The following is a 66231-nucleotide window of genomic DNA, read 5'->3' as shown; positions in this document are numbered from 1 at the left end:
TGTGCTGGAGTTGTGTCCGGCCTCATTAAATGTCAGGATTAACAATACAGCAGTTGGCAATCAAGGCTGTTCTGTGGCTGTTAGTCATTAATCACCATCTGACAGTCCTGAATTGGAAACGAGGAGCCTGTTCACATGTGCTCTGTGTACCTAGTTACCCTCTTGGTAATCAGTCTCGGAAAAGTTTTCTTTGACTCCCTGCCTGCAAAGGCCTCTGTCCTGGCGAGGAGGCACAGGGTCACTGGGCTTTCTCCCCTCTCCTCCTCCTCCTCCCCCTCACTGGGAAAAGAAGTTGAGGTCCTGTACAAACAAGGGGAGAGAGAAGCGTATTGTTTTTGGCCTGCTCTTTCCCTCTTAGGCCTGTTTTATGTAGCCTTGTTTTTATATTCTGGCCCGATGGCCAGGAAAATTCTTTTTCTCCCTGAAGAAATCCTAAAAGACAGCAGGGAGCCCGGTCCTGTTCCAAGAGCTGCTGGGGTAAGTTTGTAAAGTGCAGTCCTTCCCCAGCTGCTCAGGTGTGGACCTCTCTCTGCAAGAAGGGCCACTTGACTCATTTCAGGTATTGCTACCAGCAACTCGGGCCTGACTTCGGGCAGGTCTTCTGGATCCGTCTGCAGAATCGAGAGGAAGGACCAGTTTCTTTTTGGGGTCCATTCTCTGGACCTTGCTTTATTCATTCATTCATGCATTCAAGAAATATCTATTGAGAGCCCATTACCTGCCAGGCACAGACTGGGCATGGAGGCTACAGCAGTAAATGCACAGGCAAAGCCTGTGCCCTCATGGTGGTTGCCTTTGCGGGGGAGATAAGCATCTGCCACAGAAACCCATATTGTGGCTGGGAAGCGCTCGAGCCCTGGACTCTCACTGTGCATTGCCTGGCTGCCAGGCCTTTCCAGGGTGCCAATCCTGAAGCTGCCCTTCCTGGGAAAATGTTCTTATTTCAGAGCCTGCCTGACCTGGCTCCTTCTCCCCTTCAATGGTCTCCTGTCTCATTCCCTTCAGACGCTGCCTCTGTTTTTCTAGATACTGGCTATTCCCAAACATGTTGGGGTGACACTGATGTATTAACAGGGCTGTCTTCTCCCCCGATCCCTTTCCTGGGCATGGATTATGGTGTTTTTGCAGAATTTCATTCCTTAACTCCAAGGATTGACTTGAGGGCATCGTTTCAGCTGCCATGGCGAGTTGGTAGAGATGGAGGTCACTGACCACCCTGTCCCCAGGGGGTCCTCTCTGCCTACCTCTAGGGTTTGTAGCCATGCCCAGAGTCCTTAGTGTGAGTCTGGAAGGACCTTCCTTCCTGTTCTGGACGGGGGAGGCTGACTGGAGAAGAAAGTCTTCTGCAACAGCCAGGCCCTGGGCCCTCGGTAGATGGCGTGCCCTCTTCCTCTCCTTCCTGATCACTGTTACTTCTTTCTTTCTTTCTTTCTTTCTTTCTTTCTTTCTTTCTTTCTTTCTTTCTTTCTTTCTTTCTTTCTTTCTTTCTTTCTTTCCTTCCTTCCTTCCTTCCTTCCTTCCTTCCTTCCTTCCTTTCTTTCTTTCTTTCTTTCTTTCTTTCTTTCTCTTTCTCTCTCTCTCTCTTCTCTCTTTCTCTTTCTCTCTCTCCCTTCCTTCCTTCCTTCTTTTCCTTCTTTTCTTTCTTTTCTTTCTATAGGAAGACTCCCGCAAGACGCTCTTGTCGCCCAGGCAGGAGTGCAGAGATGCGTTCTTGGCTCACTGCAACCTCCACCTCCTGGGCTCAAGCAATTCTGCCTCAGCCTCCGGAGTAGCTGGGATTATAGGTGCCCACCACCAGGCCTGGCTAATTTTTGTATTTTTAGTAGAGATGGGGTTTCACCATGTTGGTCAGGTTGGTCTTGACCTCCTGACCTCAGGTGATCCGCCCACCTCAGCCTCCCAAAGTGCTGGGATTACAGGTGTGAGCTACCATGCCCGGCCTCTGATTACGGCTTCTATTGTTTCTTCTTTGAGTTTCACTCCCAGGTCTCTTCCCTCACCCACGTGATGACTTCAGTTCAAAGGCATTGACACATGTTTTAGCCCTTTAGTGGTTTTCAATGAATGGAACACTGCAAGCATTTGTTGATGCCCCATTGCATGACTGGCACTGTCCCAGGCACAGAGGACACACAGAGGAATAAAATGACTTTCTTGCCTTTAAGAAACATGTGGTCCAGTGGAGGGAGAGGAGAGGCACTCCCAAAGAGAAGAACTGTCAGGGAGATAAAGAGTTCAGGATATACAAAGCAAGGGGAAACCGCGATTGCTCAGGGTAAAAATGAGAGCCGTGACTGTGTGAGAAGGGGAGCAGATGCTGAGGAAGAAGGAGCAACTCACTGCTAGAGCTCAGCGTCCAGGAAACAGTGAGTGGTTGCGTTTGGCTCCTGTCATTGGTTCTGGTAGGGGCAGTGGAAAGATACGTCGGGGACATCTGCGGGGGACTCAAATGCTAGGTGAAAAATTTGGCCCTATTAGACAATGCGGAGCCAGTGAAGGCCTATGTACCTCCAAAAGTAAGAAACACGCTCTTGTATATTTCATTAAACACTGATCTTTCTGGAAGAGAGAAGGCTTGAGTTGCTCTCCAGCTTCACACTCCCTGCAAGAACCTTGTACTTATAAACTGATTTGTGTGATGATTATTTGAATTTTTGCCTGCATGAGCAACTGTCCATGCCACAGCTGTAGGAGTTGGGGAAGTTCAGGCTGTTTCCTGGGGCTGCCTTGCAACTTGCTGAGAGATCCCATCCTGCATAGGCTCAGTCTCCGTTCCCCCGCTCCCTTGCCTTGGTGCTCAGATGCCATGCCTTGACCACCCTTTTTTTTTTGAGATGAAGTCTCACTCTATCACCCAGGCTGGAGTTCAGTGGCATGATCTAGGCTCACTGCAACCTCCGCCTCCAGGGTTCAAGCGATTCTTTCACCTCAGGCTCCTGAGTTGCTGGAACTATAGGTGTGCCCCACCACGCCTGGCTAATTTTTGTATTTTTAATAGAGACGGGGTTTTACCATGTTGTCTAGGCTGGTCTTGAACTCCTGACCTCAAGTGATCAGCCCACCTCGGTCTCCCAAAGTGTTGGGATTATAGGTGTGAGCCATCGCACCTGGCAACCTGGACCACCCTTGGCTTCCTTTCCCATTCCTAGCTCTTCCCTCTTCTGGTTCCTCCTGGGCTTTGCTGAGTTACTGAATTTTGTCCTTCCATGAAGGCACAGCTAAAAGGGAAATCATCTTCATGACAGGGGAATCTGCCTGGGGTTCATGTGCGGCTTTCCCCAGCTTGACACACTCTTCTCTCTGTACCTGGTTAACCCCACTCAGCCATCAGGCCTCAGCTTCAATGGTGCATTCCTAAAGAGACTCTTCCTGACCTTAGTCAGGAAGGATCCGTTGTTGTACCCTTTCTGTGTGCACTACACAACACTTTGTACTTTTTCTTTGTCACTACTACAACTTATAATTGTATATTGATTTGCTTAGTTTTGTCTCCTTATTAGTCTGTAAGCTCCATGAAGGCAGGAGCTGCATGTCTTTTCTCTCACTATTATAGCCCCAAAATCTAGCCCAGTGCCTGGCATGTAGTAGATGCTCAGTAAATGGTACTGAACGAATGAATGGATGGTCTCGGGTCCATCTGTAGGCTGGATGATCTCAGAGCATCTATCCAGTAGCTTAGGGCGGGGAAACTATAGAATTTCTCCCTTTTTCTACATCTCCCTCTCTCTCTTCTTCCTTCCTTCTTTCCTTCTTTCCTTTTTAAAAAATTGAGACAGGGTCTTGCTCTGTCACCCAGGCTGGAGTATAGTGGTGCAATCACAGCTCGTTGCAGCCTTGATGTCCTGGGCTCAAGTGATCCTCTTGCATAAGCCTCTGGAGTAGCTGAGACTACAGGTGCATGACACCACACTGAGATAACAAAAAAAAAAATTTTTTTTAGAGATGGGGTCTTGCTATACTGTCCAGGCTGGCCTCAAACTCCTGGCCTCAAGTAATCCTCCCTCCTTGGCCTCCCAAAGTACTGGGATTACATGTGTGAACCACTGCACCTGGTCATCTTTCTTTTTTCTTTCTTTCTCTCCCTTTCCATAAGGGAGAGGGAGAGAAGAAAATGGGGAGTGAGGAGCATAGGCTCTTGCGAAGCCTCCCTCATGGCCTGCCCATGAGGGTGACAACCCTGTAACAGGGACCCAACTTCTCCTCTGACAGAGGTACCCTGGGCTTGAAAAATAAATCTATGAATGTTCCAAAAAGAAACAGCAATTTCTGAACCCCACTTGCCCTCCACCCACCTGTTCCCAAAGGATTCTGAGCTTGAAACCCCAAAGAAGCTGTGGGCACCATTCTTTTCCCTAAGTATGAATGAGCTGCTATCTGCTGGGAAGACAGGGAAACAGAAGGAGGTGGGAGAACAGAGTCTAGAGCAGGGGTGGTTTAAGGCACCAGCACAGAAGGAAAGTTAGCATTAAGAGTGCATGGGAGAGCTGGGCGTGGTGGCTCACACCTGTAATCCCAGCACTTTGGGAGGCTGAGGTAGGTGGATCACTTGAGTTCAAGACCAGCCTGGCCAACATGGTGAAATCCCGTCTCTACTAAAAATACAAAAATTAGCCAGGCAGGGTGGCGCATGCCTGTAATCCCATAATCCCAGCTACTTGGGAGGCTGAGGCAGGAGAGTTGCCTGAACCTGGGAGGCAGAGGCTGCAGTGAGCCGAGATTGGGCCACTGCACTCCAGCCTGGGTGACAGAGCTAGACTCTGTCTCACAAAAAAAAAAAAAAAAAAAAAAGGTGCATGGGAGAACACCCTCATCTTCTTACCCCTCTTTCAAAGTGCTCTCCCTGCTGAGTGGGCTTGAGGGGTGTAAATTAGAGTGGAAGGAGACACCGAAGTGGGCGTAGCTCTCAAGGCACGTGGGGACGAGGGAGGCTCTTCACCCTAATAGTGGCTCTCAACCCGGGCTGATACCACCGCCAAGGGCATCTGGATTATTCTGTTGGTCCTCATGGTTGAGAGGCATTACAAGCAATTGGTATCTTGAGACTAAGGATGCTAAACCTTCTACCTTGCACAGAAGGGTCCTGCTCAGTAAAGAAGTGTCTTGCCCAAATATCAAGAGTGTCTCCTTTAATAAATACTGTGGGGTAAGTGAAAAGCAGGGACTTTGATGCTGTATCCCTTTGGGGCCTTAGACACTCTGTGGTTTCTGTCCCTAGAGCTCCTGAGTTGCATGGAGAGAAAGCAGAGAGGCCCGTCCCTGACCATCAGGGCATGGGACGTAAGCTGAAGGAGAGCCTGGGTCACCATCCCCTTCTGTTCCTTCTCCACCCTCCCTCAGCGCCCCGCCACTCTGCACAGATTTCTGGCAGGCCTGGCTCACTCAGCCAGGCCTCACTCAGCCGTGATGCCTAACTTTTTCCATATGCAAAGGCTGCTCCTGCTTCAGAAACACGAGAGAGGGCCGCGGGAGATGCACAGCCAGAGGGACTGTGGTGAAGGTGAGGGGCGGCCTGGGGAATGGGAAAGGTTTTTTGGGGGGTGTCACCATGAGGGGAAGTGCTGGGGGAAGTCCACGGCAACACATTCTAGCCTGTTTGGAGGCCGGCTGTTGGCACCAGGAGAAATCCATCCCGCAGAGCCAACCCTCATTAATCATCCGGGCGGCTGAACTGCCAGCTCCTTTCAAGATCTTTCAAGAAGGGTTTTCACCCAAAATAGAGTTGAAAATGTGCTGGGCCCTACTCAGAATCTCATCAGTCTGGGCATTATGGGAAGTGTCAGGCGGACTGTGACAGACAAGGCCCACTCTGTTCAAGGGGTCCTGACTCCCACAGCCTGTCATATCAAGCGCCTGATCAAATTTGACAGCTTCATTTGTACCTACAGAATAGATAAAAGGGGCTGTTCATTGAAACAAATGGAGGGGAAGGGGTGGGGGAGGGAAGGGAGGTGAGAGTGAGAGGGAACGTGTGTGTGTGTGTGTGTGTATGTGTGTGTTGGGGGAAGAATGGCACTGGGGAAGGGGCAGGAAGGGGAAGATTATGGTGAGGGGCAAGGGTTGCCAAGAAGGATTCTGTCTAAGATCATTTTCTTCTCCAATACTTTCAAAGAAGGGAGAGGGGTCGGGGGCGGCAGGTGAGTATCAAGAGGGGACGGGAGTGAAAGCCCTACCTGTCAGTGTGACCATCACGAGCCTCCTGAGACCTCCTGTCTGTGCTGTGTGCCCTGAAGCAGTCACAGAGCCAGGAGGGTGGGCCCTGGGGACAGGGGAGCCCACAGTGAGTGGCTGGGACTAGGGTAGTCAGGCCCGGCGAGCGTGACACAGGTTTCAATTGCAGGCCCCATGCTACCTGTGCAGAGAGCCTTACCTTTCTCTGTGGCAGGCTTTGAATTGTGCCCCTTCTCTGCAGTGAGGCTGTTGCCCCTTCTTTGGCCAGGTTGCTGGGTGGCTGCACCTCTGCGTGTGGCCCTGAAGACCTGAATTCCTTAAGTTATACTTAGTGTACCTTTGTGCTCTCCGCACACAGAAGCTGGTTTGTGTGAGTGGGAGAGGTGTCCCCCAACACAGTTTGCGCTGTCCCGCCTTGGGCCTGGCTCTGGCTGCCCCACTGGCCTCGAAGACCTCTCCTTTCTCTTCTGGGGCTGAGTGAATGATGATCCCTTCCAGCTCCGAGGATGCTCTAAATACCTTGTACTTTATGTGGGTCCCCTTCACTTGTGATCGTACTTTACTTTGCATAACTAGTATGTGCTTGTATGGGTTTCCCTATTGATTGTAAACAGTTTGATGTTTGGGGCATGTCCTGTGCATCTTCCATCCTCCAATAGCATTTAGCACACATAATAGGTTCTTCAGAACTGCTTTTGATTGACAATTAGCATTCCACACACTGTAAGGCTCAACTGTGACCATCAGGAGGTGATCAGGGGGTTGAAGGGCTCCTTTCTGATCTATGGTCTTTAGAAGAGAGGGCCAGAGGTTAGCAGGGCTCCCCCTATCCTACCCCCAGCCACGTGGCACCTTTGGAAGATTTAGAAGAAGGTCCCCTTCCAAGCTGATGCAGTCCCAGGTCTGGTGTCTGTGGAGCTCCCAGTTGTTCCCTTGGCCAGATGCTGTCCTGTGGGGCATTGCCTGCACAATAGTATGTGAAGGGTGGCCCTGGCCACAGGTAGACAGGTTTTTATAACCAGATAGCCTTGGTAGGAATCTTGCCTCTACTGCTTACTGGTTTTGTGGCCTTAGGCAAGATACATCCAACAATAGACTTTCTGCAGAGAATTGCTGCCAGGATTCAAGGAAAGCTTCTACGCAAAGTGCTCAGCACAGTGCCTGGCACACAGCAAGCGCTCAATAAATGTTAGAGAAAGAAAAAGGCTCATATCTGGTCTGCGATGCTCAGACTTCTTCATTTGAACTTACAGCAGCATTCTATTGACAGCTCTTGTTTGTCAGTGACCATGGATCATTATCACTTTGTATCAATCCTCTGCTTTTTGTAAGTTTCACAGATGCAAGCATTGTTAGAGTCCAATACACCAAAGATGCCTATCCTTCTCGTTAGGAGGGCTTGCCAATATGCTGCCTCCATGCTCAAATAGGTGATCCTCTGCAAGCCACCAGGTGGAGGTCTCAGTACTACAAAGTATGCAGAAGGTCACAAATTTCTATGAACTTCAGGGTCTCATAGGCCTGAGCCTTCTGTCCTAACCTTAGTGGAGACAGCCTAGTCTGGCTAGAGCAGTCCATCCCCAGATGCACCTGTGTTTCCTACAATTTCAGATGTAAGCTTTTAAGCTTTCTCCAGGTAGATAGGGCTCAGTGGGCTTGGAAGGGCTTCTGTTTGGCAAGGTCTGGGAAGCAGAGTGGAGGAGAGTAAAATGACCACAGACAGGGCAGTATCGAAGCTGCCGAGACAACAGCTGGGGTGGACTCACCTCCAGGCCTCCTTCTCCTCTGGCACCAGGGAGAAGCAATGTGCCACCCTTGCAGTTAGGAGGGGCCATGGGACCAGTGCTGGCCAGAAGATTATGAGCAGAGGTGACATATTCATTTTTGGCCTGCAACACGTGATTGTTTGTGTGAGATGCTCCGGCTCTTCCTCTGTGTGTGTTCCTCTGCCAGTCAGTGGGCCTGATTAATTATGTGGCCCTGATTAATTATGTGGCACAGTTGATGCTTTCTGATGCATCGGTTTGGTTAGACTGAACTCCAGTCCCCAGTTACTAAATCAAACAAGAATCTAGGTGCATCTGTGAAGGAATTTTGCAAATGTGATTGAAGTCCCTAATCAGTTGACTTTAAGTTGATCAAAAGAGAAGTGATCTAGGGTGGGCCTGACCTAATGAAGCAAGCCCTTTAAAAGGGGGCTTAGGCCTTCCTTGTTCTCAGAGACTCCACATGGCTCAAGCCAGAAGGGTGTCTTGTGATGCTGGCTTGTGATCTTGCCTTCCTGTCTGCCTGCCCTACAGACTTCCAACTCACTTAGCTAGCCATGATTGCGTAAGTGAACGCCTTGAAATAAATGACTCCATGTATTACTGCTTCTGCTTCTCTGGTTGAACACTGACTGATAGAGATCCCCATCAATTCACAATGGATACACAGTATAAGTGGAAAAAAAAAGAGGCCTTTGTTGTGTTAAGCCACTGAGATTTGTGTGTTAATTTGTTACCACCGTATAACCTAGCCTATACTCTTGATTACTGCAATGGCATTAATAGAGTCCTCAGCACATTATCTCTCTCTCTCTTTTTTTTTTTTTTGGAGACAGGGTCTTGCTCTGTTGCCCAGGCTGGAGTGTAGTGGCACAATCGTGGCAAACTACAGCCTTGACCTCCCCGGGCTCAGGTGATTCTCCCACCTCAGCTTCCTGAGTAGCTGGGACCACAGGCAAGCATCACCAGGCCTCTCTAATTTTTGTATTTTTTGTAGAAATGGGGTTTTGGCATGTTGTCCAGGCTGGTCTCGAACTCCTGGCCTCAAGTGATCCATCCACTTCAGTCTCCCAAAGTATTGGGATTACAGGTGTGAGCCAATGTGCCTGGCCAGTGTGGGCTAAGATATAATGTGATATCTTAGTTTATACACCAATCTCCCATTTGACTGCAAACTCCTTGTGGCAAGGCCAGTATCTCCTCCATCTTTTGAATTCCCAGAGCAGACCAAAATACTTAGTAGGTAGTGGGTGGTCTGTAAATGTTTACTGAATGATCAAACCCAATGCACTGACCAGCATCTCAGCTCTTGTTTGGGGCAGGACCAATTTCATTTGAATCGTACATAGTCAACTGGTCCCAACACACACAGGCACAGCCAGAACTTTCCAGGGAGCAGGCACCCTTATTCCATTTATCCATAGCATCTAGGCCTGCCAACATACAAAGTCTGAAGCTGCTTCGCTAAGTGTAAAGAGTTTTAGAGTCAGAAACCATATTAGAATCCTGGCTTCATGCTCTTTAACTGTGAGATCTTGGGCAATTTTTTTTTTTTTCTCAGACAGAGTCTCACTCTGTCACCCAGGCTGGAGTGCAGTGGCGGCTCACTGCAACCTCTGCCTCCTTGGTTCAAGTGATTCTCCTGCCTCAGCCTCCTGAGTAGCTGGGATTACAGGTGTGTGCTACCATGCCCAGCTAATTTTTGTATTTTTTTGTAATTTTATATTGTAATTTTGTATTTTTAGTAGAGACAGGGTTTCACCACATTGGCTAAGCTGGCCTCGAACTCCTGACCTCAGATGATCCGCCTGCCTTGGTCTCCCAAAGTGCTGGGATTACAGGCATGAGCCACTGCGCCCAGTCTTGGGCAATGTACTTAACCTCTGTAAATTTTAGTTTTCATATAAAGAGAAACTAAAGGTTTGTTTTAAGAATTAAATGTCCAGTATATATTCGTATATTTAACTGTGCCATGGTACACACAAAATGATGCTTCCTGAGATGCTCTAGGGTGGGCCTGACCTATCCTTTCTGTATTTTTGGTGGTGCCCATGTTTGAAGCAGGAAGAGCACAGCCACAATGATTCCTGTGTGAACTGACTACAAACCCACATTATAGCTCACACCATGCATGCACATACACACACCCAGGAGAGCAAACAGGATAAGGACATGCAAGGGAATTCTCCAAATTGCTGTTTTCATTCTATAATTTGGCTCTGATTGGAACTCCAGAAGAGTCATTTTATTTTGTGTTCCAAAGAGCTGTGGAGATACTCGCTGCCCATTCAGAGCAGAGGTTCCCCAAACTGTGGTATAATTTTTGTCTACTTTCCCTCCCTCCCTCCCTTCCTTCCTTCCTTCCTTCCTTCTTTCCTTCCTTCCTTCCTCTCTCTCTCTTTCTTTCTTTCTTTCTTTCCTTCTCTTCCTCCCTCCCTCCCTTCCTCCCTCCCTTCCTCCCTCCCTCCCTTCCTTCTTCCTTCCTTCTTTCTCTCTTTCTCTTTCTTTCTGCCCCATTTTTCAAAAGCAACTGGCCGTAGGCTATGAAAAATCTGATTCTTTTTGTAGACCTTGATTTAACCTCACAGCGGTCTCAAAATTATTTTAAGTAATTCCTAACCCACTTAAGCACCCCGATGTAGTCTCTGAAATCCCTACATCACCCTATACTCAGCATTGCATCAAATTAAATACAAATTTAATAATTCACTTTGTTGGAGTCAGTTCTCTGGGTGAAAAAATCCACACTGCAATATTCTTCCTGTGTTCCGGCTGGGCACGGTGGCTCATGCCTGTAATCCCATCTCTTTGGGAGGCTGATGTGGGCAGATCATTTGAGCCCAGGAGTTCAAGATCAGCCTGGGCAAGAGGGCGAAACACTGTCTCTACAAAAATTACAACAACAAAAAATTAGCTGGGCATGGTGGTATGCACCTGTAGCTCTAGCTACTCGGGAGGCTGAGGCAGGAGGATTGCTTGAGCCCCAGGGGTGGAGGTTGCAGTGAGCCGAGATTGAGCCACTGCACTCCAGCTTGGACAACAGAGTGAGACCATGTCTCTCTCTCTCTGTATTTATACACTCCCTACCCACTCATTGCTGAGGTGAAGTCATGAGCCTTCTTTTCCTGGGTCTTCCCTGTTTGCTGTTCTGATAGGAAATTTAGAGTTGCATTTGATGAGGGCCAAAGACAGAGCATCCTAAGCAACTCTCACCATCATAATGCTTCACTCTTCCAACATTTTAGAAGATCATAGACTCTTCCAGTTAGAAAGGCCTTAAAGATTATAGGGCCCAACAACTTGATTTCAGAAATGGGAAAATAGGTTCAGAGAGACTAAGTGACTTCTTCAAAGCCATATGGCAATTAGGTTTTGAAACCAGAATAAAATCTAGGTTCTCTGACTCATTTCAATGCCCTTTCTAGTACATGCATAGTGACTGGATGTTCTGGACTTTCCAGGAGAGCCCTAAAGCTCATCAATGTACACATATACGATTTGTCTCCATTTTGAAGTTCATAAAACATGGTCACTTTCAGCTGGGCATGCTGGCTCACGCCTATAATCCCAGCACTTTGGGAGGCCGAGGTGGGCAGATCATGAGGTCAGGAGTTCAAGACCAGCCTGGCCAACATGGTGAAACCTTGTCTGTACTAAAAATACAAAAATTAGCCAGGAGTGGTGGTGTGCACCTGTAATCCCAGCTACTCAGGAGGCTGAGGCAGGAGAATTGCTTGAACCTGGGAGGCAGAGACTGCAGTGAGCAGAAATTGCACCACTGCACTACAGCCTGGGCAGCAGATCAAGACTCTGTCTCGGAAAAAAAAAAAAAAAAAAAAATATATATATATATATATATATATATATATATATATATATAGTCTCTTCCTTTTCTCTCAGCCAACAGGTTCAAATTATTTTCTCTTAAGAAAAAGGCAACCCAGTTCATATGTAATCTAAATCTACTAGCAGCTTTTTCTGTTTTAGGAAGTGTTAATAATGCTGGTGATATGCCACCATCCCAGGAAAACCTGGAAAGGTATTTTTCATTTAGGAAGACGTACCAACCATTTCCATGCTGGGAATGCTGTGGGGGAGGTATAAGCTGATTAGGGAGAGAGTGGGTAGAAGAAAATTCAGATGTGTTTATATAGCCTTAATTAAGCCTGTTCCTTGATCTGCTCTAGAAATGGAAATTACTGACTCAGGGGCTCAGCCTTCTCATCACTATAGAATGAGAACCTCACCCATCTTCAAAAGAGCATGGGCTTAGGAGGAATTGGGGAGCCCCAGGTTCCCCTATATCAGCCCCAGTGAGCTCTCCCTCCTCCAGCTCCTGTGGCTGGCACGACCATCTGATCTGCACAATTAGTGCCTTATTATATCCTATCCTCTTCTCCGCTGTCTGCACAGAATGATTTAGCACTTTCTCAGATCAGCAGAAACGCAGTTATGTATAATGCAATCTTGCTCCCTGTCTCACGGGCGCATCTTGTCTCCCCCAGCTCAATGGGGCAGGAAGTTTGTCTGAGTTTTCTTCTGCATCTCACGGTATCCAGCATTGTGCTAGGCACCTAATAGGAATTCTGCAAATTCTGTTTGCTTCGATGATGGCCACCTGGAAGTGAAATCCTCAAATAGTTGGGACTCTATTTTCAAGCTGCCATTTCTCAATTTTGGTCATTCACTAACTCTTTTGTCAAAACATGAAATGTACAAGTGGAAAGAAGGCGGTATCACTCTCTGCAATAGAGGTCACTCCACCTTCTTCTCTTTGTAAAGGTGGAAACCAGCTGTTGGTCTATCAATTTACCGCAGTGACACCCCCTGCCCTACCCTGGACTCCAGGGGTGGCTCTGCTTATGTTTTTCCCCTTACCTCGCGTCAGCATTTCCCTCTTCTGCCTCTCCCTCTGCTGGGGGCCTTTCCTGAACTTGGACTCAGGGGCTGACAGCTGGTTTCGGGGGACTGTCGGAGAAAATGTGGGCATGCTGAGTGTCACAATAGGGCGGGCTTTGTCCAGGGGCCATGGTGCGTCTCCACTGACCTTGGAACCGAGTGACCAGGGACGACCGAGGAGAGGCAGTTTCCTTCCCTTTCCGGGCTGCAGGTTTTTAATGTCTTCTTTGTTGGTCCGGGCCACTGGAGACTGAACTGAAGGGAGAGACTTTAGGCTGTTCCCTCCCTCCTGGATAAAATGGTGCATGCTTTTCCTGTTTAAACAGGGCCCAGTTGTGAAGTGCCCTGACTTCGCACACACCAAGGCCCGGCAACGGCTGCAATAAATCAATAGGAAAATAGAAGCTGCCAGTTAGACTAAACAAGTGCATTTGCAAAGACGGCTAGCCCTCATTAATCACTCTGACAGTCCTAAAAACACATTTCCCCTTTAATGACTGTATTTGGATAATCAGTGCTTTTTCCTCCTCAGTCAGAGTTTGAGTAACAGACAGCTGGTGTTATTACAGCCATTGGGGAGGGAGTGCTGGGGTTAGGGTCGACGAAGAGCCATCCACTGGAGGTCTCCGAAAAAAAAAAAAATGAAAACCGGGTTGGCTGCAAAGCTGTTGTTATGCAATAATGAGGGGGAGCTTTGTACTGCCATTGACGGCTCCCGGGCAGCCATGTGCAAAGTTTCCCCCAAACCTCGACACCCACCTGCATTATGTGAATACAAAGGCTTCATGTTGGGTTTTATGAGCTTTGGCAGATTTAACTGGGGTTGGGGAGGCAGGAGGCTCTCTGGCAGGGAGGTAAGAAGATGGGTTGATGTGATTTGGCTTTGTTTCCTTTAGGTGACTTTGGCTTTCAGGAGAAAGTTTGAAACCCGGCACATTCCTCTTTATAAAGGATGTAACACATTAATGCACAGCACATTATGAAAATGGTAATTCAAACCCATAGTGCTCCAAATTAAACCATACATTATCGGATGCACTCAACCATCTATTTTGCAAAAAGACAGGATGAATGAAATCAAATCAAACAGAAAACTGGAGTGCAGCTTCCCCTACAGAATGATTAATAAAGTGTAGAGCCACAGGATTATTGTAAGATGAATTCCACCGTAACCCAGACATACATCAGGAGGGAGTTAGTTCATATACCCAGAGATACAATCACAGTATGCTAGGTAGGGCAGAGCAATTATGGCTGCAGAAAGATGGGGAAGGGCCCCACACCTCCCGCTTGGGCTATGAATTTCTTAGGAGATGGGTTTGCGGGTGTACAGTTGGGAAGTTAAAAACTTAACACCACATGATTTTGTTTGAGTCCAGCCTATATCCAAGGGTGAGTCTTTCCCCTCTTTCTCCTCCTCCCTTCCTCCAATGGCTGCCACAAGGCCACAAAAATAACCAGGCAAGAGGTGTGAAAATAGGACCTGGAGCCAGGAACGTCCAGTGTCTCAAGTTCCAGCCCTGTGGCTTCCACCCTTCCTGGTGCTTTGGGAACACCGGCCCCATTTCTGGCGCCTGGGAGAGATTAGGAGAAAGAGGTGGAGGAGGGCTGGGAAGAGGAGGTGGAGAAATGGAAGGTGGAGGTGACCCTCAAAGAGAGGGTTGCTGGAGGCATTAATTATTCAAATAAGCACTGGATAGGGGAGCACCACCTCCATTAAGATGGCAACTTTGTTTAATGGGAATTAAGCTATTGAAAGTAACAAACTTTTCATCAGCTTATTAAAACTGTCACATTTCTTAGGTGGGGAGAGCCATCTTTTCAGAGTAGAACTGGACACTCCAGACTATGTGACCTGCCCTTTGCGGCCACAATGGTAGTTGGGGGCAGCCTATTCCCACCAGGCCCAACAGTGAACTTCCCAGTCACCAAAGGCCACCAATACATTTTATGGGGGAAACTCTGTAGTCTAAGGAGTTCTCTAACTGCATTCTTACACCTAAGGTATAAGCCAAACACCTTTTAGAACAGTTTCTTTTGGTATAGGGAATTTGCTGGTTGTGCATCCCTTCCTTCCTTCCTCCCAACAAGAGGAGCCCTTTGGTTTGTAGATAGGGAGGTCTGAAGACTTGAAGTGTAAGAAAGCAAAGTTTAAGTCGCCCTACAGAGGGAGCAATTTCCATCATTTTTAGCAGGCATTAAAAAACATAGTGAGGGGGTGGGTCTCTGAAGGAAAGAGGGGCCTTCAGAGGAAGGGAAGATGGCAAAGAAATAATAAACAACGAACAAAACAACAGAAAAAGAAACAATAAAGCCACGAGTCGCTACATTTAGTTCGTTTAAAGATTCGGGCCAGATTGAACCCCGAGAAATTGGATAATGCTGGTTTCCCAGGAAGACCCTGATCTGGTCTCAGGGCACTTTCTCTAATTCGGGTTTCCCAGTGCCCAGTGGTAGGAGCACCCCAGGATCCCTTTCCTTTTGCTAGATCCAAAGATTTGGTAAAACACACACACACACACACACACACACACACACACACACACACACACACACACGCCCTGTCTGTCGTCGAGTTTGTGGACAACCAAAAACAGCGCAGAGAAACCGGCCCCATCCGACGCACTGCACTTGACCTCGGGCCACAGACGTTTCAAAAGCATGCACCTTTCGGAGCACGAACTCCCAAGTCGCATTCCTTACAGAAAAAGCAAACAGCACAACCCCAACGACAGATCCCACGAGGAGCGCGGCCAGGAAGCGGCGCAGGAGGCGGTTTTGCAGAGCGTCCCAGTGGCCCCGCGCGCCCAGGCCCTTGCGCAGGGAGCGAGCGCCCCCGGCCCGATGGAGCGGGGTCCTGGCGTCGGGCAGCCGAAGTCTGAGCCGCCGTGCCTTGGCGGGCGCAGCCCGCTCTCGCTGCTGGGGGTAGGGCAGCGAGTCTGCATTGGGCTGGACGTGGCTGGGCCTCCCAGAGCTGTCCCTTCTCTCCTCCCGCCTTGGACACTCGCGCAGGGCCTGTCTATGGTACAGGGGGCAGGCTCCCTGGCCAACACGTCAGTAAACAGCACCCGCCCTCTCTTGCTCGAGGATGCAGAGGCCAGTGTCAGTCGTGCGAGCTCAAGAAAATGGACGAGCCAGGCCCAGGGGCCCGGCTCCTCCGGACTGAGAGTGGCTTCAAGGTCTTGAGTCATCGTCGCATCTTCTCAGCAAAACCCAAACCCTGTTTCGAAGTTTCCGGGGCGCAGATGACCCAGGTCGACAACCCAGCGATGGCTGAGGGGAGCCCCCAAGCCTTGAGAAGCAACCCTCTCAGCAGGTGCCTTTACCCTCTGGTCAGGAGAGAGGAAACGCCCCACAAAAACAGCAGATAGGAATCCTTCGCGTTCAGAAGATGAGAAGAACCAAGGTGCCGTCGGGGCTAGTGCGGGCTGCGGCTTCTCTCCGAGGCCTGTCGCTCGTCTTCCTGCCACCAGGTGGCGCCAAAGGCATTTCGTCTCTGCCCGCCAGGCCGCCGGGCTCCAGGACTGCGCTGCCGGAGTCTCTGCCGGAGCCCTTGGTGCTGGGGTCCTGGGGTCCCTTCTTAGCCCCCTTAGCACGTCGCATCTGGGCCCAGAGGAAAATCCACTTTTACACACACCCTCCACCCTGGCCCCAGGAAATGTCAAGGCCTTTGAAGTGAGGCTGGGAGCTACATAACCAACTGGGGAAAAAAAATTAAAAGGTGGTTTTATGTTATTTGTAATGCGTTGGCAGAAGTTTTGTTTTTTCTCCCCCATTTCTTGAGGAAAGGCATTAAACTCGTCCTTGAACGGAAATCACAGAAGGAAACCATAAGGCATTTTAAACAAGAATAAAAGAAGGGCATCTGCTTAGGTGTCTGGAAGAGGGTGGGCGAGGCAAGAGAGAAGCACACCACGGTGTGAATATAGCCAAGTATTCCATTTATTAACAAAATAAGTCTTACCAAGGGAGAGCTCTGTTCGTCCCAAACAGGCCCCGCAGCCCCCGCGCTGCCGCATCAGACCAGAAGGAGGGAGGAGTGGGGAGAAGACCCCAGTCGCTGCGGGGTCCACTTTGGGGGCTCTGCCGGGCCAGGCCTAGGAGAGGGCGGGGGCTGCTGTGATCCGAGAGCTCCCTGACGCCCCAACCTTCCCCGAACGCAGCTAACGAGCTCGTGACGTCCGCTGACATCGCCACCGGTCTGCTTTGGAGGGATCTAGCGAGAGTCACCTACCCCACCCCTACTGCCAGGGGAGGGGTCGTTGCCCCCACGGGGGAGAGAAAAACAAGGACTATAATGCACTTCGCAAAATGTAAGGGGCCGGCTTCACGCCAGCGGGGCCTTCTGGGACTTTGAATTCAACCAGGTGAGCGCTCCAGGTGCCCCGACAGGCGCACTGTAGCCACTGGGTGTTAGGGGCGGGAGTCTGGAAGGTGACGGTAGACGGCCACTTGGGCCCTTCTGGGGGCGAGCCTACTGGTGGGGTCAGGGCTCTCCGTGCTCAGAGCAAGGTAGGGGAGCAAGGCCCTACTTTTGGGGGGCAGGGTCCAGACCAAGGACCCTATGCGCGGAGGGTGGCGGGGGAGGAGTCCCGGAGCAGTGTACCAGGTCAATAGAGCTCCAGGGCCCCTGCCACCCAGGTGGCCCCCTCCACCCCCAAAATGAGTTACAAAAAAAACCTCCTCTCTGTTACTTGTACAACAAAGGAAAAAACAAAACAAAACAAAACAAAAAACAAAAACAGAACCGCAAATGGAAGGAAACAAGAGGGAATGAAGGGGGAAGAGGGAAAAAGAGAAGGCGGAAACGTAGTTTTAAGTTAAGACTCATGCAAGAAACTCCCCAGGAAGGGAAAACAAAACGTCTAGAAGAACCCAAAGACCCCAACTCTCCCTCAAACCAAACCAATCAAAACCAAAAAAAAGAGGAAAAGGAATAAAAAATGTAAAACTTATATCTAAGAAAAAATAACAGAAAGGAAGAGGGGCGGGGATCATGTCGTTATTTGTGGGATTAATATTATTATTTGGGAGAACACAGACTTTTTGCATACCATTGACTCATGTGGGCCGTTAATGCACTTATATTCCCAGCTTGTAAGCTAACATTATAGTAAATAAATACACAGTCCGGTGGGGAAGGGCTGGGTGGGGAATCCCGGCAGGGTCAAGCAGTAGTGGAGGTTGCAGCGGCGACGGCAGGTGGGGAGGGAGGAGGAGGGAGAGGGAGGAGGGTGAGGGGGCTGGGGTGGAGGAAGAGCTGTAGTTACTGGTATCCCAGCGCCGAGGCTGAAGCTAGTCTCTGTCCATACAGCGCGTATGGCGAATAGTAGGGTCCGGCTGTGGGGAGGGACGGCACGGCCAGGCCCCCCGCTGTGGATAAGTGGCTCTTGCCATAGGGGTGGTACCGGCTTAGGCCCAAAGTGTGTGGACTCCGCAAGGACAGCGAGCCGGGGCTGCCGGGGGCGGCGGGCGGGGGGAGGTGCAGATGGCAGGAGGCGGCGGCGGCGGCGGCGGCGGCGGCGCTGCCCAGGCCCGAGGCCCCGGGGTAGGCGGCCAGAAGTTTCTCGGCTCCCGGCAGGGCCGTGTGGGTCCGTAGGTGGCTGAGCAGCTCCTCCGAGGTGGCGAAGCGCTTGTCGCACGGCCCACTGGCCGCCACCCAGTTGCAGCTGTGCGGCAGCGGTTCGTTCTGCAGCATGAAGCCGTAGGTGTAGAGCGGGTGGCCGGGGAGCGCGGCCTGGGCGGCGCTGGACGAGAGCGCGGCGGGCTGCAGCGGGTGCCCGGGGTACACCAGCGGGTAGCCCCCCGCCTTCAGGCTGGGCCCGGCAGGGTCGTGCGCGCTGCAGGTGGAGCAGCTGGAGCCGCCGAGGTGCGAGGCGCCGTGGTAACCTCCCAGGCAATAGGGGTCGCGGCATAATCCCTGCAGGAAGGAGGGCGGGGAGGCCCCGGTGAGCGGGCTGGAGCTGGGGGGCTTGCCCGGCGGCAGGCCCAGGCCCCCAGACAGCTGGCCTCCCACGAGGCCGGACTTGCTAGGATCCAGGCCAGGCACGAACTGAGACGGGTAGCCGGCGTAGGCGCCCACGATGGAGCCGTGGTAGCCAATGCTGGAGGGCGGCAGCGGGAACACCGAGTGGCCCGGCTTGTAGGGAGACACCGGCGCCACGTGGCCGGCCCCCACCAGCGCCGAGGGCGGCTCGGACTTGCGCCCGGAGGCCCCGGACTCGGCGCCACCGTGCGCCCCGGGCTCCCCACCGCCGCCGCGGCTCACGGCTGCCGGCTCCGGGCTGGGCTTGGGCTCCTGGTCTTTCTTGTCCAGCTCCCCGCCGCCAACCCCGCCGCCGTTCTTGCAGTCAGAGTGGTGCGGGGAGCCGCCGCGGGAGCCGCCGCGGGAGCCGCCGGGCGACGACGAGGACGAGGATGCGGAGACCGGCGCTCCATGCGGGGGAAAGGGCGGGCAGGCGGCGCTGGGGACCCTGAAGCCCGCCTTGTCTCCCGGGGACGAGGAGGACGAGGAGGAGGTGGAAGACACCGAGGAGGAGCCGCTGTCTTTGCGGGAGTCGCCGCCGCCGGAGCCCTTGGAGTAGGGCTTGAAGCTGGACTTGTCCTCGGCCGGTGAGTCCCCCAGCTGCTTCAGGGCCGCGGCTGCGGAGGCGGCGCCCGGGGCTGAGCGGCCGGGGTCCTTCTCCGCTCCCAGCCCGTTGGCCGCCGCCGCCACCGAGTTGAGTTTGGAGGAGGGCGGCGGGTCCGGCTTGCCGATCTGCGAGCAGGTCTGGGCCAGCAGCGCCAAGGGGCTCTTCTTGGCGTCCAGCTGTGGGAGACAGAAGCAGGGGGAGGGAGAAGGAGTGAGACTCAGAGGCCTGCGGGGCGAGCGGGGGCGCCCGGGGAGCTGGGCGGCGGCGCCACGGGGCGGGGCGGGCCTGGGGAGAGGGTCTGCGAGCGAGGGCCGGGCCGGGCGCGGCAGCTGGCGGAACTGCGCCCATACTGCCTCTGGGACCCGGGGTGCGCCGCAGGCCCTGCGGAAGGAGTTCACCCAGGACCCCTGCGGGAGAAGGTGACGTCTCTGGAGTCGGGGCTGTGACTCGCCACTTCCCTCTAATGTCCCCCTCCTCCAGGCCCAGGAAAAAACTTATTCCTTTAGTTTGGGGGAACTTCGCTTGGGACGGGTTTCTGGCGATGGCGCCGCGGGGTAGGAGCGGGAGCGCGGATTCTAAAGGAGGGGCTGCAGTTGGCGCTCTCTCCGTAGCCCCTCCCTCCCGGGGAGGGCACCCAGGGAAGAGGCAGGAAGAAAGATCCGGGATCGGGAGCGCCAGGGCGCCGTGCGCCCTCACCGGATGGGACAGAGGCGAAGTGGGACCCGGGCAGCCAGGGCTTCAAAGAAAACAGCCTGGCGTGGGGGGCGGGGAAGACCCAGCAGAGACCAACTCCTGGCTGGAAACTGGGGATCAGAGGAAAAGTAAAGGACCCAGAGGGGACTCCAGGAGCAAATCCAATCCGAGAGAAAACACGGAGCTCCGAAGGGCGAGCGTGGAAGGAGACCCTTCCACGGGGAAGCCTGGGGAAGCCCTGGTGGGCTCTGATCCCTCGGTTTTCTTCCCCTCCTCACTCAGCCCGCCAGCGTGACCAGACTTGGGTGTCGCACCGAGCCCCGGGGCGCTGGGAGCTGGGTCAGGGTCCCGGTCGCGGTGGGAGGAATGGGGCCGGCGCCCGGGGGCAGCGGCCGGGGACTGACCTCAATGGGGCTGACGGGAGTGGAGGACAGCGGCTGCAGGTACTCCGGGTGCAGGAGGTGACCGGTGTGAGCGCTCAGCATCTTCAGGACCCTGATCGGGAGCCGGTTCGCCTGGCGCAGGGGGTCCGCCGGTGGCAAGAGGGACACCGCTGCCGGCACCGCCGGCCTCTTCCCGCCGCCGCCGCTGCCGCTGCCGCTGCTTTCGGGTGTCCTTGGGTTAGATCCAGCGGGCGAATCGCTCATTTGGAGGAGGCAGCGCCGCTGGGGGGGCGGGGAGGGCGGGGGAGCACCGGGGAGGCGAGCTCCCGGGGCGGGTGGGCTCGCTCCGCAGCGTCGATCGCGGTGCAGCGGGAGCTGCGCCTCCTCGCCGCCTCCCCTCCTCCACCGACGCCGCCGCCGCCGCCGCCGCCACCGCCGCTGGCCCCGGCTAGCAACACAAAAACCTTCGCCTTCCGCGAGCCGCACGTCAAATAGCCGCGATCGGCAGCCACACTTCAAAGGGATCGCCGCGCCCGCCCAATCGCAGCTCTCGCCGGGACCCCGGGGCGGGGAGAGCGGCGGGCTGAGGCCGGCTCCATCGGTGGGCGGGGAGAGCCTTAAAGGGGCCGCGCCGCGCGCCGTCTCCGCCTCGGTCTCGGCCGCTCCCGGGATTCCTCCCCTCCCCCCGACTGGGCCTTCCTCGCCCTGGGGTCCCGCCTGGGACGGGACTTCTCCGGGACCCTGAGCTCTGCGCCCCGTCCTCCTTTCCAGCCGCTCTCCTCTCTCCCTTCTCACCACTGGGTGGGTGGGGGGTGATGCTGGCGGGGGCTGTAACCCCGCCGGCCGTGTGTGTCCGAGGTGGGGTGGGGTGGGGTGGGGGGGTGGGAGGGATCGCACGGCGCGGGCTCTGGGACGCTGGAGTTCAAGCCTCTCCCAGAGGCCGCCTGGGGGCAGGCCTCGCCTCGGGAGCCCGGGTCCTTCTCCAGAGCTGCTCCGGCTCTCCTCGGCCCCGCTCTCCTTCCCCTACTTGGCCTCCCCTTGGTGTGTTCACTTGGAAGCGCCCGAGCCTCGGAGGCACCCACTGTTCTCGGGACGCGGCGTAGGCAGCTCCAACTACTTTGAGCCCGTCTTGTCTGAAGCCTGCAAGTTTGTCTCCCTTCTGGAGTGACATGGTCGGCGACCAAGCGCGGGACCCCGGGCTGTGCGCGCTGTGCCTGCGCCCTGCGTTAGAGGCTCGGTGTCTGGTGTGTTACAGGCTTCTTACCGTGTCCTGCTGAGGGGCGTGAAGTTCCTCACTGTACCGCGCCCAGCTGCTACGAGGAGAGACCGAGATCACGGGCGAGGCGGGTGTCCCTGGAGGGGGATCTCTCTCTAAGCGCTGCTCGGCAACACAACCCCTCCGCCCCCCCATCCTTCTCACTCCGGGGGAAAAAGCACTTGCTTTCCCCAGGCAAATTTCGGGATAAAAACTTTTAATTAAAAATAACAATACCCTTCCCGACTCCCTGCGCCTTTCTGATACAGTGTGCATTGCTAGCTTCGCCCTGGGCAGAGATTTTACGTAGTCATAGTCCTGACATCCAAGTTCCGGATCCGCCGCTTTTCCGGAGGCGAAGTTGGTCCTTTGGGTGCCGAACTCTGGGGAGCCCACTTCTCCGTGCGCTCGGCGGCCAGTGGAGGCGCGCTGGTGTCACTGCCTGGCTCCCAGCACCACTTTTCCAGTCCCAATCCATCACTCCGGTTGTCAGGGCTGTCACTCGGGGCGTATTGCTCTAGGATGGCAGGTTCCCGACTCTGCCGCGCTGACCGACGCCTTGAGATGACCTGAGAACCCAAGATGGGGAGAGGTGATTTCAAAGGAGCTCTTCAAACAGAAAGAAATAGCTATCACGAATCTGTATCTTGCCCAGTAGTAGAAGACAGCAGACCCCACTTCCAGGCAGTATCAGTCATACCCGAAACTAAGTGCACTCCCTGGATCCATACTGTTTTTTGGGCAGCACTTATAGAATGCTTAGAAATTACACAAGCTGTAATTACATGTTCCCCAATTTTAATCTTGGTAAAATCATGTTACGCCGAATGGAAAGGGGTACCCTGACTGTGAGATGGATCCCACATTGCAGCAAGAGGGGTGCGGGAATGAAAAGGGAGGGAGTGATCTCATTTATTTCATCGTGGCAGGCTTCTCATGCCGACTTCTGTGCGGGCAGCCATTGCCATCACTGCAAACACCACCTGTAAAAGTCCACTGCAGGGCTGTGTCCACCCACAAGCCATTTTGCCTTCGGGAGACTGCTGTGTAGAGCGGGAAGGGCAGAAGGAAGCCAGGGTGCAGAGAGGCTGGCCTTTGCAGGAACGCAGAGGAGGAGGAGCTGGGCAGAGGGGAGACCTAGGAGGCTGTGAAAGATGAAAGACTCCCTGATTATTGTAACCAGCCCAGCTGTGAGAGGGAGCCAAGGGATCCTTCTAGGGCCTGAGCAGATGTGTGTTAGAAATGATTAATGGGAAATAAGTCAGGAGGAAAAGGGGAGGGGAGAGGGAAGAGGTATTTAGGAATTTGGAAAACAGAGCAGGAGGCAGCTGAAAGGAGAGAGGGGAGAAGAGAGAGGACAATAGAATATTCACTCTCTGTTTGGAGAGGAAAAGAGAAGGAAAAAGGTAGTGAATGAAGGAAAGGAAGGGAGAGAAGAGGAGGTAAGGACAGACTGGCAGGATGTGATGGGGGATTTGCCTAGGTAATACTATACTGTCCTGTTAAAAACACCTCACTCCCTGAGCTCCCAGTGGTAATTACTGACGGGCACACAGATTGGCCTGCTCCCACCTCCTGGGAAGTGGTAGGACACACCTCCGAAAGCATGCAAGGCCGGAGGGACACCCTTTGAGCTGCTGGTCAGGGCAGCAGGGTTTCTTTGGCTGGATCCATCCAAACGTCTTAGGAGGGAAAATGAAAAACCATGCATAGCCAGGCCAGAGGCCTAATTAAAACACTGCTAGATGATTATTACAATTGGGATTCACCATTCACTTAGCTAAAATGCTAACCTATACAGAGCACTAAATGGGGCCCTCGGGGCCTGAAGGCAAGTGTAGTTTTCAGAGGAATGGCTTGTCACCTGGGAGGGAATGTGGCTCTGTATTCAAATGGGCTGTGTTTATGGAGGGCAATGTGGTTGGAAGGCCCGAGTAAGACATCCCTGTTCAGGACATAAGACACAGGTTCTCCCTCTGCAAAAAAGTGGCAGATGCGTGGCTCAGGGGCCTTCCACTGTCCAGGCCCTCCTCAGATGGCCCTGGGAATGAGCGGCCACCATTAAAATGGGACAGGGGAGAGGGCTGCCTGAGAGTGCCCCCATGACACTGTGGTGAAGAATGACAGTTCGGTATGTCAGGCGCTTAATAAACATCAGGTGTTGCTATCATTCTCAGTTCAAGCTGAAGAGAGTCAGGCCCAGAACCAGGCTGCTGTGGGGACCCCGGGCAAGTGAACCTCCCTAAGCTTTGGTTTCCTCCAGGGTAAAATGGAAGCGCGGCCACTTCAGAGTTGGGAGACCAGAAGCAGACAATGCATGTCACCTGTTTCATGCTTGGCACAAAGAAAGTTGAAGGTAAATGATGGCTGTAACCGATTGCATCATTTGTGTCTGAGGAGCAATTGCTCAGGGGAGCAGCCACATCAGCACCAGATTTAGCCCTGGGAACCCAAGCAGAAGAGCCCAGGTTGTCTCTGAATTCTACAGAAATGAAAGTAACCCTTCCCCAGCCTCCAGTTCAATGTGTCTTTTTTTTTTTTTTGAGACGGAGTCTTGCTGTCTTGCCCAGGCTGGAGTGCAGTGGCATGATCTCGGCTCACTGCAACCTCTGCCTCTCGGATTCAAGCGATTCTCCTGCCTCAGCCTCCCGAGTAGCTGGGATTACAGGCGTGTGCTATGATGCCTAGCTAATTTTTGTATTTTTAGTAGAGATGGGGTTTCTCCATGTTGGCCAGGCTGGTCTTGAACTCCTGACCTCAAGTGATCTGCCGGCCTCAGCCTCCGAAAGTGCTGGAATTACAGGCATGAGCCACCGTGCCTGGCCCGCAATGTGTCTTAAAAAAAAAAAAATAGCCCATCCCTCCCTAGAAGCCATCAAGAAAATCCTTTAAGAAACTGTGAATATGTATAGATTATTTTTTCACTACTTCAATTTACATAAAATTCACCACCCAGGAAAAAATGCTCGAGTCAGGTTAAGACCTAGAGGGGGTAGATTTGTTGTGTGGGGTTAATGTGTAGTTTTCAGTCCTTGCCGAGGCAGAATTGCCTGAATGATCGCCTCTCTCTCCTCTCTCTGCATAACACTCAAACCCTAATGGCAACAACATGAAATAATATCTCACTGGGTAACTATTTACATTTTTTTTTTTACAAGCTGTAAGAACTCTGAAAAGTCTGCCTCATAGAGAACTTGGTTTTCCTCCCTGGCGCTTAATATCTTTCAGCGGCTGGCAATTACTGCTTTGGCCGGGAGCCCTGATTTAGCACACTGCACTCAGGGCACTTGAAGGCGCTTCCTCTGTCTGCCCCATCCCCCGGCTTCAGACACAGCCTGGGGCACGAGAGGGGCACCAGGGAACAGTGGGAGCAAGCAGGCTAAGACCAGGACAGCCAGCCCTGCAGGAAGCCCGCCCCACCGATGACTCAAGAGGCTCCCTCTTCTACATTCTCACAGTTGGTATTATGTTCTATTATTACACCTATCACATGGCATCTGCCACTATTTGCTTCCTTGTCTGATCTCCCACTGGACTGTGAATGCTTCTTGTTTTCCTCATCCTCTTTGTGTACTTATTGCCTAACAGAGCGGTTCACCATCACCACAGTAGCCAACGTTGAGTGCCAAACGCTGTTCTAAGCACTTTGCGTGCATTCTCTCGTTTAATCCTTGCAGAAACCTTAGGAGATGGGTCCTATGGTTACTTCCATTTCACAGGCACAGAAAGGTTAAGTAACTTGCCCAAGGCCCAAGCTGGTAGGAGGTGAGCCTGGAGTGTCAAATCCAGGTCCAGGCAGTCTCAGTGCAGTTAGTACCCAGTGAATGTTTCTGATGAACGAAGAATTTTACAAAAATAGGGCTATTTATTTATATCACACCTCACTGTATTCCCAAAAGGTTTAACACGGATGATTGTATTTTTCAAAATGTTGATTGTATAAACATGTTACAGTACCTTTTCCCAAATGCATTTTTTTTTTGAGACAGAGTCTTGCTCTGTTGCCCAGGCTGGAGTGCAGTGACGTGATCTTGGCTCACTGCAACCTCCGCCTCCTGGGTGCAAGCGATTCTCCTCCAGTCTCAGCCTCCCAAGTAGCTGGGATTATAGGCGCCCACCATCATGCCCAGCTAATTTTTGTATTTTTAGTAGAGACAGGGTTTCACCACGTTGGCCAGGCTGGTCTTGAACTCTTGACCTCAGGTGATCCTCCTGCCTCAGCCTTCCAAAGTGCTGGGATTACAGGCGTGAGCCACTGCGCCTGGCCCCAAATGCGTCTTTGGGTCCAGCATCTCACAGCAATTTTCTTTCCTTTGGGCAGGTGTTATTATCCTTGTTTGACAGATGAGGAAATGGGCTCAGAGAGCTTAAGGGAGCGTCCAAAGTCACACACAGCAAAAGGCTGGCAGAGTGGGCACAGAATGAGTCCTTCTCGGTCCCTTCCCTGGTTCTTGGTCTATTGCCTTCTGCCACTGTTGTTGTGTGGACAGAGAGCTAACTCCTTTTGATAAAAGAAGGAAGAATGAACTCCTTTTCCTCACCTAAGAATTTCCTCTAGAGATGTGGTGGGGAGGAAGGGACAAAAGGAAGTGCGGACCAAAGCTTATCTCCAAGCCTGTGCGTTTGATCCGGGTCCTTGAGCAGCTGCTTTGAAGAGGGTGGTTTGGTTTATCTCCTATCAGCTCCTGGGGAGATAGGCCGGGGAGATGGAGTAGGTGTGCTTTTGAAGTTCTCCTTCCTTAGCCTGACCTGCCCTGATACATCAACGCTAGCCCTGGGCATTCACCCCTGACTGCTTTGTTCCTTTGGACCTTCAAGTTTCTTAGAGATTCCTCTTTTAAGTTGCTAATGTTGCTGGGAGGCGTCAAACCCTTGTTATCAGCCAATTGTGGTTAGCAGAGTGAGTGTTCCTCCCAGGATAATAATAACATCTATTGAACACTTATCCTGCTAGACACTGTATTGAGCACCTTGCCTGTAATAACTCATTTACTTCTCACAGCAAACCATGGTGAGCACTATTATTATGCCTGTTTTATAGGTAAGGTACTGTTTTGTAGGTGAGGCCCAGAGAGGTTAAGCAACTTGCCTGAGTTACACTGCTAGAAAGTGGTAGATCCAGGATTCAAGTCCAGATAGTTGGTTCCTGAGCCACTCCACTCTACAGAGTGCAGGACTGAAGGAGAGGGAGGCTTAAAGTCAGAGAGAGCAGGAGGAGAAACTGAAGACAAATTGATCATTCTCCAGAGGGCTGGTCTTCTCCATCAGATTTTCCTTTCATCTTGAGAAATGAGAAATAGGGGAGGGAGAAAACTGAGGCAGAGAAGGAAGTGAGGGGAGCTTCCATTTATTCCATTAATTGATTAGATTGAATTGATTAACTCAATTAATCATGCATTCAGTTACTCTTTATGGACCACTTGGTAGGTGAAGGCTCAAGGCGATTTCATGGTGGGTAAAGACCAGAGGAAGCCAGCAAGCCCCGTGCCTGTCTCTCGATGATGCACATTCAGCAGCTGCACGTTCCTATCCTCTCTGCATCTGCGTGCTCCTTTTGCAGATTAAGAAATAAAAAAGTCAGGAGGCTGTAATTGAAATCCTGCTTAGTATCCCCATCTTTCAGTTGCTCCCTGATTTTTTGTTTGTTTGTTTGTTTGAGATAGGGTCTCGCTCTGTTGCCCAGGCTAGACCTCAGTGGTGCAATCACGGCTTCAAACTCCTGGGCACAAGTGCTCCTCCCACCTCAGCCTCCAGAGTAGCTGGGACTACACGTGCATGCCACCACACCAAGCTCATTTTTAATTTTTTTTTTTTTGGTAGAGATTGGGGTCTTGCTGTGTTGCCAGGGCTGGTCTTGGCCTCATGCAAGCCTCCTGCCTTGACCACCAAAAGTGCTGGGATTACAGGCATGAGACACTGCGCTGGCCCACCCACTTTTTTTTTTTTCTTTGAGATGGAGTCTTACACTGTTGCCCAGACTAGAGTGTGGTGGTATGATCTCAGCTCACTGCAGCCTTGGCCTCCCAGGTTCAAGCTATTCTCCTGCCTCAGCCTTGCAAGTAGCTGGATTACAGGTGCACGCCACCATGCCTGGCTAATTTTTGTATTTTCAGTAGAGACGGGGTCATGTTGGCCAGGCTGGTCTTGAACTCCTGACCTCAAGTGATCTGCCCTTGTTGGCCTCTCAAAGTGCTGGAATTACAGGCCTGAGCCACTGCACCTGACCCCCACTTCTTTTTTAAGTGCATTTACTTCAAATTAAATTCAGATTTCCAGTAACGTTTACCGAGCAGCTTCTGGGTGCAGGCATTATTCTAGGTGTGTTCATGCACCTTCTCTCACTTGGGTGGAAGGGGAATCCAGGATTAGAGTGAAAGGCCCCTGAAATAAGAAGCAGGGCCCATGCTTACCTGAGGGCATTGTGCCCCCCAGCATCCTGCCCTTCCCTGCATTGAGTGACCGCTAGCCAGAACCACAGGAAACCTCAGCCCCTCCAGAAGACCTTGCTGGGTGTCAGGCTGTGAGTTATCACCTGGTTCTGACCCTTGCCGTGGCTTTAGTCATGAAGGTGATGATATTTCCATGACCCCCTTTCTAAGGAGTAAGCGTCTAGGCTTGTCCAAAATGTGCCCCTTTCTCGGCCAGTCTTCCAAGCTGGGATGGGCAGCTCCAAATTCATTTAAACAAACACAATTTGAGAAAAAGGGGAGCTGTTCAGGAAGTGACTTGATGATCGCAAGTTGTATTTGATAAAACCAAATTCTAAGATGTCAGGAAAATTTCAAGGAGTGTTTATTTCAGTGGCCCTCTGCCAGCCTCTGCTTGGAGAAGGGGGCCTGAGAAGTGCGGCCCCAACCAAACTCATGGCCAAAAGTATAATGGTTCATTCAGAGTGGGGATTTACATAACAAGCCCCCTTTAAAAGTGATTTAGAATTATTTTTAAGTTTGTCAAAAAATGCATTTTATTTATTTATAATGAAGTGCATTCCCATGGCACCAATTTCCAAAGCTATGAGTGGAAGAAACCTTCTTCCAGCTGTTGATCATTCTCAGTGCATCAGTGCTTTGAGTTTATTGCCCATCCTTCCAGAGGTATTTTTTCACATATTGGCAAATACATATATATATATATATTTTCTTCCGCCACCCTTAAACTTTTTTTTTTTTTCCATAGGTTTTTGGGGAGCAGGTGGTATTTGGTTACATGAGTAAGTTCTTTAGTGATGATTTTTTTTTTTTTTTGAGACGATGTTTCACTCTTGTTGCCCAGGCTGGAGTGCAATGGCGCGATCTTGGTTTACCGCAACCTCTGCCTCCCTGGTTCAAGCGATTCTCCTGCGCCACCACACCTGGCTAATTTTGTATTTTTAGTAGAGACGGTTTCTCCATGTTGGTCAGGCTGGTCTGGAACTCTCGACCTCAGGTGATCTGCCCACCTTGGGCTCCCAAAGTGCTGGGATTACAGGCGTGAGCCACTGCGCCCGGCTGCATTTTTAATTTCCATAGGTTTTTGGGGAACAGGTGGTATTTGGTTACATGGTTACATGAGTAAGTTCTTTAGTGGGGATTTGTGAGATTTTGGTGCACCCATCACCTGAGCAGTATCCACTGAAGCCAATTTGTAGTCTTTTATCTGTCACCCATCCACTCTTTCCCCTGAGTCCCCAAAGTCCATTGTATCATTCTTAGGCCTTTTCATCCTGCTTATGAGTGAGAACGTACAGTGTTTACTTTTCCATTCCTGAGTTACTTCACTTAGAATAATGGTCTTCAATTCCATCCAGGTTTCTGTGAATGCCATTAATTCATTCCTTTTTTATGGCTGAGTAGTATTCCATATATGTGTGTGTGTGTATATATATATATATATATATATATATATATATATGCCACAATTTCTTTATCCACTCATTGATTGATGGGCATTTGGGCTGGTTCCATATTTCTGCAATTGTGAATTGCTGCCACCCCTTTTTTAAAAAATAGAATCTCGTGCAGGTGCTGAGGCTGGAGTGCAGTGGCACAATCACAACTCACTGCACTCCCAACCTCCCGGGCTCAAGTGATCCTTCTACCTCAGTCTCCCAAGTAGCTAGGATCACAGGTGCATGCCACCATATCCAGCTAATTTTTAAAAAAATTTTGTAGAGATGGGGGTATTGCTATGTTGCCCAGGCTGGTTTTGAACTCTTGGGCTCAAGTGATCCTTCTGCCTCGGCTTCCTATGGTGTTGGGATTACAGGCATGAGCCACTGTGCCTGGCCTCTTTCCCCCTTTTATAAACAAATGGGAATATACTATATGAACTGTTCTGTACTTGCTTTTTATTTATTTTTATTTTTATTTCTTAAAGATAATATATTTTAGAGATTGCTTCATGGGCTTCTATGTTTTGTTTATTTATTTATTCCAGTTTCACAGCATTGTTACATGGATATGCCACAGTTTATTTAACTACTCCCCTACAGCTAGATATTTAGTTTTTTTGTTGTTGTTGTTGTTGTTTTTTTGAGACAGAGTCTTGCTCTGATGCCAGGCTGGAGTATAGTGGCTCAGTCTCGGCTCACTGCAACCTCCTGCCTCCTTGGTTCAAGCGATTCTCCTGCCTCAACCTCCCGAGTAGCTGGGCCTACAGGTGTATGCTACCACGCCCAGCTAATTTTTGTATTTTTAGTAGAGACCGGGTTTCACCATGTTGGCCAGGTGGGTCTCCATCTCTTGACCTCGGCCTCCCAAAGTGCTGGGATTACAGGCATGAGCCACTGCGCCTGGCTGACATTTAGATAGTTTTAACCTTTTGCTCCTGCAGTGCATAACTATATATGTCATTGTATACATATAATGTCATATATATGTATGTCATTTATTCTCAATGTGTGCTAGCATGAGTATAGGGGAAATTCCTAGGAGTAGAATTGTTGGGTCAAAGCTATATGTGTTCAGAACAACTCTGTTTTAAGAAAATTGGTAGGGTAGCCTTGGAGTGTGTTAGAAATTCAGCTTTGGGGCCAGCTGTGGTGACTCACACCTGTAATCCCAGCACTTTGGGAGGCCAAGGCGGGTGGATCACTTGAGGTCAGGGGTTCGAGACCAGCCTGGCCAACATGGTGAAACCCTATCTCTACAACATATAAAATTATTAATAATTACAAAAATAATAATAATCATTATTTTTGTATTAATAAATACAAAAATTAGTCGGACATGGTGGTGCGTGCCTGTAGTTCCAGCTACTTGGGAGGCTGAGGCAGGAGAATCACTTGAGCCCGGGAGGCTGAGGCAGGAGAATCACTTGAACCCGGGAGGCAGAGGTTGCAGTGAACTAAGATCTCACCACCGCACTCCAGCTTGGGTGACAGAGCGAGACTCAGTTAAAAAAAAAAGAAAGAAATTCAGCTTTGGGGTGTGAGCAGGAATACACAGGAAATGCCTCTGGGACCTTCTGGTCACATTCATTTGGAGAACTATAAAGGCTCATAGAGGAAGTGGTTGCATTTCCATCTTTGGATTTAAGTAAATATCATGCTTCGCATGTTCCCCTTCTCCCCTTCCCACCCTCTCCATCCTTTAGTAAGAGAAGAAGGAGGAGAGGAATACATCAAAGCTAGCCTAAAAGAATCCAGGATATTGACAAATAGATATTTTAACGAAGCAGAATTTCCAGTAACTGAAACCTAATTAAAACTCTGGTTTATCCAGACCTTTTTGGATCATGTTCATAAAAAGGCAAAGGTTATGTCAAAGACATATTTATTGAGCCCAATAAATATATGAAATGATTTTGGTAGCGTCAGCAGAGGTTCATCTTCAGGCTTAACCATGAATTGCCCGAATGATAACTGTAAAGCACTGGAAGATATCAAAGCATGAAATAAATAATTATTGTTAGTAGAGGACTCACCAGGGCAGGAAAGTTGTCTTTATTTTGTCCTTGTTTTTATTTATTTTTTGCATAGGTATTACCTGCAAAATTTAAAGGTACAAAGGGCGCATCTATATAATTTCTCAACAAGGGCGGAGATGTTGAGAATTTTCTGCTTTATCAACCATTTACGAAGAAAAAAACAGTCAAGCAGAGTCTCTCATTCACTAGGCATTTTGGTTTACACAGCTTCTCATTGCAAAGACTCACAGCTCAAGCCCCCCATTTTTTTTTTTTTTGAGACAGGGTCTTGCTCTGTTGCCTAGGCTGGAGTGCAGTGACATGATCTTGACCCACTGCAGCCTTGATCTCCCAGGCTCAATCGATCCCCCTACCTCAGCCTCCCCAGTAGCTGAAGCCCAACTTTCGTCTCTTCACCATCAGTCCCGGGCTTGGGCCTCGGGGTCAAACCGCACTCTTTGTGAGTGACTTTGACTCTGTGACACTGGGAAGAAGGATCAGGACTGGTCAGTATCTTGATGTGCTTGTAGAGTCAGGATGAGTGGAAATTCCAGGATGTCTAAAGTAAACTTCTAGCAAGAATTCTAGTTCTGTGTCACCCACTGCGTCTGTGTCACTTGCTGCCCCGTGTGCTGAAGAGCAGTCACTGGGCATCCTGAGGCACTCCTTCCGTGTCTCTCGAGGCCTGACATTGATGAGGTCAGCACCACTGCTTTCTTCCAGGGTGTGTTTGTTTTTCTCCTTAATTTCCTTAAAGAAATAAACCAATGTACAAATAACTAAACAGCAACAACAACAAAATCAAACCAACCAGAACCAGAAAAGCGACAGCAGTTAAAAACCATGAGTCCAATGTGTCCTTTTCCTTATGTTTATTCTCACTTCCCATCAGGCCTGAATGGGCTCTCCCAGGTCTCTGTCCTCTCTCTAAGCTGGGTGAATTTTTCATCACTGCAGTCAAAATGCATAATGATGACTTTATTGATGACAGGAGACATGTTTTAAAACAGTTGTTTTAAAACAACTGACAAGAGCTGCAAGATGGGAAACGACAAGAAAGTGAGATTTTTTTTAAATTAGGGAGGATGGGATAGGAGGCTGGCAAAGGAGAAGTGTTTTCCTTATCAACTGTTGGAATTTATGCTTTCTTCCTTGAACAAATAAAGCAAACTACCCAGGGCCAGGCGTGGTGGTGGCTCATGCCTGTAATCCCAGCACTTTGGGAGGCTGAGGCGGAAGGATCGCTTGAGCCCAAGAGTTCGAGACCAGCCTGGGTAAGAAAGCAAGGAGAAATCCAGGTCTCCAAAAAAAAAAAAAAAAAAAAAAAAGCAGCAGCAGCTGACCATGGGGATGCACACCTATAGTCCCAGCTAATTGGGAAGCTGAAGTGGGAAGATCTCTTGAGTCTAGGAGTTCGGGGCTGCAGTGAGCTGTGATCACACCATTGCACTTCAGCCTGGGTGACACAGTGAAACCCTGTCTTAAAAAATAAAAAGTAAAAAAAACATTCAGGGCTGGGCGTGGTGGCTCACGTCTGTAATCCCAGCATTTTGGGAGGCCGAGGCAGGTGCATCACTTGAGGTCAGGAGTTCGAGACCAGCTTGTCCAAAATGGTGAAACCCCATCTCTACTAAAAATACAAAAATTAGCTGGATGTGCCTGGTGGTGTGTGCCTATAATCCTAGCTACTCGGGAGGCTGAGGCAGGGGAATCGCTTGACTTGGGAGGCAGAGGTTGTAGTGAGCCGAGATCACGCCACTGCACTCCAGCCTGGGTGATAGAGCGAGACTCCGTCTTAAGAAGAAAGCTGGGGTAAGGACATTGCATAATAACAGTACTCAGACACTTGGGCAATAGGGCTTGGGGTGCCCTTGAACTGCTTCTTATGGGGCCCTCTCACAAGAGACATTGCTGTATGAAAATGCCAAGGTCACGTGGGGGCCAGGAGAAGGTGAACTCCACTCCCCAGCCCCATGATGCCTGCGTGATGTCTCAGGTCAACTTAGCAGGTATCTATGAGGCCCCCAGACATGAGGCTTCCCAGACGTGGTGAAGAATGCAAGACAGATGTCCTCAGAATGTCAACAGAACAGTAAAGGCTGTTGTACAGACAGTTCACTGAGGATTCATTGGCCTTAGGGAAGACAAATACAGTTGTCTCAGCCTGTGCTTGGGATCAATTCCTTTCCTATGGCTACCAACTGGCGATTGTAATCCTCTCCTTAGGGCTGCTCCCTCTTAAAAATCTGGAGGGAGAATTAAAGAAGATGAGAACTTAGCAGAGTTTACTTGTGTCCTACAGGAGAGAGAGGAGAAACAGAGCAAAAATCAAGAACACATGAGGGCAAGGAGGGAAAAGAAAGCATTTACTTAGCCGAGAAAGAAGCTGCTGTTTCCTCTGTGATGGGAAATTTTTAAAAAAGTCTCAGGAGGTGGTGATGAGACCCAGGGTTTGGAAGGGAGTTAGAGTACTCCTGGCACATCTTTTTAATTTTATTTTTTAAAATGTTTTAAAACTCGGATAGCCTTTTTCTTTCTTTCTTTAAAATATTCAACTTTTATTTTAGATTCAGGGGGTACATGTGCAGGTTTGTTACATAGATATATTGCACGATGCTGAGGTTTGGGGGTACGGTTGATCCTGTCACCCAGGTAGTGAGCATTGTACCCAATAGTTAGTTTTTCAGCCCTTGCCCCGCCCCCCAGTAGTCCCCAGTGTCAATTCTTGCCATCTTTATTTCCATGTGTACCCCATGTTTAGCTCCCACTTATAAGTGATGACATGCAATATTTGGTTTTCTATTCCTGCACTGATTCTCAGGATAATGGCCCCCAGGTCTATCCACGTTGCTGCAAAGAACATGATTTCATTATTTTTTTTTATGGCTGTGTAGTATTCCGTAGTGTATAGATACCATGTTTTCTTTATCCAGTCCACTGTTGATGGGCACTTAGGTTGATTCCATGTCTTTGCTATGGTGAGTAGCTTTTGCACATCTTTTGAGAAAACTTCTTTTCATGGTTTGGGGGCCCAAGTGTGATGAAGAGGATGGACTGGGAGCAGCCAGCTCTGCTGAAGGGTCTTTGATGATTCCTCTTGTTGTTTCTGGTAAAATTATGTCGATATGGAATCTACTTAATTAATTCAACCAGTTTGTCACTTCTCAAGTTGTCAGGGATTCAGCCCTGGGGGCAAAGATAGCCAGCAGAGGTCTCCAGGGCCCTGCACCCAGCAGCCCGCCGAGCTCAGGCCTGGGCAGGGCAGAGAATTAAAAGCATTTAGTTAACTTCTCCTTGGGGACACAAATTCAGACCTTCTTAGAACACACCCAGTCCCTTACCACTCTGCAAGCAAAGCATGATATTGGTTTCTTTAACCCCAATAGGTTTTGCCAAATAAGAGAGCGTTAATATCCCCCTCCTACCCACCGCATGGATTGAATTACTTAAAGCGTCTTTTTGGAGATGTCAGCAGTTTAATAGAGGCAATAACTCAGGGCTGCCCTTGTGTTTTATTTTTCTGCCAGTATTTAGTTAATCAAAGAATGCAAATTAAAACACCTTAATTTATATAATATCAATACCAATGCCTTAAAACATTTGGCATAACTGCTCTGGCACGTCCCTTACATAAACTCTTCAGAGTAGTGCTAATAAAAATGAAAAAGGTGGTAAATCAAATTTAATTTATTCATTTTCTGTATGGTATAAAAGCATATGCCAAAATCAAGTTATTTATGAGTGCATCATAACAATAGGCATTTTTAGTGGCTGCAAATGACAAAGAAGATTTTCAGAGGGATGTGTGTTTTAATTTTGAAACTTCTCTAGGTACATCTATTTTCTGGGCTCCGAGCTCTAAAATTTATATTTTTGCACCCATATCTCCAGGAAAAAAGTAGGTTTAGATATTGAAAAACATATTGAGCCTAAAAACATGGCAATATTCACTCATAAAAGCAGCTGCAACCATCTATATGTAGATAGACATATACACAATACGTCCTATGGTATATGAATCTGCAGGTGAGATAAAAGGTTGGTGATTTATATCCGATTTCTTAAATATTCCATTAAGAGGATTATCTCACAGGAGGCTCAGATACAGACAGCATCGGAAGGGATTTGGTGTGCGGCTGCTTTCTTGGAAGCCTTAGAGATGAACTACATGTACGTGAATGAAGAGCTGGACTCCCATTTTCATCTTTCCCCTCCTCTGCTGATGTATCTTTCTTTGTCTGATGGATCTGAGCCTTGAGTACATTTTATTCGGAACTGGAAAGACTGTATGCTGCATTCAGGCTACTGAAGGATGGCATGCTCTCCCTCCCCGCCCTGGCAAACCTCCCAAATGCAATTGTCCTTTTAAAAACCTCTTCCTCACCCAGCCTTTAACTCAATAGGTCACAGGCCATGTGGGAGAGTGGGGAGAAGTTTGGGAGAAACCGTCTCCCCACTGACCATTCCTGATCCCATCCTGACAAACTCAAGCAAATTCACAAATACAACCCTCTAGCCGGCCCATGGCCTCCCTATTTGGGAGGAAAAAACTCAGTATGATACTGTGACATATTTCATTCATTATCTGTTAAGGTGAGCGTGGCAAACCTGGCTGAAGTGGCAGAATATTGGGGCTCATCACTTGGGGGAATGATTCAGGAGTGGCATCTTTCTGTGACCTGTGACAGCCACTTAAGGTTGTGGGACGACTACTACAAAATCCCAAATAAAGTATATCCTAGAGCCTTTCTTTTCTTTTCTTTTCTTCTTTTCTCCTCTCCCCTCCTCTCCCCTCCCCTCCCCTCCCCTCCCCTCCCCTCTCCTCCCCTCTCCTCTCCTCTCCTTTCCTTGTTTTAGAGACAGTGTCTTGCTCTGTTGACCAGGCTGGAATGCAGTTCTGTGATCTTAGCTCCCTTCAGACTCAAACTCCTGGGCTCAAGCGATCCTCCCGCCTCATCCTCCAGAGTAGCTGGGATGACAGGTGTGTGTCACTATGCTGGCAAATTTTAAACATTTTTTTTCTTGTAGAGAAGGGGTCTTGCTATGTTGCCAGGGTGGTCTCGAATTCCTGGCCTTAAGCATCCTCCTGCCTTAGCCTCCCAATATGTTGGGATTACAGGTGTGAGGCACAGTACCTGGTCAAGACTTTTTTTTTGATGGTAAAAACAGTGATATACCTTTTACATGGGTTCCATTTGGAGGTAACAGGATTCCTTCCTTTGCTTCAGACTCATTGCAATAGCAAGCTAGAAACTTACACTTTCAAGTAGCTGCTGCTTCTTTGGAGGTGCAAAACAGAGCCAGAGAAGGTTCTAGAACAGTTAATTGTAACCACTTCCCTCCCCCATCAAACGTCCCCTCCAAGCCATAGTGTCTCACTGGTTCATGGGAGAAAGAGTCTGGTGTGGCCAACAACTGGCTTGAGGGGCATGTGGAGCTTTCTGCATATTTTATCAGGGCACTTGGCATCAGAAGCTCTCACGGAAGGCTGGAGGGAGCCAGGGGGCAGGGTGTCTGGGTGGGCACTGGCTGGGCTGTCCCTCAGTGTGTCCATGTGGAGCCTACACACCCCACATGTGATTGTGGGCATATTCTATCTTTTTTCTTGCTACCTGTCATCTTTAAAAGCCAGTTTTTGCCTTTATATTTATTTATACTCCTTCTACCGCCATAAAAGATCTGAGGTTGCTTACAATTTCAAATGCAGATGCAGTAAAACCTGAAGCCATTAGTAGAAAGGTAGAAAGATCAGAGCCAAGTAAAAAGGAGGAGGGGGAGGAATAAGGAGATTAATTATACCAGAGGGGAAAAAAAGCTTAGATTAAGGAAAGAGAATGCAATTGAGAACAAAACCCAGCTCCTAACTCCCTGGTAGCTTGGTGGGCGGCTGCCAGCAACTGTAATCACAATAGATTATTGCACCTCAAAGGCAGGTTTAAATGCCTTCGCGTACTCCCTGGCAGAGTGAGCTTGGTCAAGCCACTTCAGCTCTCTGAATTTCTATTTCCTCATCTGTAAAATGAGGATTAAGTGAACTCATCATCAGGTTCTTGTGAGAATTCAGTTCAACAGCAATGACAGACAGTAGCTCTCACTCTCATAGCAGGTGCTGTGTGCCAACGACTGTTCTGTGTGTTTCACACAGAGATCACTAATCAATTCTAAGATGCATTTTCCCTACATTTTAAACATCTCTGACACTGATAAAAAAGGCACCATGTCACTGATCATTTAACAGCAGTTGTTTTCTTTCTTTGTTGGACCTAAAATAACAGCGCATTGCAGATGAGATGAAATATGTTATTAACTCATGAAAGCCTCATAATGTAACTTTATGAGGTAGGTACTATTTTTGTCCCATTTTATAGATGAGGAGACTGAGGCATGGAACATTTAAATGCCTTGTCCAACACTAGCTGTCAAGCAGTGGAGCTGGGATTGAAATTCTCGTAGGCTGTTTGACTCCACCAGTTCACTATTCAGCCTTTCACACAAAACCAACTTTCCTTCCTTCCTTCCTTCCTTGGTTCGTTCCTTCCTTCCTTAGTTCCTTCTCTTTCTTTTCTCTTCTCTTCTCTTCTGTTTTCTTTTCTTTTCTTTTGAGACAAGATCTTACTCTGTCACCCAGGCTGGAGTGCAGTGGTGTGCTCACAGCTCACTGCACCCTTGACCTCTCAGGCCCAATTGATCCTCTCACCTGACCCTCTTGAGTCAATGGGGCTACAGGAGCATGCCAATATGCCCAGCTAATGTTTTTATTTTTTGTAGATATGGGGTTTCACCCTATTGCCCGGGCTGGTCTCAAACTCCTGGGCTCAAGCAATTCCCCCTCCTCGGCCTCACAAAGTGCTGAGATTACAGGCATGAACCACCACACAGTCTGGGCCAACAAAACTTTCAACAACAAACATTTCAGCTAAACTTGCACTATTGAGCCCTGGCGATATAAGATGAAAAGGTATGTACTTGCCCTAAAGGATTGGACTCTCTAATGAGGGGACCAACGTGTAAACAAGCCATAGTATCTCAGGGCATTAATATTTCTGTGGAAATATTAGATTCAAGGCATAGAGGCAGAGAAGGGAGAGTTAATTGATTTCTCTCAAGCGTTGGCCCTAGGGCTTAGCTCTGCAGTGGGAAATATCCCTCCAACAGGTCATGAGCTACTTTAGTGAACACGTTCTTCACAGCAGAGAACCAAAGGCCCAGGCACCTCACCTATGGCCCTTTCTTCTGTGGATGAGAGGAGAGCTGGGAGCAGCAAATCTTGAGGGAATATCAGGCTCTCAGGCAACATTTGTAAGTGAGCTTTGAGACAGACACCAGCGGGAGAGCTCTGCCTTGTAAGGTTAGGGCTAGAGGCTTTCTGATTCTGGACACCGAGGCCAGGAGGGTGGGGAAATCAGGGAAGAACCTAAAAGGGGGAAAAATACATGGCCTCTAAACCACCTGTTTAGAGTGAGAAAATGCAGCTTCCAGAGCAATGGGGCAATAGTCACTGGGACGCGGTGAGGGGTGGTGGAAGAAGAAGCAGGAGAATCCCCCAGTTTGAGACCCAGTTTTGCCTCTTAGGAGCACATCATCCTTTGAGTCTCAATTTTATCATCTGTCTAATGGGCATAATAACATTGCACTTATCTACTCCCACAGTTGTTAAAAGATTAATTAAGATAATATATGTGAAAGTGCCTCCAGGTGTGGTGGCTCACGCCTGTAATCCCAGCACTTTGGGAGGCCAAGGCAGGTGGATCACGAGGTCAAGAGATCGAGACCATCCTGGCCAACATGGTGAAACCCCATTTCTTCTAAAAATACAAAAATTAGCTGGGCGTGGTGGCGTGCACCTGTAGTCTCAGCTACTCAGGAGGCTGAGGCAAGAGAATCGCTTGAACCCGGGAGGCGGAGGTTGCAGTGAACTGAGATCGAGCCACTGCACTCCAGCCTGGCGACAGAGCAAGACTCTGTCAAAAAAAAAAAAAAAAAAAAAAGAAAAGAAAAGAAAAGAAAAGAAAGTCCTTTCCAAATGAAATGATGGGATGGAATCCATGGTCTTTCTAGCCAGGGCCTGGCTCTGTGTGCTTGGGTAAGTTACCACAGGGAAAAAAAGAGGAATGCCGGGAACAGGGCTTGCCTACAGTCTCTGGCAGTCACTAAAGGGGCCTGACTTAGAACTCAAAGCTCCTGCAGGGTGGGAGTCTCACTGATCTCCCCTCCATCCCCACTCCCCACTTAGTGAGGAAGTTTGGGGGCTGATGTAGAAGGTCGCTCCTCCTAGAGGTCAGGGACTGTGTCCTATGGGACTTGAACAAAACAAAACCAAAGCAAATCCATTTTGACAGAACATCCTTGATAAAGAATGTTTTCTAATATTTCAAACAGAATAAAACCTCTGTTTTAATATTAATCACATTTGGTCTAGCATCTTCCAGACCAAACAAGAATGGGACAGAAACTGCACTGAGCCTGAGTCCCTGGCCTTAGGCGTGGGTGTCTGTAGCCCCTGTTCATTGTAGTGCTGTCTATAGGAGAGAGGGGTTTGCTGTAAAGGCTCCACCTCCAAGTCCAAGGGGGTCCTGGTCTGAAGGCTTCACAGCCTACAGCCTGGGGGAAGAAGGGTGGCTGTCAGGGAGGAGGGGGCTGCTGTGGACGGGCCACTACTCCAGGGACATTAGGAGCTGACTCCACCTTTTCTGGCCTCTCCTGTGAGGGAGAAGGAAGGAGGAAGTGGGAGGAGAAAGAGGGGGAGAAGGAAGGGGCCTGAGAACTGGGAAGGATAATACAAAAAGAAGGGACTGAACAGAGGGAGCAGCCAGGCCCAGTGGCTCACGCCTGTAATCCCAGCACTTTGGGAGGCCAAGGTTAGAGGATCCCTTGAGCCCAGGAGTTTGAGACCAGCCTGGGCAACATAATGAGACCCAGTCTCTAATTTTTTTAAAAAAATTAGAAAATTATATATATATGTATTATATATATATTATATATATATAATATATATATAAATTTTCATATATATGTATTATATATGAATATATATTCATATATGTAGTATATATGTATATATAGTATAAATATAATATATAAAATATATATTTTGATATATATTATATATATAATACATATATACATATATAATACACACACACATACATATGGAGAGAGAGAGAGAGAGGGAGGAAGTGAGGAGAAGGGGGAGAAAGTGAGGTGGAGGAGGCTGACTCAGCACAGGACGTCAGAACAAAGTAGCCATTTTGCACATCAAGGGCCTGGAATCTCCCCCACCTCCTCCAGGCCCTTTCTGCAGCCCCATCTCAGGATCCCCCATTCCTCCTTATTCCTCAACCTTCTGAGGGATGCGAGGCCTTCCGAGCAGGGGCTGCCTTCCTTGGCAGCAGACAAAAGGCCATTTCTGAGTTACAGAAAATGTGTTCCTTTGCTACAGAGCCGGGTGAGGGCTGCCCGGGCCGGTCCTGGGCCAGGCGGGAGTCTTAGCAGAGGGGGCCTGTCAGTCACCAGGAGCCCTCGTGAAAGGGGCCCCTTGTCAACTTCCCCTGCCTTTGAAGTGACTAGGATGGCGTGCTCAATTAAAAGCCCATCAGTCTGTAAGTAAATCAACGCCTATCAGGCTTGTCACATCAAACAAACGATTATTACCCCAGCCCGCCCACCCCATTAATCTGGCTGTTCCTTCTTGACGGCTCAGGGTCAGGGCAGCGTAAATCCTGTACTGGATTGCAGCCACCTGGATTGGGATGAAAGCGGTGGCGCAACCTGCAAGGCCACACTCAGGCACTTCCCAGAGTCCCCAGGAAGGAGGGAGGATGGAGGAGAACGCTCCCGGAGACAGAGACAGGACAGGCGCCTGCAGACAGGGCCATGTGAAGCACCTGGAACAGAAAGAAATGAAGGAGACAGAGAGAAAAGTGTTGGAAAGAGAAAGAGCTGGGAAAATGGACCAAGATAGAAATAATTGGAAGCGGAGAACCAAAGTTGTTGAGGCAGGTGACATAAGAACTCACTCAGAATGTTCTGAATGAGTGAATGTAGGCCCCCAGAAGACAAGGAGGTCTGGGGATGAAATCTCCCTGATACTAGGTTCTGAGTCTCAGAGTCAGAGAGTGATGAGGCCAGGCCAATGTCAGCACCCCTGACCTCACTTAGCCTTGGGGGTGGTGGTGGGAGGCAGAGTTCAGGGCTTTGCTAAGCAATGCCTTGTATCAGACATCAACATGTGTGATGGCCAGAACTTGATCTTCTGCAATCAAAGGATATGAACAGACACATCAGGCCAGATGATCAGGTTCTGATTTTCTGCTGCACGAGCCCCTGAGAAGCACTTTGCTCCAGATCATTTCTCCTGGGCTCTGTGTATTGGTTTGGAGATTTTTTCTGCTCCTGTGATTAGGCTTCTGGCTTTCCCCGCTGAGGACCAGAGAAAAAGGCAGGAGTAGAGAGAAGAGGAAGCAAGACAGCTTGAAGGAGAGGCTAGGGTGGGAAGGGAAGGGTGGAGAGGAGGGGGAGGAAGGAAGTCAAGCATCTGTCCTGGAAGAACAACGCATGCTTTTCAAGGGAAGAGAACAGTCTTTCCCCAAGAGGTGGTTCCAGATGACTCGTGATGTTCTATCCTTAAAAAGGCCATCACATGCCTTCCCCATCGCCAAAGAGACAGGAGTGGAGCAGGGAGACTGAGGACGGGAACTTCTTCCACCCACCTGACCCCGGAGCTCCACTTGCTCAGCCTGGCAGACACAGCTGAACTTTCACTAGTCAAGGAAAGAACATTCTCGCTAGGCTTAAGAGGCCAAGCTTAGGAGGATTGCTTGAGGCCAGGAATTTGAGACCAGTCTGGTCAACATAGTGAGACCCTGTCTCTACAAAATTAAAAAAAAAATTAGCCAAGTGTGGTGGTGCACCTGTGGTCCCAGCCATTTAAGAGGCTGAGGCAGGAGGATGGCCTGAGCCTAGGAGTTGGAGGCTGCAGTGAGCTGCACTCCACCCTGGACAACAGAGCGAGACTCTATCTCAGAAAAAAAAAAAAGATGAAAAAAGAAAATTCTCAAAGATACTGAAGACATTTACCCTCATCCCTATCCTCCCCTGTGCAAGGTAAGAACTGCTCACCGCAAACCTGGGAGACTTGCACCTGCTGCATACATGGGCTTTCTCAAAATGATTCTCCCTCCAGCCTGCTGTCCACTCCAGCATTGTAGACGCCTTCTTCTCTTATCAGGACCCAGCAGTATAGTGCCTTTTCCTTATCCCTCTGAGTTGGTAGACATGTCGACTCATTCCAGTGTCAGCAAAGCCTTTCACAGAGATAAGTCTTGGTCTACAGATATTTTACAAACTGCCAGAATTATCTGTCATTCCTGCTTTCATTCATTCAACCAAAACTTGGTATTGAGTGAGCACTTACAACTTACAGGCTCTTTTCTAAATCTCAGGGTTACAGCAGTGAATATGACGGGCAAGGCCAAGGGATATGTGGGAGGTTTTGCAAAGACCTTGGATGTTTGACGTCATCTTTATTTATTTGTCATGTATGGATTCAGCTATTTCACAGATATTACACAGATATTTCCTCAGCACCTTCCATGTCTAAGTAACATGCCCCGCAAGAAAGCAAAGAAGAATCAGAAACAAATGCTATCTTCCTGGGGGAGAAATAAGCCACAGATCATGAAAAACTCAAGGGCATTTATAAAGTCGTAGGTGATCCATCCTGGCTACCATGGCGAAACCCCGTCTCTACTAAAAATACAAAAAAATAGCTGGGCGTGGTGGTGGGCACCTGTAGTCCCAGCTACTCAGGAGGCTGAGGCGGGAGAATGGCGTGAACCCAGGAGGCGGAGCTTGCAGTGAGCCGAGATTGCGCCACTGCACTCCAGCCTGGACGATAGAGTGAGACTCCGTCTCAAAAAAAAAAAAAAAAAAAAAAAAAAAAGTCGTGGGTGCCATAAGCCAGAAAAGGATGGAAGATAATTCAGAGAGAGAAGATAATTTATCCAGGTTATTTCTTAGTTAGTTTGTTTATTTATTAATTTTGAGAGGGAGTCTTATTCTGTCACCCAGGCTGGAGTGCCGTGGTGTGATCTCGGCCCACTGCAACCTCTGCCTCCCTGGTTTATGCGATTCTCCTGTGTCAGCCTCCCCAGTAGCTGGGATTACAGGCACACGCCACCACTCCAGGCTAATTTTTATATCTTTAACAGAGACGGGGTTTCGCCGTGTTGGCCAGGCTGGTCTCGAACTCCTGACCTCAGGTGATCCACCCGCCTCGGCTTCCCAAAGTGCTGGGATTACAAACGGGAGTCACCGTGCCTGGCTGATCCAGGTTATTTCTTAGTGAAGATCTGGAATTAAAAAACCTGTTAATTGTTTAATCATAGCAACTTTTTAATATACTCTGTGATATAGAACAATGAGGGCTCAATGTTTATTATGATAGTTATTGTCAGTGATGACAACGTAATTCATTGTCATTGTAATTACAGACATGTCACAAGCCCCTCTCTCTATGGACACCCTGCAACTCCATTTCAGTCCTCTTTGGAAGTCAGGGGCATGGTGGAAAATTCCCAGAAATGGGAGCTGTGCTCCTTAAAAGAGGCAGAGTGGTGCAGAGGTAGAGCGAGTAGGCTCTGAAACCAAACAGCCATTCAAAAGCAGGCTTCAAATGCTGGCTCGACTGCTTGCCTGCTGTGAGGCCACCAGCAAATCACTTGAACTCCCTGTGTGTGTTTCCCCATCTGTTAAATTGGGGTGATAACAGTACCGGCCTCATAGGGTTATATGACAATTAAATGCATGTAAAGCATTCACAACTGTGCCCAACAGACAGTATGCATTCAATAATGCCTGTCATGCTTATGGCCCTACGTCATACAAAGTAGTCTCTTGAAGGTACAATCAGCATGATGTTAGGAGGGCACTTATTAAATTAATGCAATTGTCTTCGTGTATTTAAACATCAGTGAGAGTCATTTATATTCATTTTACTTTTAAAATTCTTCTGGAGTTCAGTACATGCGTGGTAAATATTTGAAGAATTTGTTTTTTACTAATATAATGTGTTTGTTAGCACTTAATATTTGATGCATACAAAAGGGTGTATGCATTGTATATATAAATGTTAGCCTCTCCTCTTCTGTCTTCTGGTCTCTGCTCCAGAAATGACCACTTTCTGGAATTTTATTTTATTTTATTTTTTTTGAGAAGGAGTTTCACTCTTGTTGCCCAAACTGGAGTGCAGTGGTGTAATCTCGGCTCACTGCAACCTCTGCCTCTCGGGTTCAAGTGATTCTCCTGCCTCAGCCTCCCGAGTAGCTGGGATTACAGGCGTCTGCCACCACTCCTGGCTAATTTTTGTATTTTTAGTAGAGACGGGGTTTCACCATGTTGGCCAGGATGGTCTCGAACTCCTGACCTCATGATCCACCCGCCTCAGCCTCCCAAAGTGTTGGGATTGCACGCAGAAGCCACCATGTCTGCCCTAATTTTTGTATTTTTAGTAGAGATGAAGTTTCACCAAGTTGGCCAGGCTGGTCTCGAGCTCCTGACTTCAGGTGATCCACCTGCCTCAGCCTCCTGAAATACTGGGATTATAGCCGTGAGCCACTGCGCCCAGCCACTTTCTGGAATTTTATGTTTATTTTCCTTTTGCTTTTTTAAAAAAGCTTCATTTAAAAAATTAAAGTACAACATACATAATAATAAAATGCACAGATTTTAAGTGTACAGCTCAATTAATTTTTACACACTATACACTTATGTAACCACATCTGGATTAAGTCATGGAATATTATTTGTAATCTAGAAATGTCCCTTCCCAGTCAATCCTCCCTCCACCCCCATCCCAAGGTAACCACTGTTCTGATACATGTCAGTGTAGATTAGTTTTGGAATTGTTAGGTATGTACTCTTGTCTTTTGGGCAGCATTCTATTTGCAAGATTCCTCCGTGTTGTTGTATGCATCAGTAGCTCATTCTTTTTTGTGGTTGAGGAGTATTCCACTGTAGAATAAACCATGCAATTTGTTCACTCATGTTATTATTCATGGGCATTTGTGCTGTGTCTATTTTCTGGCTATTATTAAGAAACCTGCCATGAACTCTCCTGTCCACATCTTTTGGGGCACATATTTACTCATTAATGTTGGGTATAACAGGAGTGTAATTGCTATGTCACCACTTAGGTACATGTTATAATAGATACTTCAAACAGTTTTCCAATATTTGGTATTGTTAGTTGAAAAACATGTTCAGCCATATTGGTAGTTGTCGTGGGCTATAGTGGGCTATACATTTCCCTTTGTCTCTATTTTAGTTGTATTCAATACTTCTTTTTTTCTTTTTTTGAGACAAGGTTTCTTGCTGTAGCCCAGGCTGGAGTCCAGTGGCATGAACACTGCTTACTGCAGCCTTGATCTCCCGGGTCTAAGTGATTCTCCCACCTCGGCCTCCTGAGTAGCTGGGACTACAGGCGTGCACCACTATAACCCAGCTAATTTTTGTATTTTTTGTAGAGATGGGGTTTTGCTTTTTGCTGTTGGCTGGGCTGGTCTTGAACTCCTGGGCTCAAGTGATCTTCTCACCTTGGCCTCCCAAAGTGCTGGGATTACAGAAGTGAGCCACCATTCCTGGCTATAGTTGCATCCAATAACTCGTGATATGTTATTTTCATTGCCATTCAGTTCAAAATATTTTCTGATTTCCATATATATATATTGCAAATATTTTCTCCCATTCTGTGACTTGCCTTTTCTTGTTATTAGTGGTATTTTTTTTGTTAACTAGAAGCTTGATATTTTAATGAGTTTTTTTCACTTTTACTCATGCATATTTAGAAAAGTATATTCCTTAATTTCTGAATATCTGGGGGTTTCCTAGTTATCTTTCTGTTTTGCACTTCTTGCTCAATTTCATTGTCATCAGAGAATATCCTTAGAATTACTTCAGTACTTTAAAACTTACTTAGGTATGTTAACATTTCCAACAGTACTTGTGGATCTAAATTTTTCTCCCTTAGTTCTGTCAGTTTTTGCTTTATTTATTTTGAGGCTACGTTATTATGTGTATACAAAGTTAGACTTGCAACTTTTTTTAAATTGAATTGATCCCTTTATTGTTAGGAAATATCATTCAGTAAAACCGCTTGCCTTAAAGTTTACTTTGTCTGATATTTGTCTAGCTACACAAGCTTTCTTTTGATTGCTTGATGTATCTTTTTCATCCTTTTAGCTTCAACTTTTTCCATTTTTGTGCTGCTGCATAACCAACCACCCCAAAACTTAGTGGCATAAACCAACAAACAATTTGTTATGCTCATAGGTATTGTGGGTGAGGAATTTGGACAGAGCTTAGCAGGGACACTTTATATCTGTTCTACATTGTCTGGAGTCTTGGCTGGAAAGATGTGAATGATTGGGGGCTAGAATCTGGAGACTTCTTCAATCACATGTCTGTTACCTGGACTGGGCTAACTTGAGACTGGACTCAGCTAGGACTGTTGATTGTAGTGCCTACTTGGACTTCCTTATAAAATGGCCGACTTGAGTAGTCAGATTTCTCACACAGTGGCTCAGAGCTCCAAAGGTGACTTTCACCAAACAAGGCATAAATTGCATAGACTTTTACGCTCTTGCCTCAAAAGTCCCGCAGTGTTACTTCTTCTGTACTGTATTGGTTGAAGGAACCACATGCCCACACAGATTGGGGAAGGGAGACAGACCCCATCTCTTAATAAGAGGGGTGCCAAAGGATTTGTGGCTATGTTTTAAAACTGCCACACAACTTTTCTTTTCATATCCTTATATTTGAGGTTTATTTTTATCCAGTTTATTTTTGTCTTTTAATTGGCATCTTTGGACCACTTATATTTAATTACTGACACTATGATTTAAACCCATCATCTTACAATTTACTTTCTATTTGTTCTACGTGGTTTTTTTTGTTAATTTTTCCCCTTTCTCTCCTTCTTTGGATTATTCATGCATTTAAAAAATTATTCCGCTTCCCTACTCTCAATCTTGTTAACTGTACATTCTTTTATTGTTCTTTGGTGATTACCCTAGAATTTGCCTGCCATCTTTGCTCAAGGGGCCATGCTAAGCTTCTCTGTATTCTTCCCATTTTAGTGTATGTGTTGCCAAAGTGAACACAATGATTAGCCTAGAGATTGCAACATGTATCATTATTTTATTATAACCTATCTTAAATTACTAGAATTAGCATCCATATCCATTGGTTCCATATCTGTGGATTCAACCAAGCTTTGATCAAAAATATTTGGGAAAAAAATGGATGATTACATCTGTACTGAACATGTACAGACTTTTCTCTTGTTATTATTCCCTAAGCAATTCAGTAAAACAACTATTTACATAGCATTTACAGTGTATTAGGTATTATAAGTAATCTAGAGATGATTTAAATTATATGGAAGGATGTGTGTAGGTTATAGGAAAATACTATGCCATTTTATGTAAGGGACTTGAACATCTGTGGATTTTGGTGTCTGTGGGAAGTCCTGGATCAAATCCCTAATAGATACAGAGGAACAACTGTACATGTCATATCCTGGACAATGCAAGAAACTCACAACATTTTAACTCCATTTACCCTTCTCATACCTTTTGTGCTATTGTTAACATGTATTTAGTTCTCTCTATATTTTGAACTCTGTAAGACATCAGTGTTATTGTTTTATGTAGTAAATATTAATTTAGAAATTTTACTTTTTTGGTCCTGTTTATTTCTTTTTTTAAATTTATTTTTATTTTTATTTTTCTAATACAGTCTCGCTCTGTCACCCGGGCTGGAGTGCAGTCACATGATCTCGGCTCACTGCAACTTCCACTTCCTAGATTCAAGTGATTCTTGTGCCTCAGCCTCCCCAGTAGCTGGGACTATAGGCATGCGTTGCCACGTCCTGCTAATTTTTGTATTTTTGGTAGAGACGGGGTCTCACTATGTTGGCCAGGCTGCTCTAGAGCTTCTGACCTCACGTGATCTGCCCGCCTTGGCCTCCCAAAGTGCTGAGATTACAGGTGTGAGCCACCGTGCCTAGCCTGTTTATTCCATCTTGCATTACTGCTTTCATCTGGGATTATCTTCTGCCTGAAAAAATTCTTCCAGTATTTCTTTGAATGTAGCTATGCCAACAATAAGTTCTCTCAGTTTTTGTTTGCCCTAAAATGTCTTTACTATGCCTTCACTTTTGAAGGATATTTTCACTGAGTATAGCATTTTAAGTTGGTAATTATTTTCTTTCAGCACTTTAACAATTTTTTTAATCCATTTTTTCTCTTGCTTAGCTGTCAGTTTTATTGTCGCTCTTTTGAAAACAATGTGGGTTTTTCCCTCTGGTTGCTTTTAAGATTTTTCCGTTTTTTGTTTTCAGCAGTTTATCTGTGATATAGCTATGTGTGTGTGTATGTGTGTGTGTGTTTGTGTCTGCTTGCATGAGGAGAAATTCTTTACACTGTAGCTTGATGTTTTTCATCATTTTTGGAAAACTCTCAGCCAGTATTTGTTTAAAAATTGGTTCTATCCCATTCTTCTCTCCATCTGGGTCCCAATTACAAATATGTTAGATGTTTTTAACTATGCCCCTATATCAATTACTTTTTTTTTTTTTTTTTTGAGATCGAGTCTCACTCTGTTGCCTAGGCTAGAATGCAGTTGCACAATCTCGGCTCACTGCAACCTTTGCTTCCCCGTTCAAGTGATTCTCCTGCCTTAGCCTCCCGAGTAGCTGGGATTATAGGTACCCACCACCATGCCCAGCTAATTTTTATATTTTTAGTAGAGACAGGGTTTTGCCATGTTAGCCAGGGTGGTCTCAAACTCTTGACTTCAACGGATTTGCCCACCTTGGCCTCCCAAAGTGCTGGGATTACAGGTGTGAGCCACCGTGACTGGCCAATTACGTTTTTTCCCCCATTTTTCATTCTTTTGTCTCTGTTCTTTACTATCTTGTCTTGGCTATGTCTAATTTGCTATGGAACCCATCTATTCAATTTTTAATTTCAGTAGTTTTATTTTATTAATTCTAAGATTTTCATTTGACTTTTTTTTTTTTTTTTTGAGACAGAGTCTCACCCTGTCACCCAAGCTGGATTTCAATGGCACGATCTTGGCTCGCTGCAACCTCCGCCTCCCAGGTTTAAGCGATTCTCTTGCCTCCGCTTCCCAAGTAGCTGGGATTACAGGCACAAGCCACCACGCCTGGCTAATTTTTTGTATCTTTAGTAGAGACGAGGTTTCACCATGTTGGCCAGGCTGGTCTCGAACTCCTGACCTCGTGATCCACCCGCCTTGGCCTGACCTTTTTTTTTTTCTTTAAGCAGACTCCAGTTCTTTGGTAAAATTCTCTGTCCTTTCTTTTATTTCCTTGAACATATTAATAATAGTTATTTAAAAGTCTCTGTTTAATAACTCCAATATCTGCATCACTTTTTTTTCTATTGTTTTTCCCCTCTTGGTTTTTAGTCATTTGATCCTATTTCTTGGCATGCCTAGTAATTTTCAATTGAGATCTAGGCATCATGTGTGAAAAATTGTATTCTCTAGCTATCTTCCTTCAAAGGTTATTAAATTTTCTTATGGCAGGGAACTAGGGTATTCTCAATTTCATGCTGATGCAATTGAGGATAGGTCTAGGAGCTTTGTTAGGGTTCATCTACCTCTAACTGTGCCTAGGGGATATTCCAAGATTCCTAAGGATAGTCTTCCTTACTTCTGGAGCTTAACTCTCTTCTAGGGGCACAGTTCTTTAGCGATCTCAACTAAAATCCTCAAGTATTTTCCAAGTTCCTTCCCCATTGATGGGCATTGAACTCCAACCTCTGACTCCCTAGCCTAATGAGATTTCTGCAAGCCTCTCTGATACTCTGCCTTCAGCCTTTATTGCTCCACATCATAAAATGGCAAGTAACATAAAGGAAAAATCAGAGCCAAATGTATGGCTTAACTCACTTCCTTTATCTGTGTACTCTTGGCCCCACCAGTCCTGCCAAACTCTGTTGCTCTCTGATGCTTTTGCACAATTGTTTTATGTATTTAATGTAAACATTACAGTTCTTATCAGTGGAATGGTTGTTTAATATTCCCACACTTAAAAAATAGTTTATCACATGTACATGTTTGTATAAGCAATTTCTTGCTCTTGATATTTATAAAAAATGATTGCTACAAACTGCAGAAAAAATATTTAAAAATAAAAGAAATGGTATCATATTGTTTATTAGTTTTGTACTGCTGTATCACAAATTGTCACCAAATCTGGTGGCCTCAGACAATAAATATTGATCTTACAACTTTTCATGGATCATGAACTTGGCAGTGGCTTAGCTGTGGATCATGAACTTGGAAGTGGTTCTGGCTTGGGATTTTTCATGGGGTTGAGGTCAAGATGTTGGTAGGGGCTACAGTCATCTGAAGGCTTGACTAGGGATGGGGGATCTTCTTCTAAGGTGGCACACTCATGTGGCTGGCAAGTTGTTTTTAGATATTGGCAGGAAGACCAAGTTCTTCTCCATGTGGACCTCTCTGCAGGCTGCTTAAAGGTCTTGAGGACTAGTGATTGGCTTCTCTTCTCTCTCTCTCTCTCTCTCTTTCTCTCATTCTTTCCTTCTCTCCTTCTCTCTCTGTTTCTTTCTTTCTTCGAGGGTGTCTCACTCTGTCACCCAGGCTGGAGTGCAGTGGTGGCATCTCAGCTCACTGCAACCTCTGCCTCTTGGGTTCAAGCAATTCTCCTGCCTCAGCCTCCTAAGTAGCTGGGATTACAGGCACCTGCCACCACACCTGGCTAATTTTTGTATTTTAGTAGAGACGGGGTTTCACCATGTTGGCCAGGCTGGTCTCAAACTCCTGAGTTCAAGTGATCTGCCTGCCTCAGCCTCCCAAAGTGCTGGATTACAGGCGTGCATGAGCTACTGCATCTGGTCGTGATTGGCTTTTCTAGAAGAAATGATACAAGACAGTAAGGGAGAAGTGGCAATATCTTTTTTTGATTTAGTTATGGAAGTAACATACCATCGCTTTTTCCATGTTCAATAGGGCGGCGCAGTGGTTCATGCTAAAGAGCAGTTTGGGAGGCCAAGACCGATGGTTCATTTGAGGCCAGGAGTTCAAGACCAGCCTGGCCAACATGGTGAAACCCTGTCTCTACTAAAAATACAAAAATTAGCCAGGCGTGGTGGCATGTGTCTGTAGTTCCAGCTACTTGGTAGGCTGAGGCAGGAGAATCGCTTGAACCTGGGAAGTGGAAGTTATAGCGAGAGGAGATTGTGTCACGGCACCTCCAGCCTGGGCAGCAGAGTGAAACCCTGTCTGGGGGAAAAAAAAGTCACTACACGAGGTATGGTGGCTCACACCTGTAATTCTGATGCTTTGGGAGGCTGAGGTGGGAGGATTGTGTGAGTCCAATAGTTTGAGACCAGACTGACCAACATAGTGAGAGTTTGTCTCTACAAAAAATTAAAAAGAAAGAAAGAAAAGAAATGAGTAACTAAATCTGGCCCACATTTAAGAAAAGGGAAATTAGTCTCCATCTTTGGAATGGTAGGGTGTCAAAAAATTTACAAACACCTCTAAAAATTACCACATATTGTATGTAGATTTCTGGGATTTGGTTTTTCAACCAACATTATGTTTCTAAGCTTCCTCCATGTTGTTGCAAGCAGTTATAATTCATCTATTTTTACGACTGTATAATATTCCACAGTATGAATGGATCACAACTTCTCCCATTGTCTTGTTGATGGTCATATGGTTTGTAGAATCATTTTAAAGGAAATAATTCATCTTAAGCTTCTTGAAATCATTTCAAATAATTAATTCTGTGGTTAATTTGAGCCTAAAAATCAAGCCAGTACAATGAGTTCGGACTACACTGGTAATGGACATTTCAATGGTGTAGGTACTAGAACGTGCTATGAATAGTCTTTCCCTATTATGCCTTATTCTGTATCCCCCAAGAAGACCATTAACATTTCAGAGCTATTTGTTTGCAATTGTTTCGGCTGTGGAGGTAAGTAGCTGGTCTCGCAATGGGGACACAAAAATCAGGAACTGGGCTGGACCAGTTCATTCTCCATAGAGTGAAATGGAGGCAGCATGATAAGACCAGGTTGAGTTAATCTTTCCCTTGCAAGCCATGGATAATATTGGACTCAAAACAGAGCAAGCTGTTGCCTGTGTGTGTTTATAGTTTCCTGGGAAACAATTCCAGCTCTACAGCCCATGTCTATCATCTGAAGTCCTTGAGACAATCACTCAAAGTGGCTGAGTGCCACTCGCTGTTTTGCTGGCGCATGAGCATCGGCAGAGGAAGCAGTGTGGGGAAGTGGAAAGAACACAAACTGCATTCAGACTGACCTGGGTTTGAATCCTGGCTTTGACACTTACTAGATTTTTATAATGTGCAATTTACTTAACTTCTTTCATCTCCAGTTTTCTCATCTGCCAAATGGGCATGTGCTATGGTTTGAATTTTGTTACCTCCAAAACTCACGTTGAAATTTAATCCCCAATGAGGGACTATTAAGAAGTGGTGATCGAGTCATGAAGGCTCTACCTTCATGAATGGAGGAGTCCATTCATGGATTAATGAATTAATGGGTTACCATGAAAGTGAGGCTGGTGGCTTTATAAGAAGAGGAAGAGAGACCTGAGCGAACATGCTCAGCCTCCTCAGGACCCTGCAGAGAATTCCCGCCAGCAAGAAGGCCCTCACCAGATGTACCCCCCTTTACCTTATACTTCTCATCCTCCACGACTTTAAGAAATAAATTCCTTTTCTTTATAAATTATTCAGTTTTTGGTGTTCTGTTATAAACAATATAAAACGGACTAAGTCATCATGCTGGTACCTTCCTTACTGGTTTCTTGTGAGGATTATATGCCAGATTGTATTGAAGATGCCTAGGATGATGCCTGGCAGTATTAGATATTCAATAAAAGACAGCTTTGTGTCATTGTCGTCATCATGAGTGTCACCATGCTTTGGAGATAAGTATGACTCTAGGCCTCTCAGGGGGTCCTGAAATCTTTGCTATTCTGCTATTCAGCGTGGCAGGTTTGTGTCCTTGTGCAAATCACTAAGTTATTCCTGTTTCCCAAGGCTTGGCCATTGCGTTAGGGATTTTTTTCTTAAAGAGGGAAGGGGAAGGGTTCTATCTAATTAGGAATACAGCAGTCAGATTTAGGTCAAGGCCTGCTGTAACCTATAGGCAAATGGTTATGGACTGACAATCAATTTGAAAAGGAAGACAGGTTATATAGCAATCTGCACCAGGGAGACCCATACATAGCAAAAGATTCTCATCAGTGCTACAGGGCTTAAAGCTGTCATTGAATTTAGCTGACTTTTAAATGCATTAATAGATGATGTACCCATGGGATAAGAAGAAGCCAGCCAGCTTAGGGAGCCTATTAGGTCCTAGGGAGATCAGTTAATGGTGGGCCATCAGTTTCGTTTTGTGCTTTAGTTCAAGCTAGAGGTTCTGATCAATCAGTTTCTTACGTGACTCTTGTTCATTTGTTGGTTATTTATTTAACATTTATGAAACATCTCCATGTGCCTAGTACACTGTGTTAAGTGCTGTGGGGGATACAGGAAGATCTATCTATCTATCTATCTATCTATCTATCTATCTATCTATCTATCCATCTATCCATCCGTCCATCCATATATCTATCTATCCATACTCTATTTACTATCTATCTATCCATCCATACATCCATCCACCCATCAACTATCTATCCATGCACTATCTTGCTATTTACACAAACACACCACTCCAAGGAGCATTGAGTTCAATGAGTTCCTTTATATGGTTTATATATGTGAAAGCAGCTATAAAACAATAAATAAAGTTGATGAGGTCATAAGGCCATCAGAGATATGCCAGTTAAATTTTACAGGACTTCAGGAGAGAGAGAAAGTATTACCTGTAGGTGGATTGCATGAAGCCTCCTGGCTGGTCTTGCTGCTTCTAATCCCACTCTTCTCCATTTAATTCTGCATGTCATTGCTGCTCTAATCACTTCAAAACACTAATTTCAGCATATCCTGCTTTTTTTCAAGACTCCGAATTTTCTGTTTCCAACTGTGCTGATTTCAAAGTCCCTTTCAGATTGTTCTATTATCTCTACCTCTTTAGATATGATTTCTTCCTTTTTTGGAGATAGGGATGAGGGTGATGTGGGGTTTGTAAGTTGCTTGCCCTGGTTTTGGACTTCCTCATGTATTTTCTGATTTTGGCATGAGTGCATCTTCCCCTGGGAATGTTGTTTGTGGAAATTGTTTTCCTGTTCATGTCTTGTGTTGTGGAGGCCTGCCTATGGGGCAACCGTGCTTGCCTCAGCCTAGGGCCTATGGGTTTCTGCACTGAGGGTTAACTTGAATTAGGGTTTTCACCTTGAGAGGCAAAGGACTCCTACACATGGCCTTTGAGCTGTACCCTGAGCTGATGAACAAGGACATTCTAGTTCCTGTTTATGGATAACCTAAGCTCTACTAGTTTCTGGTTTCATTTAGTGAACCTAGCTCATGTTGTAAAGCCATAGGGCCTGTGACCTTGACTTGGCATGAAAACCTCAGGCCTTGTGGCTTCTGTTTTATTGATATCCTGGGGGTTATATGCCGATAACTCCTTAAATCTGCATTTCTAGTCCTAACTGACCCCTGGTCAAATCCCAGAGCTGTAGGTGCCTAGATCCAACTGCCTGTTTGTCACCTGCATTTAGCTATCTTATGGCCATCTCAGATTTAACACGGTCAAAACAGGACTACTGATTTGTTACTATATATGTTAAACACACCTCCATGACATATATATATGTATAAACACCTATAAGTGCCTGTTATATACAAATCAGCCTCATGGCTGCTATCTCGTGTATGCTTTATCTGTGTCTACATTACAGCTGTATGGATCTATGTACCACGCAGCGTGTATGTGTATGTAAAGCATAGCTACCCTGATTAACCCAGATATGCTTTGCCTAAGATATTCCAACAATCTCAAGATTTACAAGAAAGTGCTTTTTAGATAACAGTAGCCCTGACACTAAGTGCCTCCCTCTTTATTACTGCATTCAGTTATCCCTTCCTTTCTTGTAAGCTCTGGTCCTGCTTCACTTCAGACAGAAGAGGAAGCAACTTTCACAGCTTTGCCCCAAATCCAGAGTTTTGAAAAGTGTCATCCACCAATAACATGCATCAAGATCAGCCAGGGTGCTTGTTAACAAGAGTGTTTCTCAGACTCTCCAAAGCTAAACTTTCTGGGGATAGAGCCCAGACCTGTCTATTTTTAACAAGTTCTTCAGGCTATTCCTAAGTGCACTGTGGTTTGGGAACCACTGTTGGAATCCTTTTTCTCCTTTGGCAGAAATCCAAATCCTCCTCCTTCATCTAAAATATTTATGGAAGAGACCATTCTGAGAAGCCCAGGAAAGAGGGAGATGACTCATAGCCACCCCTTCCCATGCCAACATTGCCTGGAGAGCCAGGGGGACCTGGTTGGGCCACATTGAGTGCCTGTGTACATCTTGCTGAGCTGTTGCATTGGGCCATACTTGAACTTTCCAGAACAACAATTGCTACTTTAAAACATTTCTCGGTGATTTTTGTCTTGTTGGTCTAAACACATACAATTCAGAAGAGGATGATGAAGCTTAGATATCTTTATAGGTTGGCCAACTGTCCTGGTTTGCTTGGGACCGAGAGGTTTTCTGGGATGCAACAGGGCCAAGACCAGGAAAGTTCTGAGCCAACCAAGATGAGTTGATCACCCTAGCAAACATGTCTTGCAAACCAGTTTATGAATTGAAACTAAATACATTAGAAAATAATAGTTTTGAAATTTACATGGGTTATAAAATAAGAAGGAAGACTAGTTTGGGATTACGTATATTTTGGGATAGTTCAGATTTGTGGCAAAGGATCGAACAGTTCATGATGCTGAAGGATGGGAGGTTTCTCGCATCCTTTAATAAAGACTTTGTATCCACTGTGTTGCATGGGTGGCCACTCTTTAAGTTGTGTTGTGTTTGACAACACTGATGGAAGGTGAAGGATGCTTATTTCACAGCTCTGAGAGGAGGCTGCCTTTTCGTTTTTCTCTTCTCTTCTCTTTTCTTTTCTTTCCTTTTTTTTTTTGAGGTGGAGTCTCACTCTGTAGCCCAGGCTGGAGTGCAGTGGCATGGTCTTGGCTCACTGCAACCTCCACCTTCCAGGCTCAAGCGATTCTCTTGCCTCAGCCTTCATAGTAGTTGGGACGACAGGCACACGCCACCACTCCTGGCTAATTTTTAAAAAAATTTTTATTTTAGTAGATACGGGTTTCCACCATGTTGCCCAGGGAGGTCTCAGACTCCTGAGCTCAGGCAATTCACCCGCTTCGGCCTCCCAAAGTGTTGGGATTACAGGCATGAGCCACCACACCTGGCCGAGGCTGTCTTTTCTGACCTATCAGTGGGTTGAGATCTTGTTGCATATTCCCAGGTTGTATTGAGAGCACATAAAGTGTCCTCCCTGTTGGGGGAGGAAGAGGTGGTGGATGGCACTCACACTCTCTACTCAGCACTCTGTGGTCAGATTTGGTGGCTGGGGTTTTTTCTGTTGTCCCTTTCAGCATCTTTTCCAGCACAGTTGACTTATCTGCTCAGCAGGCAGGGCAGTGCCTAGTGCCCATAATACTTTTAAGGATCCGGGGAAGTGTTTTAGTTTCCTTAAAATCATGACGAAAAAATCTTTTAGGTTGAAGGGAATGTTTTTGTGCATAGCATTAATACATTCATCTTTATACCAAGTGCAATCATAAAATGCTTTTTAATACAACATTTATTTATTTAATTGTTTTGAGATGGAGGTCTTGTCATGTTACCCAGGCTGGACTTGAACTTCTGGGCTGAACCTCCTGAGTAGCTGGGACTACAGATGCGTACCACCACACCCGGCCCGGCATGATATAAACACTTAAACAAAAATTTTAATAAGGATTAGTTTTTGTTCACAGGGAGAAGGGCCCATGAGGGCAAGTGCCTAGGTTTCATAAAAGTCATAATGGAAGCCCAGGGTGACAGCTGTCAGCCACTGTGGGCTGGGGCAAGGAGAAAAGCCTATGGGAGCAGCTTCTTCCTTAGGGGTTGGCTGAGGGGAAGAGCATGGGAGGGCATTTTGAGACGTGGACCTGTGGGAGCAGAACGGATGAGCCTGGGAGACACAGGCCATGTGACGTGCCTGGAAGATGAAGTGTCTGCAGAGGAAGATGTTGGTCAGGTTCACTTGCAAGAAACTGGAACAGAATGTGCATGCTGACATCACAGTGGCTGTCTTCCAGCACGATTCCCTGGGGTCCCGCGGCAAGGGGGTTGTTCTTCAGTATCCGCTCTCCTCTTCTTCCTTTGGCATGAAGCCCCTCTGTTGGGTTGAATTGTGTCTTCTCCAAAGATAGGCTGAAGTTTTAACTCCTGGTACCGTAAATATGGCCTTATTTGGAAATAGGAACTTTGTAGATGTCATCAAATTTAAGATGAGATCATACTAGGTTGGGGGTGGGGCCCTAAATCCAATGGCTGTTGCCCTGATAAAAAAAAAGATTTAGATACAGAGACACAAAGGCCATATGACAATGGAGGCAGAGACTGTAATGATGCAGCTACAAGTCGAGGAGTGCCAAGGATTGCCAGACACCAGCAGAAGCTAAGAAAGAGGTATGTGGGACAGTTTCTCTTTCAGAGACTCCTGAAGGAACCAACCCTGCTGACACCTTGATTTCAGACTTCTGGCTTCTTGAACCGTGAGAGCACAAATCTCTGTTGTTTTAAGCCATCCAGTTTGTGGAACTTTGTTATGGCAGCCCCAGGAAACCAATCTACCACCTAAATTGTGCTCGGCAACCAGCCACCCAACAGAAAGACTACATTTCCCAGCTTCCCTTGCAGCTAGGTAGCTGTGTTCTGTTACTAGGTTCTAATTACTGGGATGTGAGCCCAAGTCATGTGTGCAACTTTCAATTGTGCCTTTAAACAGAAGGGAAGGGTGGTGCCTTGCCTTTGCTCCTTCCTCGCTCTTTCCAATCTTTCTGACTGGGACGTGTGTGTAATGGTGGAGCTACAGCAGCCATATTAGATGGCAAAATGGAAACCTCATGCCAGGGAGTCAGGGTTGTGTGTTAGGAGGAACCTGGGTTCCTCATCTTGCAGAGCTGCCCTATTGCCTTGGATTTTTTATGCTTGAATTCTTGTGTGAGAGAGAAATAAACTACCATGTTAAACCACTATTATTTTGACACTTGTTATAGCAACTGAATGTTTTCCCTATGTCATGTGATTCTCCTGTATACGCCAGAGCTCTGCTTCTTTGCGGCTTCTCACAGGTATTGATATTTGAAAAGGACATCTGGCCCCACTGTCAGGAGGAACAATGTTTTGTGTTTTTAAAAAGTATTAGTTTTATGAAGATGGGAACAGATTGTGTTTAGCCTTTTCTACCCCACCCCCTGACAAAGCTCTTCCATGCAATGGGAAACATCCACGAATGGGCCAGGGCCAGGGGGAGGTTGTTGCCAGGATAAATCTTCCTTATGGGGCTTGAATATGCAACCTTGACCTCAGAATCAGCCAAGTTCACCAGGCTCTGCCTTTCACCCAGCAGATTCCTAGCCAGATTTGGGTGCTCTGGGATCTTCTAATTCTAATCCTGCCAGCACAGGGGGAAGGCAGGGGAATAAGGTGTCCTTTTGCTGTTTCCAGTCACCAGCTCTTCTTCCCTGGGAGCAGGAATGCCCTTTACAGTCTTCTTGTGTGCAGTGGGGCATTTCTTCTTGAAAATGGTTTATTTAATTTTTCCATGGGATGTATCAGTGAAGCTTTGCAGAGTAAGACTTGTAAAGTGTGTGTGTGTGTGTGTGTGTGTGTGTGTGTGTATTTGGGTGGGGTGGTGGACAATGGGCAGAGATGTGGAATGGGATGGAAAAGATCTACCATTTACTGAATGTCATCCTATTTTTGGCAAGTGCCTTACCAGACATTACACCTTTAAATTCTCCAGACAGGCCAGGCGCGGTGGCTCACGCCTGTAATCCCAGCACTTTGGGAGGCTGAGGTGGGCAGATCACCTGAGGTCAGGAGTTGAGACCAGCCTGGCCAACATGGTGAAACCCCGTCTCTACTAAAATTACAAAAATTTGCTGGATGTGGTGGTGTGCACCTGTAATCCCAGCTACTCGAGAGGCTGAGGCAGGAGAATTGCTTGAACCTGAGAGGCGGAGGTTGCAGTGGGCTGAGATCGCACCATTGCACTGGGTGACAAGAGCAAAACTCCATCTGAAAAAAGAAAACATTCCCCAGACAATCATGAGAGGTAGAAATTATACTCCATGTCTTAAACATGCGAGAACTGGTACCCACATTTGTTGATCTTAAACATGCATAAACTGGGACACACATAGGTTGATAGCCTGTAAATGGCATTTGACTTCAAACCATATTTGATTTCAATGAATTTTTTCCATACAAATAAATTATACCCTTTGTTTTGTCTGTAAAGCATAATGGAAAAGTAGAAATTCTATAAATATTTGGCTTATGTGATATGGAACTGGCCATTCAGGAAATATGAGCAAAAGAATTCTCTTCAATGACTTGCATTGTTTAGGTGTCTCATCTGCACAGAGAAGTCTACCTCTGCCCTCTCAGCCTTCCTCATCTTCTGGTATCATAAACAAAGATGACAACAACCATCATATTGCTCTTGTTGTGTTAAAGAACATTGATCTCCAAGCCAACGAAGTTAGTGAAAGTTTTTGTTTTAACCCAGTGAAAGTGTTTTTGTTTCCCTGTTTCCTAATAGTTCTTTCAATAGCAAAGCAAAATTTGAAATTAACATTCTAAATTGTCTTTATCCTTTTAAAATCTTATTTATATTAAAATTAATTTCATTACACAAAAGCTTGAATTAAGCATTTCTCTTTACTTGTAGATTCTGTCTGCCAATTTGCATGTGGGCCAACCCATGTAAAAAGGAAAGTTTTTTTTTTTTCTTTTAAGTAACATTCATTTCCTAGTTTAAAAATTAACAACCAACCAAGAATAGCATTCGAGTGCATTGCCTTCTTATCTTTTCCCTATAATTAAAAATGTGCAATATAATTGTGATGAAACTCTACATTTTTTATCTTCCCACTTCCCACCCCTCACACATACAAATGGGTCCGTGTATGGGTTTAACTGCACACACACACACACGCACATGCGCACACACACACGCACACGCGCACACATACATGCACATGCACACGCGCGCACACACACACTGTCCTCTAACCATAAACTACTTCTTTCTCCTGTCTTTTGTGCATTGCAAATTGGCAGGGGGACAGTGAGGAAAAACATTCTCCTCAGGGCCATCTTCACCTTGCACTGGTGTTCTGATGTCCCAGGGGAAGGTTGAGAAATAGCACCCGTGAGTTGCAGAGGGCAGGACGTTGCTGCCCATAACTCATAACTTCTCCATTGCAGGAGGGACCCTGGCTCCACCCTGGCTCTATCTGTTCTTGGATTGTGACAGAGCAGCCCCCAAAGCCTACAGTTCTTTCCTCTGGGTGTCATAAAGCATTTCAGTGGACAATTTGATCTTTTTCATTTTGCCTGCCTCACCCATGCAACCCCTCTCTGCTCACTTTCAGAATTTCAGAACAAAGCTCTTGGGTCACACAGTTAAGTGTTGGAAAGAATAACCAATTCGAGTGACTTAAAAAAACAACTTCATTGGCTGGGCTCAGTGGCTCACGCCTCTAATCCCAGCACTTTGGGAAGCCAAGGTGGGTGTATCACCTATCAGGAGTTCGAGACCAGCTTGATCAACATGGATAAACCCCGTCTCTACTAAAAATACAAAATTAGATGGGCGTGGTGGCACATGCCTGTAATCCCAGCTACTCAGAAGGCTGAGGCAGGAGAAGCGCTTGAACCCGGAAGGCAGAGGTTGTGGTGAGCCGAGATTGCGCCATTACACTCCAGCCTGGGCAACAAGAGAGAAACTCTGTCTCAAAAACAAACAAACAAACCCCCAAATTTTATTGAGGTATAATTTGTTTATCATAAGATTCATCTATTTTAAGTGTATAGTTGGATGAGTTTAGTAAATTTATACAGTTGTGCAACCATCACTAAAATTGTTTTAGAACTTTTTCTGTCTCCTCAAAAAGTTCCCAGGGACCCATTCGCAGTGAGTCTCCACTCCCACCCCCCAGTCCCAGGGAACCACTGATCTGCTTTCTGTCTCTACTGATTTTCCATCTTTAGAAATATCAGATAAATGGAATCATATAATATTTACTTTTTTTTTTTTTGAGTCAGATTCTCACTCTGTCACCCAGGCTGGAGTGCAGTGGTGCCATCTCGGTTACTGCAACCTCTGCCTCCCGGGTTCAAGTGATTCTCCGGCCTCAGCCTCCAAAGTAGCTGGGATTACAGGTGTGTGCCACCATGCCTGGCTAATTTTTGTATTTTTAGCAGAGATAGGGTTTTGCCATGTTGGCCAGGCTGGTCTTGAACTCCTGGCCTCAGGTGATCCACCTGCCTTGCCCTCCCAAAGTGCTGGGATTACAGGCATGAGCCATCTCACTTGGCCAATATTTCCTTTTATGCCTGGCTTCTTGCACTTAGCATATTTTTTTGAGCTTCATTCATATTGTTGCAGGTAACAGTAGTTGGCTCCTTTTTATTACTAAATACTATTTCATTATATGGATATACCACATTTTGTTTATCCATTCATCTGCCGATGAACATTTGGGTTACTTCCACCTTTCAGCTCTAGTGAATAATGCTGCTATGAACATGGATGTAAAAATATTTGTTTGAGTCTCTGTTTTCACTTTTTTGGGTGTATATACCTAGAAGTGGAATTAACGAATCCTACTGTAATTCTATGTTCATACATCACGTCATTTTCCACAGCTCCTGAGCCATTTTACATACCCACCAGCAACACACTAGAGTTCCCATTTCTCCATATTCTCATTAAAATTTCTTATTTTCTGTCTTTTTGTTAGTAGCCATCTTAATGGGTATAAAGTGGTATTTCATTGTGGTTTTGATTTGCATTCCCCTAATAATTAGTGATGTGGAGAATCTTTTCATATGCTTATTGATCACTTGTTATCTTTTTTGGAGAAATGTTTATTCAAGTCCTTTGCCCATTTTTCAACTGGGTTGTTTGTTTTTTTGTTGTTGAATTGTAGGAATTCTTTGCATATTCTGGCCCTTATCAGATATATGACTTGCAAATATTTTCTCCCATTCTGTGGGTTGCCTTTTCACTCTGTTGATAGTGTCCTTTGATGCACAGAAGTTTTTAATTTTGATGAAGTTTAACTGATCTATTTTTTCTTTTATTGCCTGTGCCTTTGGCATCATATCCAAGAAATCATTGCCAAATCCAACGTCATGAAACTTTTCTCCTAAGAGTTTTATAGTTTTATCGCTTATGTTTAAGTCTTTGATCTATTTTGAGTTAATTTTTGTATACAGTATAAGGTAAAAGTTCAGCTTTATTCTTTTGCATGTGGATATCCAGTTTTCCCAACACTGTTGGTTGAAAAGACTGTTGAATGGTCTTGTCATTGAATGGCTTTGGTAGCCTTGTCAAAAATCATTTGACCACAAACCTGGACAACATGGTGAGACACTGTTTCTAAAAAAAAAAAAAATTAGCCCAGTGTAGTGGTGTGTGTCTGCAGTCCCAGCTATGGGGGATGCTGAGGCAGGAGGATCAGTTGAGCCTGGAAAGTCAAGACTGTAGTGAGCTATAATGGTGCCACTGCGCTCCACCCCTGCAGCAGAGTGAGACCCTGACTCAAAAATTAAAAAACATCGTTTGACCACATATGTGGGGATTTATTTTTGTGCTCTCTATTATATTCCACTGGGTGTCTGCCTTTATGTCAGTACCATACAATTTTGATTACTTTGGCTTTGTAGTACATGTTCAAAGGAGGAAGTAGGAGACCTCCAACTTGGTTCTTTTTCAAGATTGTTTTGACTAGTCAGATATTCCATATGAGTTTTATGGTAGATTTTCCTAGTTTTGCAAAAAATATTGTTGAGATTTTGATAGAGATTGCATTGAATCTGTAGATTGCTTTGAGTAGTATTGAGATCTCAACAATTGCATTGAATCTGTAGGTTGCTTTGAGTAGTGTTGAGATCTCAACAATATTAAATCTTCCAGTCCGTAAACACAGACTATCTTTCCAATTATTTGTGCCTTCTTTAATTTTTTTTAACAACATTTTGTAGCTTTCAGTGTACTAGTCTTTCAGCCCTTTAAATTTATTCCTAAGCATTCTATTCTTTTTGAGGTTATTGGAAGTGGAATTGTTTTCTTAATTTCTGTTTCAGATTGTTCATGGTTATTGTATAGAAGTGAAATTGATTTTTGCGTTCATAACTTTTTTTTTTAAAAGAGATAGGGTCTCATTTTGTCACCCAGGCTGGAGTGTAGAGGTACAATTATACCTCGAGGAGTGCACCTTCGAACTCCTGGACTCAAGTGATCCTCCTGCCCCAGCCTCCAGAGTGGCTGGGATTATAGGTATGAGCCACCACACCTGGCTGTTCATAACTTTTTTTTGAGACAGAGTCTCACTCTGTTGTCAGGCTGGAGTGCAGTGGTGTGATCTTGGCTCACTGCAACCTCCACCTCCTGGGTTCAAGTGATTCTTGTGCCTCAGCCTCCCAAGTAGCTGGGATTACAGGTGTGCACCACCACACCCAGCTAATTTTTGTATTTTTAGTGGAGATGGGGTTTTACCATGTTGGCCAGGCTGGTCTCGAACTCCTGGCCTAAAGTGATCTGCCCACCTTGGCCTCCCAAAGTGCTGGGATTACAGGTGTGACCCACCATGCCTGGCCAATAACTTTTAAGACATTGATCCACCATCATCTGACATCTAGGTTTTCTTTTGAGAAGTTTGACCCATTTTGATTCCTATTACTTTTAATGTACCTGCTCCCTCCACCCCCATCTTGACCCATGGAAGTTATAGGGATCATCTCTTTATCTTTGATGTTCTGAAATGTCACAGTTATATTCCCTGATGTTGGTCTTTTTCCATTCACTAGAACAGTCACTTGGAGTACCCTCCATGTCCTTTAATTCTGGGAAATTATATTTAATTTTTTCCATCAATAACTTCCTTTGCACAATTTTTCTCTTCTACCTTTATAAAATTATTGTTATTTGGATTTTAGCTCTTTGTTATTTGGATTTTAGCCCTTTGTGCTTACACCAGATTTTTATATCTCTTTCACTTTTATTTTCTATTTTGTTGCCATTTGGTCATAATGTGTGTGGGAGATTTCCTTAACTTTTAATTTTAATCCTTCCGAATAATGTTATTTTGGTTATTGGTTTAAATTTGCAAGAGCTCTTTCTTGTTTTCAAGTTGGGCTTTTTAATAGCATTTACTTTTGTTTATGGATGAGAAATCATCTTATCTCTCTGAGGATATTATTGCCTTGTCTATTTTCCTTCCAAATTCTTTTTTTCCTGTTTGTTTTTGATCCTATCTTCTATGAGAATATTTCCTCAAGGGTCTGATGGTCCTTGGCCCTGTGTCCATGCTTAAGTGGAGGCTGTTTGTGTGTAGGGGAGGGCCTTCCTGGGGGAGATGAGGTTACCACTGCATCCCACTAGTGTTAATATGTGAGGGTCTTTTTCTTTCTACCCTGGAAGTGTCATACAATCTCCTGCTCCAGAATTCCGGTAATGTGTGTGAGGGCGTTCTCAGCTGCTTGCAGCCCAGAAACAGAGCAGGAAAGGGCTGGCAGTTTCATGTTTCTCCATGTAAAGAATGAACTTTCACCAAATTTCCCTATTGTTACTGTTGTACTATCTTTACCTTGTGCCTGTCCTTTGGTGATCCCATTTCTCTGAATTCAGAACCTCTTAGGTTTACATTTTTTTTTTCCAGAAAAAAACTTACAGTTTCCTAGGGAAAGGTGGATGCCTGGCTGCCTGCATTGGTGAAGACTCCTGGGAAGTCCACATGCTCCAAATATCGGCTTCCAATCATTTCCCTTCTTTTCACCTCAACTCCCATGACCGCAGGGTTGTTGGCTGAAAGTTGGTAGATGAGCTTACGAGCTTGCTAACACCACACCATTTTGAATACATTGGCTTTGTATTTAATATCTCATGAGGCAAGTCCCTCCATGCTACTCTTAATTTTCTTGGCTATTGTTAGATGTTTTGATATGAGTTTTTAAAACAATCACAAATACTTTAAATCTGTAGAGTGGTTCGGATCTACACATATTTTGTAACAATTTAACTTCATGTCCCAAATAACTCTGTTGGGATTCTAATTGAATTCTTATTCATTCTTGCATCTCTAGTGCCCTGCCAAGGGCCTGGATCATGTTACGCTTTCAAAAAACATCTGTTAAATGGAAATAAACCTCTGATCCCAATGCCTATGCTTTTTCTATTACATGGTCCTGTCTGATTTGTGCTCAGATCACAGAGCCAGCTG

General features: G+C 46.7%; 1 protein-coding gene and 1 non-coding gene across 2 annotated transcripts; both read right to left on the bottom strand.

Annotated features, from left to right (window-relative positions):
• Positions 1-16751: 16751 nt before the first annotated feature.
• Positions 16752-21343, bottom strand: ZNF703 (zinc finger protein 703). The gene is made up of 2 exons (XM_034965937.4): positions 20563-21343; positions 16752-19641 (listed from the first exon to the last, which is right to left on the bottom strand). Exons 1-2 carry the CDS (start codon positions 20803-20805, stop codon positions 18100-18102), a joined length of 1785 nt encoding a protein of 594 aa, XP_034821828.2. The 5' UTR covers positions 20806-21343; the 3' UTR covers positions 16752-18099.
• A 26387-nt stretch (positions 21344-47730) lies between these two features.
• LOC112440733 (U6 spliceosomal RNA) lies at positions 47731-47838 on the bottom strand. The gene has a single exon (XR_003028751.1). It is a non-coding gene; the product is annotated as a U6 spliceosomal RNA (small nuclear RNA).
• Positions 47839-66231: the final 18393 nt, after the last annotated feature.

Source organism: Pan paniscus, chromosome 7, assembly GCF_029289425.2.
Source record: "Pan paniscus chromosome 7, NHGRI_mPanPan1-v2.0_pri, whole genome shotgun sequence".
Classification (NCBI taxonomy): Eukaryota; Metazoa; Chordata; class Mammalia; order Primates; family Hominidae; genus Pan; species Pan paniscus.
Note: the sequence above shows the minus strand (reverse complement) of the source record. Positions and strands in the feature narration are given on the sequence as shown.

Bases quoted from the DNA above. Each gene is read 5' to 3' on its own strand.
- ZNF703 (XM_034965937.4), bottom strand. From the start codon at position 20,805: ATGAGCGATTCGCCCGCTGGATCTAACCCAAGGACACCCGAAAGCAGC. The intron at 19,642-20,562 runs GTCAGTCCCCGG...TGTCTCCCACAG, and splicing joins CTCCCGTCAGCCCCATTGAG to CTGGACGCCAAGAAGAGCCC.